Source organism: Lolium perenne, chromosome 2, assembly GCF_019359855.2.
Source record: "Lolium perenne isolate Kyuss_39 chromosome 2, Kyuss_2.0, whole genome shotgun sequence".
Classification (NCBI taxonomy): Eukaryota; Viridiplantae; Streptophyta; class Magnoliopsida; order Poales; family Poaceae; genus Lolium; species Lolium perenne.
This window is the reverse complement of record NC_067245.2, coordinates 192,525,410-192,597,498: the sequence shown is the minus strand read 5'-3', so window position 1 is coordinate 192,597,498 and position 72,089 is coordinate 192,525,410. Positions and strand designations below refer to the sequence as shown.

At 44.8% G+C, this 72,089-nt stretch overlaps 1 long non-coding RNA gene across 1 annotated transcript; it reads left to right on the top strand.

The window, feature by feature from the left end:
• The first annotated feature begins 26,151 nt into the window (after positions 1–26,151).
• LOC139835251 (uncharacterized) lies at positions 26,152–55,238 on the top strand. The gene is made up of 4 exons (XR_011751033.1): positions 26,152–26,648; positions 39,817–39,946; positions 54,689–54,806; positions 55,043–55,238. It is a non-coding gene; the product is annotated as an uncharacterized lncRNA (long non-coding RNA).
• Positions 55,239–72,089: the final 16,851 nt, after the last annotated feature.

Sequence of the window (72,089 nt, the reverse complement as noted above, 5' to 3'; positions counted from 1 at the left end):
CTCATAGTGTTCATCATATCAACCATATGATTCATGCTCTACCTTTCGGTATCACGTGTTCGAGACCATGTACGTACATGCTAGGCTCGTCAAGGCCACCTTAGTATCCGCATGTGCAAAACTGTCTTGCACCCGTTGTATGTACTTATCGAATCTATCACACCCGATCATCACGAGATGCTTCGAAACGATAAAACTTAATAACGGTGCTACTAAGGATGAACACTTTATTATCTTGAGATTTTAGTGAGGGATCATCTTATAATGCTACCGTCGCGATCTAAGCAAAATAAGATGCATAAAAAAGGATTAACATCACATGCAGTTCATATGTGATATGATATGGCCCTTTTGTTCTTGTGCCTTTGATCTTCATCTCCAAAGCACGGATATGATCTCCATCATCTTCGGGCATGATCTCCATCATCATCGGCGTAGCACCAAGGTCAATGGCACCGTCTTCATGTTTGTCCTCCATGTAGCAACTATTACAACTACTTTGAAATACTACTCAACATGAAATTTAAAGACAACCATAAGGCTCCTGCCGGTTGCCACAATACAATAATGATCATCTCATACATATTCATCATCATATCATGGCCATATCACATCACCAAACCCTGCAAAAACAAGTTAGACGTCTCTAATTTGGTTTGCATATTTTACGTGGTTTAGGGTTTTCGAGAGAGATCTAATCTACCTACGAACATGAACCACAACGTTGATACTAATGTTTTCAATAGAAGAGTAAATTGAATCTTTACTATAGTAGGAGAGACAGACACCCGCAAAGCCTCTTATGCAATACAAGTTGCATGTCGAACGAGGAACAAGTCTCATGAACGCGGTCATGTAAAGTTAGTCCGAGCCGCTTCATCCCACTATGCCATAAAGATGCAAAGTACTCAAACTAAAGATAACAAGAGCATCAACGCCCACAAACCATTGTGTTCTACTCGTGCAACCATCTATGCATAAACACGGCTCGATACCACTTTGTAGGATAACGTTGCATAGAAAACAAAAATTTTCCTACCGCGAACACGCAATCCAAGCCAAGATGCAATCTAGAAGACGGTAGCAACGAGGGGTATCGAGTCTCACCCTTGAAGAGATTCCAAAGCCTACAAGATGAGGCTCTTGTTGCTGCGGTAGACGATCACTTGCCGCTTGCAAAAGCGCGTAGAAGATCTTGATCACGATCGGTTCGGCGCCACGAACGGGCAGCACCTCCGTGCTCGGTCACACGTTCGGTTGTTGATGAAGACGACGTCCACCTCCCGTTCCAGCGGGCAGCGGAAGTAGTAGCTCCTCTTGAATCCGACAGCACGACGGCGTGGTGTCGGTGGCGGTGTAGAAGTCCGGCGGAGCTTCGCTAAGCAAACCGGACAATATGAAGTGGAGGAGCAAAGCTAGGGTTTGGGAGGGGTGGCCGGCCACTCAAGGGCGGCCAAGCTATGGTCTTGGGGTGGCCGGCCCCCTCCCTTGGCCCCTCATTATATAGGTGGATCCCAAGTGTTGGTGTCCAAGTCTTCGAATAAGACCCGAAACCAAAACCTTCCATAGGAGGGGGCAAACCTAGCCCAACTAGGACTCCCACCCAAAGGTGGGATTCCCACCTCCCATGTGGGGGGGTGGCCGGCCCCCTATGGTGGAGTCCACTTGGGACTCCACCCCCACTAGGGCTGGCCGGCCATGGAGGTGGAGTCCCTTGTGGACTCCACCTTCCTTGGTGGTTTCTTCCGGACTTTTCTAGAACCTTCTAGAACCTTCCATAGAACCTTCAGCGACATTTTATTTCACATAAAATGACATCCTATATATGAATCTTATTCTCCGGACCAATCATTAACTCCTCGTGTTGTCCTTGATCTCATCCGGGACTCCGAACAAATATTCGAACTTCATTCCATAATTCAAGAACTACCATTTCAACATCCAACTTTAAGTGTGTCACCCTACGGTTCGAGAACTATGCGGACATGGTTGAGTACTCACTCCGACCAATAACCAATAGCGGGATCTGGAGATCCATAATGGCTCCCACATATTCAACGATGACTTTAGTGATCGAATGAACCATACACATATATTACCAATTCCCTTTGTCTCGCGATATTTTACTTGTCCGAGGTTTGATCTTCGGTATCACTCTATACCTTGTTCAACCTCGTCTCCTGACAAGTACTCTTTACTCGTACCGTGGTATGTGGTCTCTTATGAACTCATTCATATGCTTGCAAGACATTAGACGACATTCCACCGAGAGGGCCCAGAGTATATCTATCCGTCATCGGGATGGACAAATCCCACTGTTGATCCATATGCCTCAACTCATACTTTCCGGATACTTAATCCCACCTTTATAGCCACCCATTTACGCAGTGGTGTTTGGTGTAATCAAAGTACCTTTCCGGTATAAGTGATTTACATGATCTCATGGTCATAAGGACTAGGTAACTATGTATCGAAAGCTTATAGCAAATAACTTAATGACGAGATCTTATGCTACGCTTAATTGGGTGTGTCCATTACATCATTCACACAATGACATAACCTTGTTATTAATAACATCCAATGTTCATGATTATGAAACTAATCATCCATTAATCAACAAGCTAGTTTAAGAGGCATACTAGGGACTTCTTGTTTGTCTACATATCACACATGTACTAATGTTTCAGTTAATACAATTCTAGCATGATATATAAACATTTATCATAAACATAAAGATATAAATAATAACCACTTTATTATTGCCTCTAGGGCATATCTCCTTCACCATTAATGTCCAGTAGCTTTATGCAATGTCCAGAAGTGTTAAGAATGATTGTGTCACCTCTGAACATGTTAATTTTTATTGTCGCTAACCCTCTAATGAGTTGTTCTAAGTTTGGTGTGGAGGAAGTTTTCAAGGATCAAGAGAGGAGTATGATGCAACATGATCAAGGAGAGTGAAAGCTCTAAGCTTGGGGATGCCCCGGTGGTTCACCCATGCATATTCTAAGAAGACTCGAGCGTCTAAGCTTGGGGATGCCCAAGGCATCCCCTTCTTCATCGACAACAATATCAGGTTCCTCCCCTGAAACTATATTTTTATTCCATCACATCTTATGTGCTTTGCTTGGAGCGTTGATGGCGTGTAACTCACACGTTCGTTGGGAACCCCAAGAGGAAGGTATGATGCGCACAGCAGCAAGTTTTCCCTCAGAAAGAAACCAAGGTTTATCGAACCAGGAGGAGCCAAGAAGCACGTTGAAGGTTGATGGCGGCGGGATGTAGTGCGGCGCAACACCAGAGATTCCGGCGCCAACGTGGAACCTGCACAACACAACCAAAGTACTTTGCCCCAACGAAACAGTGAGGTTGTCAATCTCACCGGCTTGCTGTAACAAAGGATTAACCATATTGTGTGGAAGATGATTGTTTGCAGAAAACAGTAGAACAGTATTGCAGTAGATTGTATTTCAGTATAGAGAATTGGACCGGGGTCCACAGTTCACTAGAGGTGTCTCTCCCATAAGATAAACATCATGTTGGGTGAACAAATTACAGTTGGGCAATTGACAAATAAAGAGGGCATGACCATGCACATACATATTATGATGAGTATAGTGAGATTTAATTGGGCATTACGACAAAGTACATAGACCGCTATCCAGCATGCATCTATGCCTAAATAGTTCACCTTCAGGTTATCATCCGAACCCCCTCCAGTATTAAGTTGCTAACAACAGACAATTGCATTAAGTATTGCGCGTAATGTAATCAGTGACTACATCCTTGAACATAGCACCAATGTTTTATCCCTAGTGGCAACAGCACATCCGTAACCTTAGTGGTTCTTGTCACTCCTCCAGATTCACGGAGACATGAACCCACTATCGAGCATAAATACTCTCTCTTGGAGTTACTAGCATCAACTTGGCCAGAGCATCTACTAATAACGGAGAGCATGCAAGATCATAAACAACACATAGACATAACTTTGATAATCAACATAACAAGTATTCTCTATTCATCGGATCCCAACAAACGCAACATATAGAATTACAGATAGATGATCTTGATCATGTTAGGCAGCTCACAAGATCCAACAATGAAGCACAATGGGGAGAAGACAACCATCTAGCTACTGCTATGGACCCATAGTCCAGGGGTAGACTACTCACACATCACTCCGGAGGCGACCATGGCGGCGTAGAGTCCTTCGGGAGATGATTCCCCTCTCCGGCAGGGTGCCGGAGGCAATCTCCTGAATCCCCCGAGATGGGATCGGCGGCGGCGGCGTCTCTGGAAGGTTTTCCGTATCGTGGCTCTCGGTACTGGGGGTTTCGCGACGGAGGCTTTAAGTAGGCGGAAGGGCAGGTCAGGGGGCCACACGAGGGCCCCACACAACAGGTCGGCGCGGCCAAGGGGCAGGCCGCGCCGCCCTAGGGTTTGGGCGCCTCGTGGCCCCACTTCGTCTCCTCTTCGGTCTTCTGGAAGCTTCGTGGCAAAATAGGACCCTGGGCGTTGATTTCGTCCAATTCCGAGAATATTTCGTTACTAGGATTTCTGAAACCAAAAGCAATGAAACGACAAGAATCGGCACTTCGGCATCTTGTTAATAGGTTAGTTCCAGAAAATGCACGAATATGACATAAAGTGTGCATAAAACATGTAGATAACATCAATAATGTGGCATGGAACATAAGAAATTATCGATACGTTGGAGACGTATCAACATCCCCAAGCTTAGTTCTGCTCGTCCCGAGCAGGTAAAACGATAACAAAGATAATTTCTGGAGTGACATGCCATCATAACCTTGATCATACTATTTGTAAAGCATATGTAGTGAATGCAGCGATCAAAACAATGTATATGACATGAGTAAACAAGTGAATCATAAAGCAAAGACTTTTCATGAATAGCACTTCAAGACAAACATCAATAAGTCTTGCATAAGAGTTAACTCATAAAGCAATAATTCATAGTAAAAGCATTGAAGCAACACAAAGGAAGATTAAGTTTCAGCGGTTGCTTTCAACTCATAACATGTATATCTCATGGATATTGTCAACATAGAGTAATATAATAAGTGCAATAAGCAAGTATGTAGGAATCAATGCACAGTTCACACAAGTGTTTGCTTCTTGAGGTGGAGAGAAATAGGTGAACTGACTCAACAATGAAATGGTCCTCCATAGAGGAAAAGCATCGATTGCTATATTTGTGCTAGAGCTTTTATTTTGAAAACATGAAACAATTTTGTCAACGGTAGTAATAAAGCATATGTATCATGTAAATTATATCTTACAAGTTGCAAGCCTCATGCATAGTATACTAATAGTGCCCGCACCTTGTCCTAATTAGCTTGGACTACCGGATCATCACAATGCACATGTTTTAACCAAGTGTCACAAAGGGGTACCTCTATGCCGCATGTACAAAGGTCTAAGGAGAAAGCTCGCATTGGATTTCTCGCTATTGATTATTCTCAACTTAGACATCCATACCGGGACAACATAGACAACAGATAATGGACTCCTCTTTTATGCATAAGCATGTAACAACAATTAATAATTTTCTCATATGAGATTGAGGATATTGTCCAAAACTGAAACTTCCACCATGGATCATGGCTTTAGTTAGCGGCCCAATGTTCTTCTCTAACAATATGCATGCTTAACCATAAGGTGGTAGATCGCTCTTACTTCAGACAAGACGAACATGCATAGCAACTCACATGAAATTCAACAAAGAGTAGTTGATGGCGTCCCCAGTGAAGATGGTTATCGCACAACAAGCAACTTAATAAGAGATAAAGTGCATAAGTACATATTCAATACCACAATAGTTTTTAAGCTATTTGTCCCATGAGCTATATATTGCAAAGGTGAATGATGGAATTTTAAAGGTAGCACTCAAGCAATTTACTTTGGAATGGCGGAAAATACCATGTAGTAGGTAGGTATGGTGGACACAAATGGCATAGTGGTTGGCTCAAGTATTTTGGATGCATGAGAGGTATTCCCTCTCGATACAAGGTTTAGGCTAGCAAGGCTTATTTGAAACAAACACAAGGATGAACCGGTGCAGCAAAACTCACATAAAAGACATATTTTAAACATTATAAGACTCTACACCGTCTTCCTTGTTGTTCAAACTCAATACTAGAAATTATCTAGACCTTAGAGAGACCAAATATGCAAACCAAATTTTAGCATGCTCTATGTATTTCTTCATTAATGGGTGCAAAGTATATGATGCAAGAGCTTAAACATGAGCACAACAATTGCCAAGTATCACATTACCCAAGACACTTATAGCAATTACTACATGTATCATTTTCCAATTCCAACCATATAACAATTTAACGAAGAAGAAACTTCGCCATGAATACTATGAGTAGAAACTAAGGACATACTTGTCCATATGCTACAGCGGAGCGTGTCTCTCTCCCACAAAGTGAATGCTAGGATCCATTTTATTCAAACAAAACAAAAACAAACCGACGCTCCAAGCAAAGCACATAAGATGTGATGGAATAAAAATATAGTTTTAGGGGAGGAACCTGATAATGTTGTCGATGAAGAAGGGGATGCCTTGGGCATCCCCAAGCTTAGACGCTTGAGTCTTCTTGATATATGCAGGGGTGAACCGCCGGGGCATCCCCAAGCTTAGAGCTTTCACTCTCCTTGATCATGTTGCATCATACTCCTCTCTTGATCCTTGAAAACTTCCTCCACACCAAACTTAGAACAACTCATTAGAGGGTTAGCGACAATAAAAATTAACATGTTCAGAGGTGACACAATCATTCTTAACACTTCTGGACATTGCATAAAGCTACTGGACATTAATGGATCAAAGAAATTCATCCAACATAGTAAAAGAGGCAATGCGAAATAAAAGGCTGAATCTGTCAAAACAGAACAGTTCGTATTGACGAATTTTATCGAGGCACCAGACTTGCTCAAATGAAAATGCTCAAATTGAATGAAAGTTGCGTACATATCTGAGGATCACTCACGTAAATTGGCATAATTTTCTGAGTTACCTACAGAGAAAACAGCCCAGATTCGTGACAGCAAAGAAATCTGTTTCTGCGCAGTAATCCAAATCTAGTATGAACTTTTCTATCAACGACTTTACTTGGCACAACAAAACACTAAACTAAGATAAGGAGAGGTTGCTACAGTAGTAAACAACTTCCAAGACACAAAATAAAAACAAAGTACTGTAGGTAAAAACCATGGGTTGTCTCCCATAAGCGCTTTTCTTTAACGCCTTTCAGCTATGCGCAGAAAGTGTGTATCAAGTATTATCAAGAGACGAAGTATCAACATCATAATTTGTTGTAATAATAGAATCATAAGGTAACTTCATTCTCTTCCTAGGGAAGTGTTCCATACCTTTCTTGAGAGGAAATTGATATTTTATATTACCTTCCTTCATATCAATGATAGCACCAACGGTTCGAAGAAAAGGTCTTCCCAATATAATGGGACAAGATGCATTGCATTCAATATCCAAGACAACAAAATCAACGGGGACAAGGTTATTGTTAACGGTAATGCAAACATTATCAACTTTCCCCAAAGGTTTCTTTGTAGAATGATCAGCAAGATTAACATCCAAATAACAATTTTTCAGCGGTGGCAAGTCAAGCATATTATAAATTTTCTTAGGCATAACAGAAATACTTGCACCAAGATCACATAAAGCATTACAATCAAAATCTTTAACCTTCATCTTAATGATGGGCTCCCAACCATCCTCTAGCTTTTTAGGAATGGAGGCTTCGCGCTCTAATTTCTCTTCTCTAGCTTTTATGAGAGCATTTGTAATATGTTGCGTGAAAGCCAAATTTATAGCACTAGCATTAGGACTTTTAGCAAGTTTTTGCAAGAACTTTATAACTTCAGAGATGTGGCAATCATCAAAATTCAAACCATTATAATCTAAAGCAATGGGATCATCATCCCCAATGTTGGAAAAAATTTCAGCAGCTTTATCACAGGCAGTTTCAGCAGTTTTAGTTTCAGCGGTTTCTCGCTTTGCATTAGAAGTGGAAACATTGCTAACACCAATTCTTTTATTATTAATAGTAGGAGGTGCAGCAACATGTGTAGCATTAGCATTACTAGTGGTGGTAATAGTCCAAACTTTAGCTACATTCTTCTCTTTAGCTAGTTTTTCATTTTCTTCTCTATCCCACCTAGCACGCAATTCAGCCATTAATCTTATATTCTCATTAATTCTAACTTGGATGGCATTTGCTGTAGTAGTAATTTTATTTTCAATATCCCTATTAGGCATAACTTTCGATTTCAAAAGATCTACATCAGCAGCAAGACTATCGACTTTAGAAGCAAGTATATCAATTTTCCCAAGCTTTTCTTCAACAGATTTGTTAAAAGCAGTTTGTGTACTAATAAATTCTTTAAGCATGGCTTCAAGTCCAGGGGGTGTGTTCCTATTATTATTGTAAGAATTCCCATAAGAATTAGCATAACCGTTACCATTATTATAAGGATATGGCCTATAGTTATTACTAGAATTGTTTCGATAAGCATTGTTGTTGAAATTATTATTTTTAATGAAATTCACATCAACATGTTCTTCTTGTGCAACCAATGAAGCTAATGGAACATTATTAGGATCAATATTAGTCCTATCATTCACAAGCATAGACATAATAGCATCAATCTTATCACTCAAGGAAGAGGTTTCTTCGACAGAATTTACCTTCTTACCTTGTGGAGCTCTTTCCGTGTGCCATTCAGAGTAGTTGATCATCATATTATCAAGAAGATTTGTTGCTTCACCAAGAGTGATGGACATAAAGGTACCTCCAGCAGCTGAATCCAATAAATTCCACGAAGAAAAATTCAGTCCTGCATAGAAGGTTTGGATGATCATCCAAGTAGTCAGTCCATGGGTTGGGCAATTTTTAACCAAAGATTTCATTCTTTCCCATGCTTGTGCAACATGCTCAGTATCTAATTGTTTAAAATTCATTATGCTACTCTCAAAGATATAATTTTAGCAGGGGGATAATATCTACCAATAAAAGCATCCTTGCATTTAGTCCATGAATCAATACTATTCTTAGGCAGAGATAGCAACCAATCTTTAGCTCTTCCTCTTAATGAGAAAGGGAACAATTTTAATTTTATAATGTCACCATCTACATCTTTATATTTTTGCATTTCACATAGTTCAACAAAATTATTAAGATGGGCAGCAGCATCATCAGAACTAACACCAGAAAATTGCTCTCGCATAACAAGATTCAGTAAAGCAGGTTTAATTTCAAAGAATTCTGCTGTAGTAGCAGGTGGAGCAATAGGTGTGCATAAGAAATCATTATTATTTGTGGTTGTGAAGTCACACAACTTAGTATTTTCAGGGGTAGCCATTTTAGCAACAGTAAATAAAGCAAACTAGATAAAGTAAATGCAAGTAACTAATTTTTTTTGTGTTTTTGATATAGCAAACAAGATAGCAAATAAAGTAAAACTAGCAACTAATTTTTTTGTATTTTGATTTAGTGCAGCAAACAAAGTAGTAAATAAAACTAAGCAAGACAAAAACAAAGTAAAGAGATTGGGATGTGGAGACTCCCCTTGCAGCGTGTCTTGATCTCCCCGGCAACGGCGCCAGAAAAAGAGCTTGATGGCGTGTAACTCACACGTTCGTTGGGAACCCCAAGAGGAAGGTATGATGCGCACAGCAGCAAGTTTTCCCTCAGAAAGAAACCAAGGTTTATCGAACCAGGAGGAGCCAAGAAGCACGTTGAAGGTTGATGGCGGCGGGATGTAGTGCGGCGCAACACCAGAGATTCCGGCGCCAACGTGGAACCTGCACAACACAACCAAAGTACTTTGCCCCAACGAAACAGTGAGGTTGTCAATCTCACCGGCTTGCTGTAACAAAGGATTAACCGTATTGTGTGGAAGATGATTGTTTGCAGAAAACAGTAGAACAGATTGCAAAGAGATTGTATTTCAAGATAGAGAATTGGACCGGGGTCCACAGTTCACTAGAGGTGTCTCTCCCATAAGATAAACATCATGTTGGGTGAACAAATTACAGTTGGGCAATTGACAAATAAAGAGGGCATGACCATGCACATACATATTATGATGAGTATAGTGAGATTTAATTGGGCATTACGACAAAGTACATAGACCGCTATCCAGCATGCATCTATGCCTAAATAGTCCACTTCAGGTTATCATCTGAACCCCCTCCAGTATTAAGTTGCTAACAACAGACAATTGCATTAAGTATTGCGCGTAATGTAATCAGTGACTACATCCTTGAACATAGCACCAATGTTTTATCCCTAGTGGCAACAGCACATCCGTAACCTTAGTGGTTCTTGTCACTCCTCCAGATTCACGGAGACATGAACCCACTATCGAGCATAAATACTCCCTCTTGGAGTTACTAGCATCAACTTGGCCAGAGCATCTACTAATAACGGAGAGCATGCAAGATCATAAACAACACATAGACATAACTTTGATAATCAACATAACAAGTATTCTCTATTCATCGGATCCCAACAAACGCAACATATAGAATTACAGATAGATGATCTTGATCATGTTAGGCAGCTCACAAGATCCAACAATGAAGCACAATGGGGAGAAGACAACCATCTAGCTACTGCTATGGACCCATAGTCCAGGGGTAGACTACTCACACATCACTCCGGAGGCGACCATGGCGGCGTAGAGTCCTCCGGGAGATGATTCCCCTCTCCGGCAGGGTGCCGGAGGCGATCTCCTGAATCCCCCGAGATGGGATCGGCGGCGGCGTCTCTGGAAGGTTTTCCGTATCGTGGCTCTCGGTACTGGGGGTTTCGCGACGGAGGCTTTAAGTAGGCGGAAGGGCAGGTCAGGGGGCCACACGAGGGCCCCACACCACAGGTCGGCGCGGCCAAGGGGCAGGCCGCGCCGCCCTAGGGTTTGGGCACCTCGTGGCCCCACTTCGTCTCCTCTTCGGTCTTCTGGAAGCTTCGTGGCAAAATAGGACACTGGGCGTTGATTTCGTCCAATTCCGAGAATATTTCGTTACTAGGATTTCTGAAACCAAAAACAGCAGAAAACAGCAACTGGCACTTCGGCATTTTGTTAATAGGTTAGTTCCATAAAATGCACGAATATGACATAAAGTGTGCATAAAACATGTAGATAACATCAATAATGTGGCATGGAACGTAAGAAATTATCGATACGTTGGAGACGTATCAAGCGTCGGTTTGTTTTTGTTTTTGTTTTGTTTGAATAAAATGAATCCTAGCATTCATTGTATGGGAGAGAGACACGCTCCGCTGTAGCATATGGACAAGTATGTCCTTAGGCTCTACTCATAGTATTCATGGCGAAGTTTCTTCTTCGTTAAATTGTTATATGGTTGGAATTGGAAAATGATACATGTAGTAATAGCTATAAATGTCTTGGGTAATGTGATACTTGGCAATTGTTGTGCTCATGTTTAAGCTCTTGCATCATATACTTTGCACCCATTAATGAAGAAATACATAGAGCATGCTAAAATTTGGTTTGCATATTTGGTTTCTCTAAGGTCTAGATAATTTCTAGTATTGAGTTTGAACAACAAGGAAGACGGTGTAGAGTCTCATAATGTTTACAATATGTCTTTTATGTGAGTTTTGCTGCACCGGTTCATCCTTGTGTTTGTTTCAAATAAGCCTTGCTAGCCTAAACCTTGTATCGAGAGGGAATACCTCTCATGCATCCAAAATACTTGAGCCAACCACTATGCCATTTGTGTCCACCATACCTACCTACTACATGGTATTTTCCGCCATTCCAAAGTAAATTGCTTGAGTGCTACCTTTAAAAATCCATCATTCACCTTTGCAATATATAGCTCATGGGACAAATAGCTTAAAAACTATTGTGGTATTGAATATGTACTTATGCACTTTATCTCTTATTAAGTTGCTTGTTGTGCGATAACCATGTTCACTGGGGACGCCATCAACTACTCTTTGTTGAATTTCATGTGAGTTGCTATGCATGTTCGTCTTGTCTGAAGTAAGAGAGATCTACCACCTTATGGTTAAGCATGCATATTGTTAGAGAAGAACATTGGGCCGCTAACTAAAGCCATGATCCATGGTGGAAGTTTCAGTTTTGGACAATATCCTCAATCTCATATGAGAAAATTATTAATTGTTGTTACATGCTTATGCATAAAAGAGGAGTCCATTATCTCGTTGTCTATGTTGTCCCGTATGGATGTCTAAGTTGAGAATAATCAATAGCAAGAAATCCAATGCGAGCTTTCTCCTTAGACCTTTGTACAAAGTGCATAGAGGTACCCCTTTGTGACACTTGGTTAAAACATGTGCATTGTGATGATCCGGTAGTCCAAGCTAATTAGGACAAGGTGCGGGCACTATTAGTATACTATGCATGAGGCTTGCAACTTGTAAGATATAATTTACATGATACATATGCTTTATTACTACCGTTGACAAAATTGTTTCATGTTTTCAAAATCAAAGCTCTAGCACAAATATAGCAATCGATGCTTTTCCTCTATGGAGGACCATTCTTTTACTTTCATTGTTGAGTCAGTTCACCTATTTCTCTCCACCTCAAGAAGCAAACACTTGTGTGAACTGTGCATTGATTCCTACATACTTGCATACTGCACTTATTATATTACTCTATGTTGACAATATCCATGAGATATACATGTTATAAGTTGAAAGCAACCGCTGAAACTTAATCTTCCTTTGTGTTGCTTCAATGCTTTTACTATGAATTATTGCTTTATGAGTTGACTCTTATGCAAGACTTATTGATGCTTGTCTTGAAGTACTATTCATGAAAAGTCTTTGCTATATGATTCACTTGTTTACTCATGTCATATACATTGTTTTGATCGCTGCATTCACTACATATGCTTTACAAATAGTATGATCAAGGTTATGATGGCATGTCACTCCAGAAATTATCTTTGTTATCGTTTTACCTGCTCGGGACGAGCAGAACTAAGCTTGGGGATGCTGATACGTCTCCAACGTATCGATAATTTCTTATGTTCCATGCCACATTATTGATGTTATCTACATGTTTTATGCACACTTTATGTCATATTCGTGCATTTTCTGGAACTAACCTATTAACAAGATGCCGAAGTGCCGTTCTGTTTTTCTGCTGTTTTTGGTTTCAGAAATCCTAGTAACGAAATATTCTCGGAATTGGACGAAATCAACGCCCAGGGTCCTATTTTGCCACGAAGCTTCCAGAAGACCGAAGAGGAGACGAAGTGGGGCCACGAGGCGGCCAAACCCTAGGGCGGCGCGGCCCCCCTTGGCCGCGCGGCCCTGTGGTGTGGGCCCCTCGTGCCGCCTCCTGACCTGCCCTTCCGCCTACTTAAAGCCTCCGTCGCGAAACCCCCAGTACCGAGAGCCACGATACGGAAAACCTTCCGTGAGACGCCGCCGCCGCCAATCCCATCTCGGGGATTCAGGAGATCGCCTCCGGCACCCTGCCGGAGAGGGGAATCATCTCCGGAGGACTCTACGCCGCCATGGTCGCCTCCGGAGTGATGTGTGAGTAGTCTACCCCTGGACTATGGGTCCATAGCAGTAGCTAGATGGTTGTCTTCTCCCCATTGTGCTTCATTGTCGGATCTTGTGAGCTGCCTAACATGATCAAGATCATCTATCTGTAATTCTATATGTTGCGTTTGTTGGGATCCGATGAATAGAGAATACTTGTTATGTTGATTATCAAAGTTATGTCTATGTGTTGTTTATGATCTTGCATGCTCTCCGTTATTAGTAGATGCTCTGGCCAAGTAGATGCTTGTAACTCCAAGAGGGAGTATTTATGCTCGATAGTGGGTTCATGTCTCCGTGAATCTGGGTAAGTGACAGAAATCTCTAAGATTATGGATGTGCTGTTGCCACTAGGGATAAAACATTGGTGCTATGTTCAAGGATGTAGTCACTGATTACATTACGCGCAATACTTAATGCAATTGTCTGTTGTTAGCAACTTAATACTGGAGGGGGTTCGGATGATAACCTGAAGGTGGACTTTTTAGGCATAGATGCATGCTGGATAGCGGTCTATGTACTTTGTCGTAATGCCCAATTAAATCTCACTATACTCATCATAATATGTATGTGCATGGTCATGCCCTCTTTATTTGTCAATTGCCCAACTGTAATTTGTTCACCCAACATGCTATTTATCTTATGGGAGAGACACCTCTAGTGAACTGTGGACCCCGGTCCAATTCTCTATACTGAAATACAATCTACTTAATCTTGTTTTACTGTTTTCTGCAAACAATCATCTTCCACACAATACGGTTAATCCTTTGTTACAGCAAGCCGGTGAGATTGACAACCTCACTGTTTCGTTGGGGCAAAGTACTTTGGTTGTGTTGTGCAGGTTCCACGTTGGCGCCGGAATCTCTGGTGTTGCGCCGCACTACATCCCGCCGCCATCAACCTTCAACGTGCTTCTTGACTCCTACTGGTTCGATTAAACCTTGGTTTCTTCGAGGAAACTTGCCGCTGTGCGCATCACACCTTCCTCTTGGGGTTCCCAACGGACGTGTCAACCACACGCATCAAGCAAATTTCTGGCGCCGTTGCCGGGGAACTGAAGAAAAGTTACACCACAGAGATCTCTAACTCCCATGCCAACTTTGCGCCAGCAAGCAGGGAGCAGCAGCGATGGCCGGCGCACGGAACCTGCTCGACGATTTGTCCACCGTGCAGGCCCCTCCGGTGTACACGCAGCCAATGCCGACCACCATGCCCTCTGCTTCGACCGAGCAGGCTCCCCAGCCGCCTGCCGTTGACACACATCAGGACAGCATTGCCTGTCCCGGCAGCATTAACATCGAGGAGGAGCCGTTGTTCGCTCAGGAGTTGACGCAAGCCGCAGCTGCACAAGCTCGAGCTCGCCGCGTAAGCAAACGAACCAGCAACTACACAGAGAAGGAGGACAAGGTGCTGGTCGAAGGATGGCTGATCATCGGGCAAGATGCATTGACGGGTGCTGAGCAGAAGGGGACCGCATTCTGGCGCCGGATCTATGAATACTTTCATGAGCATCGCAAATACGGACAGGATCCATTTGAGAGCGACCGCAGCGAAATATCGCTCCAAAAGAGGTGGGGAACAATTCAAATGGAATGCAACAAATTCCAGGCGGCGTATGATCATGCGAAGCGGCTCCCCGTTAGCGGCATGGGCATGAAGGACTTGGTATGATTCTTAACCTCAACTCGTTCATTCGGTGTTTGCACATATGTTTATCGTTCTTGTCTCGCTTTGCTCTAGGCGTGGCAAGCTTTGGATTGGTACAAATCGGTCAATGGAGAAAAGACCTTTGCCTTCCCTCATTGTTGGAAGATACTCCATGGCACCCTGATACGTCCAAAACGTATCTACTTTCCCGAACACTTTTGCTATTGTTTTGCCTCTAATTTGTGTATTTTGGATGCAACTAACACGGACTAACGCTGTTTTCAGCAGAACTGTTCTGGTGTCTCGTTTTTGTGCAGAAATCCAACTTTCGGGAAAATCCTCGGAATTTATGCAGAAGGCCCTATTTTCCCAGAATACTGACGGAGCCAGAAGGACAAGTAAGGTGGAGGCCCGAGGGCCCCACACCATAGGGCGGCGCGGCCCAGGGGGGGCCCGCGCGGCCATGTGGTGTGGCCCCCTCGGCCGGCCTCCGACGCCCTCCTTTGGACTATTTATCGGCCTCGACCTAAAAACGCACGGGGGAGAAGTCGAAGTCGCCAGAAACCCTCTAGAACGCCGCCACATCGCGAAACTCCGTCGCGGGAGCCAGAAGTCTCCGTTCTGGCACTCCGCCGGGACGGGGAATTGGAGGAGATCATCGCCGCCATCACCGCCAACGCCTCTACATCAACCAGCCATGTTTCCCCCATCCATGTGTGAGTAATTCCCCCGCTGTAGGCCGAAGGGGATGGTAGGGATTGGATGAGATTAGTCATGTAATAGCATAAGATTGTTAGGGCATAGTGCCTAGTGTCCGTAATTGGTACTTTGATGATATTGTTGCAACTTGTTATGCTTAATGCTTGTCACTAGGGCCCGAGTGCCATGATCTCAGATCTGAACATGTTATTGTTTCATCAAGATATTCATTGTTTATGGTCTTACCTATAAGTTGTATACACATGTCGCTGTCCGGAACCGATGGCCCCGAAGTGACAGAAATCGGGACAACCGGAGGGAATGGTAGCGATGTGAGGATCACATGTGTTCACGGAGTGTTAATGCTTTGCTCCGGTACTCTATTAAAAGGAGTACCTTAATATCCAGTAGTTTCCCTTGAGGCCCGGCTGCCACCGGCTGGTAGGACAAAAGATGTTGTGCAAGTTTCTCATTGCGAGCACGCACGACTATATATGGAACACATGCCTATTGATTGCTTTGTACTTGGACACCGTTTTATTATTATTTGCAAATGCCCTGCTATGATTGTTACATGAGTTTCTCTCATCCATGCAACGCCCGTCATCCGTCCCCGTGCCTACAGTATTTTAATCCTGCTATTTACTAAAATCACTACTGCTGTCTTTGTTACTCTGTCGTTATTTCACTATCACTATCGCTATAAAGCTGTTACTCGATAAACCCTTGCGAGCAAGTCTGTTTCCAGGTGCAGCTGAATTGACAACTCCGCTGTTAAGGCTTTCAAGTATTCTTTGTCTCCCCTTGTGTCGAATCAATAAATTGGGTTATACTACCCTCGAAGACTGTTGCGATCCCCTATACTTGTGGGTCATCAAGACTATTTTCTGGCGCCGTTGCCGGGGAGCATAGCTTTATTTGGAAGTTCACTTGGATTAATATTGTTCGCTGCAAATTCTCCATCATGGGTAAACCTCGCGATTCTAAGATCGCCATATTACCATCCACTACAAGAAAAGGTACAATTCTGAATACCTCCGCTACACTTGATTCACCATCTGTGATTGATAAACTTGTTTCACCGCCACATGCTTCACATGCGGGTACTTCTGCTGAATCTGAAAACTCTCATAATATTGATAATATTTCTGCTGTGCTTGATGATAGTGGTTCATTGGGATCCTTTCTAGATGCTACAATTGCTAGGTCTAGACAAATTGAAAATACTGAAACTCCTAATGCTACTACACCTGTTAATTCACCTGAACTTGATTATTTTAGTGATGATCCTGATGAAGATTATGTGGAGCTTAATGATGATTTTATTGAAAAATGCAATGCTACTACTGATGCAAGAAAAATTAAAAAGTTGCTTGCAGAACATGCTGTTAGATATAAACTGTCTCCTGATCCTAAGTTTGCCACATCTCCTATAAACATTAAGGATAAAGATTATGATTTTTCTCTTGATCTATCTCATATAGCTATTGTTGAGAAAACACCCTTTTGTGGTACTGAAAAAGAGAGTGCTGTTGAACACATGATTGAGTTATCTACTCTAAGTAGCTTGTTTTCTGATGATGTCAAGATGCGTACTTACTTTGTTGCTAAAATCTTTCCATTCTCATTAAAGGATGACGCTAAAACTTGGTATAATAGTTTGCCACCTAATTCTATTAAAAGTCCAAAAGAATTGCTTGATGTTTTCTTCCGTAAATACTTTCCTGCTAGTGCTCAACATATTGCTTTGCAGAGAATTTATAATTTTAACCAGGAAGATGGAGAGAAATTGCCTGAGGCTTGGGCTAGATTTTGCTCTCTTATTAGAGCTCGGCCTGACCATGATTTGGAAAAGCATGATTTACTTGATATATTTTATAGTGGACTAACCGTTGAGTCTAGGGCATACCTGGATAGTTGCGCTGGTTGTGTTTTCAGGAAAAGAACTCCAGACGACGCTGAAGAATTATCGGCTAAAATAGGCCGGAATCATGATGATTGGACTACGCCTGAACCAACTCCAACGCCAATATTAAAGAAGAGGGGTTTGATTAAATTAAATGATGAAGATATGAGGGAAGCCAAGAAGTCTCTCAAGGAGAAAGGTATTAAATCTGAAGATGTGAAGAATCTTCCTCCCATAGAAGATATATGTGAGATAATTCCCCCTTCATCCATGATTGAGGTAAACTCCCTTCAACGCTTTACTAGGGAAGATATTCCGTATTCGAAACCCCCTGCACAATGCTTAGATGAGTTTGATAATTATATTGTTAAGCAAGAAAATTTTAATATGAGAGTAGAGAATCATTTAATGGAAAATTCTCGAGCTATTAGTGAATTGCATGATATTGTAGAGAGAACCTCCAATGATGTTAAGATGCTTGTTAAACATTTTCATATGATTCAAACTCAAATTGATCAACTCACTAAAGTGCAAAATGACTTGTTGGGGAATAATTCTAAAGAGAAACATGCTTATGAAGTAACAACTAGAGGTGGTGTCTCTACCCAGGATCCTCTATATCCTGAAGGGCATCCCAAAAGAATTGAACAAGATTCTCAACGCATTGAACCTAGTGCTCCTTCTAAGAAGAAAAAGAAGAAGAAACATAAAAATGTTGTAGAATCCTCTGAACCTGCTAATGATCCTAATAGTATTTCTATTTCTGATGCTGAAACTGAAAGTGGTAATGAACATGATAAAGATAATGATAAGAATGATGCTTCTGATAAAGAAGATGTAGAAGAAGAACCTGAAAAGCATGCTAAAAATAAAAAGTACACTAAAGAAGATTTTATTGCTGAGAAACATGGTAATGAAAGAGAACCTTGGGTGCAAAAGCAAATGCCTTTTCCTGCTAAGAAACTAAAATCAAAGGAAGAAGAACACTATAATAAATTTTGTGATTGGATGAAACCTTTATTCTTGCAAATCCCTTTGGTGATGCTATTAAATTGCCTCCTTATTCAAAGTATATGAAAGATATTGTTACTAACAAAAGGAAAATCCCCAATGAGGAAATTTCCACTATGCTTGCTAATTACTCTTTCAATGGCAAAGTTCCAAAGAAGTTGGGCGACCCAGGTATACCTACTATTCCTTGTTCTATTAAGAATAATTATGTTAAAACTGCTCTATGTGACTTGGGAGCAGGTGTTAGTGTTATGCCTTTTTCTCTTTATAAGAGACTTTATTTAGATAAGTTGATACCTACTGATATATCTTTGCAAATGGCTGATAAATCTACTGCTATTCCTGTTGGTATATGTGTGGATGTTCCTGTTCAAGTTACTACTAACTGCTTGATATTAGCGATTTTGTTGTGTTGGAAATGCACGAAGATGATAATATGTCTATTATTCTTGGGAGACCTTTTCTTAACACCGCAGGGGCTGTTATTGATTGCAATAAAGGAAAGGTTACTTTCAATGTTGATGATAGGGAGCATACCGTTTATTTTCCCAAGAGGATTGAGAAAGCGTGTGGAGTTAATACTATTTCTAATGTGAGAACTATCAAAGTGGGAACTATTGATTGTCCTATATATGAGCCTAAAGAAGAATATCAAACTCTCGTGATTGGATCCATATCAATACAATTCAAGGTAACATGATTGATTTGAGGTTTATTTCTTCTTATGCTATGTAAAATTTATTTGGTGGCAAGACTTGATCAACCTTGTTAACGAATACTTTTTATATGCATAGAGGAGGTAAACAACATCTCTTTCTTCCTCCACTTGCTCTAGTTGCTGTAGCACTTTTAATTTGCAAAGTTCCTTAGTTAATTGGAGATTTCAAAATTTTCCTGGCCAGTAATAATAAACTAAATACCCAGAAATGTGCATTTTTCAAAGTTTTCAAAAATTCACAAAAATTATACCGTTGGTCCTATTTTTCGACGAGACACCTGGGAGCACCAGAGGATGACCTGTGGGGCACCCCAGGGTGCCACACCACAGGCCGGCGCGGCCAAGGAGGGGGGCGCGCCACCTTGTGGTGTGGGCCCCTCCTTGCCCCACTACTTCATCTCTTTCTCCCAGCATCTTCTCTCTCCCGAAAAAAACTCGCACCAGGTTCCTCTTGCTCGCGTATTTGCTCAAGAGCTCCAGATTTCTTGATCTCTTTGCTCAGCCCAGATTTCTGTCTAAAATTTGGCACATTTGCTCTTCGGTATGTGACTCCTCCGCCTATCCAAGTAGAATTTTGTTTGGTTGAGTATATCTTGAATATTTTGCTGCTGTAGGTAACATGTTTAGTGAGCTTGCATGCTTGTTCTAAGTTGTATAAACTAGTTTTGATGCATGATTAGTACTCTAGCAAGTTCCTATAGTAGTTCCCCTTGATTATATGTCACCAAATCAAATTTTATATTGTTTGTTGAAAATTTCAGAAAATGGAGTGGAGTAGATATCAACTTAACCAACAAGAATTGGAGGTCCAACAAGTTATAAGAGTGAATCGTGAAGAGGGAGTATACCCCTCTTACTACCCGTGCGCGGATTTCATGAGAAGCGCGGGAATATTGAAAGATGTTCGGAGTCTAATTTCTCGAGCAGGGCTGAGTGATTTTGTTGAAGGAGAGGCAAGACAATATGCAAAATTAACTATGTCTTTTGTGCAGGACTTTAAGTTCAATTGGTCGCGATCTAACCCCACGGTTCAGTATAAAATTTACAATAAAGCTGTCAACTTGCCATTCAGTGATTTTTGTGCAGCAATTAGAGTACCGCAATGGGGATCATGCGAGAAGATAAGGGGATCGCCGCAAGAACTCTTAAGCCTCTTCAAGATGATTTGCTATGGAAGGAGTTTCTCAGAGGATAGTGGTAAAATCACTAGCATTCAGCTCCCGGGTATCCGCTACTTTGCCTATTTCATTACTAAATGCGTTCTTGCTAGAAAGATCGGTGGTAAACTTTCTATCCCGGATTTAGCTTTTCTAGCTGCGGCACTTCAAGGTAGTAGGACTTATAATTTGGGGGCATTGATAGCTTATAGACTCGCTACTAACCGTGAGAAAGGTGGAATTTGTGGAGGGCTCATCGCCTCTCGTTTACTAGCTTTTCATAATGTAGAACCTCATCATCTTGATATTCCATTCTCCATAGAAAAACTTGACATAGCCTCTATGATTAAACATGAATTTGTTTCTGATTCCTCCAACTTGGGTAACCTGTTTTACAAGATGACATTTTATAAGAAAGTCTGGAGAATAACTAAGAAAATTGAGAAACTAGTAAAATTGCTCATACTGCTTTTGTCTAACCTTGATTCCAGGGGAGATTGGTCGGTCACAGAAGGTGCACTGGATGCACACATAGAGGGAGGAGGCCAACATGCAAGAGACGACACGGAGGTCGAGGAGCACCTCGACTCATCATCCGATGCAGCAAGTTCCTCGCATCAACATGTTGGACATGTGGAGCCTCCACGCTTTTCTTCTGCACAGGAACTTTACTATGACTACTCCATGAATTATCCACCGGCGAGAAACAGTGATCCTCGTTGGGGTTGAACTCCACTTAGGCCAAAAGCCTAAGCTTGGGGGGAGGTATACCGGCATCATTCATTCTTTGCATATTATGATTGCTGGATACTTGTACATATTTGTTTTGTTCGTTTGAGTGGTTTTCTAATGAGAGGAAGATGATATTTGGGGAAGTGCTGCCTGAAAACAGATTCTGGACTGTTACTAGAAAAATTCGTGCGCACAGCCAGAACGTTATTTTGAGCTGCCAATTTTTGTGCAGGTTCCCCAGGTTGTTATCTAACTTTCATTAGTTGAACACTTTTCGAGCTGAGCAACGTAAGATTTTTGTAAAAATCGATTTCTGTACTGCTGTCAGGTTTTGGCAGATTTCTGCCATCTCGCTTTTCTGTGTTTCTTTTAGTTTGCTATTTCTTGTTTTTACTTTGTTTCTTTCCCAAAACACAAAAAGACCAAAAATATTTCTGTTGTTTCTCTTCACCATTTGTTTGCTTTGGTTTCTTGCATTTGTTTCGCTTTATTTGCTATTGCTAGTTTGGTATAAGAAAACCCAAAAAGATTTTGCTTTGTTTGTTTGTTTCCTCTTGTTCTTGTTCTCAAATTTGAAAACACCAAAAATATTTGATGTTCTTCTTTGATTTTGTAAAGTTCTTTATGAGTTCAATGGTCTTCGGTGGCTGGAGCGTGGTTTTCATTTCATATTATCCAAGCTGCACAAGTGAAAAGGCAATAATGACGATCTACGACAATTGGATTGTGGTGAGAGGCTGGTATGAACTCTATTTGTTTTCATTTTTGTACGTATAATCATCCATGTGAGCATGCTTAGTTGGTTCATGTGAAGTATATGTTATTTTAGAAAGTCTAGTAGTTTATGATCTCTCATGTTAAGCTCCAATTTATTAATATGAGTAGCATGTCATGGATGTTTGTTGCATTGTTTTATTCATAAGTAAGTATGGCATTGTGGTATCCTCCTCTGAATAATTCATTTATATCGACTTGGCACATGCTCACGCATGCATATGACTGAACAAAAAGTCAATTAAGCCTCGATGATCTATATTGCTTCAGAGTTCTTGTATCATTTTTATGCCTCCGTTAATTTATTTTGCCGCAAGCATGATTATGACGATTCGCTCTCTTGATTTGTCGCTCCCTAGTCTATTGCTAGCCTTCACTTGTACTGAGCGGGAACGCTGCTCGTGCTTCCAAACACATGAAAACTAAGTTATTCCAGAGTGTCCACCATAAATACCTATGCATGGCATTTCAAACCATTCCAAGTAAATTCTCATGCGCTACCTTTAAAACCTTCAAAATGCTTCTCAATTTGTGTTTATGTTTCATAGCTCATGAGGAAGTATGTGGTGTTTAGCTTTCAACCTTGTCATTTACTTTTGACGGACTCTCATATGGACTAGTGGCACATCCGCTTATCCAATAATTTTGCAAAAAGAGCTGGCAATGGGATTCCCAGTCCCGAATTAATTAACTTAAATAGACACTCCTCCATGGTTTGTGATTGTTGGACGGCACCCGAAGGATTCGGTTAGCCATGGCTTGTGTAAGCAAAGGTTGGGGGAGTGTCATCATCATAATAAAACTAAAATAAAAAGGCACTCCTTCATGGTATGAGATTGTTGGTAGGCACCCGAGGATTCGGTTAGCCATGGTTTGTGTAAGAAAGGTTGGAAGGAGTGCCACATAAATATGCAAATAATTCATGGGAGCCGCTCTTGGGAGTCCGGTTGGCGAGGTGGTTGGTGTACCCATTACCATTTGTTGACAACAACAAACACCTCTCAAAATAATTTTACTCCTGATTTCAAAAATGAAAAGCTCTAGCGCATGTTAATCCCTGCTTCCCTCTGCGAAGGGTCAATCTTTTACTTTTATGTTGTGTCTCCATTATTTCTTTGAGCACTATCTTGAGAGCACAACTGTCATTCTTAGTATAATATGCTTGTCTCAAAATATGATTGATTGTGGTATAACTTTGATGCTTTTATCTTTGACAATCACTACTTCTAGTCTTTCTATGAACTCCAGAGGTGCCCGGGCATTTATGTTTTGCCAATCAAATACAGGCAAGCGAGATACCACTTTATCATACTCTCTTATGAACATTGCAATCCTGCTTATATACATGATTCATGATGCTTATTATTAATTGTTGGTACCTCTCCATGATTGACATAGCTGTTAGATGATCTTATTTGCATGTATCTCATTATGAACTGCTTAAGTATTAGCCATAGCATGAGAATATATACATCATATGAGCAAATGTGTTCGTGAAAGTTCTTTTATCGCTCAGTTGTTAACTGAATTGCTTGAGGACAAGCAATAAGCTAAGCTTGGGGGGAGTTGATACGTCCAAAACGTATCTACTTTCCCGAACACTTTTGCTATTGTTTTGCCTCTAATTTGTGTATTTTGGATGCAACTAACACGGACTAACGCTGTTTTCAGCAGAACTGTTCTGGTGTCTCGTTTTTGTGCAGAAATCCAACTTTCGGGAAAATCCTCGGAATTTATGCAGAAGGCCCTATTTTCCCAGAATACTGACGGAGCCAGAAGGACAAGTAAGGTGGAGGCCCGAGGGCCCCACACCATAGGGCGGCGCGGCCCAGGGGGGCCCGCGCAGCCATGTGGTGTGGCCCCCTTGGCCGGCCTCCGACGCCTTCCTTTGGACTATTTATCGGCCTCGACCTAAAAACGCACGGGGGAGAAGTCGAAGTCGCCAGAAACCCTCCAGAACGCCGCCACATCGCGAAACTCCGTCGCGGGAGCCAGAAGTCTCCGTTCTGGCACTCCGCCGGGACGGGGAATTGGAGGAGATCATCGCCGCCATCACCGCCAACGCCTCTACATCAACCAGCCATGTTTCCCCCATCCATGTGTGAGTAATTCCCCCGCTGTAGGCCGAAGGGGATGGTAGGGATTGGATGAGATTAGTCATGTAATAGCATAAGATTGTTAGGGCATAGTGCCTAGTGTCCGTAATTGGTACTTTGATGATATTGTTGCAACTTGTTATGCTTAATGCTTGTCACTAGGGCCCGAGTGCCATGATCTCAGATCTGAACATGTTATTGTTTCATCAAGATATTCATTGTTTATGGTCTTACCTATAAGTTGTATACACATGTCGCTGTCCGGAACCGATGGCCCCGAAGTGACAGAAATCGGGACAACCGGAGGGAATGGTAGCGAGGTGAGGATCACATGTGTTCACGGAGTGTTAATGCTTTGCTCCGGTACTCTATTAAAAGGAGTACCTTAATATCCAGTAGTTTCCCTTGAGGCCCGGCTGCCACCGGTTGGTAGGACAAAAGATGTTGTGCAAGTTTCTCATTGCGAGCACGCACGACTATATATGGAACACATGCCTATTGATTGCTTTGTACTTGGACACCATTTTATTATTATTTGCAAATGCCCTGCTATGATTGTTACATGAGTTTCTCTCATCCATGCAACGCCCGTCATCCGTCCCCGTGCCTACAGTATTTTAATCCTGCTGTTTACTAAAATCACTATTGCTGTCTTTGTTACTCTGCTGCTGTTATTTCACTATCGCATCGCTATAAAACTGTTACTACTGATAAACCCTTGCGAGCAAGTCTGTTTCTAGGTGCAGCTGAATTGACAACTCCGCTGTTAAGGCTTTCAAGTATTCTTTGTCTCCCCTTGTGTCGAATCAATAAATTGGGTTATACTACCCTCGAAGACTGTTGCGATCCCCTATACTTGTGGGTCATCACACCCCCAAGTTCCAGGAGGGGTACGAGGGGTACATGGCGACCTTGACTGGCAACAAGACCGCCAAAGATCCGACGGTCATTGACCTTGATGGTGGCCAGCCTTGCGGTAGCTCCGCTTCTCGTGCAAGTCGTCCTCGTGGCCACAAGGCAACCAAAGCCGACTTGAAGCGTGATGCCTCGTCCATGTTATTGTTTGGCACTTTGAAGGAGCTGCATGCCGATAGAGAGGTGTCCACGGACAAGAGGGATGAGAGAAGGCACCGGGAGAAAGAGGAGGACAGGAAGAACTACTTCGATGTCCAAAAGAAGAAGCTTGAGATAGAAGAGGTCAAGGCCAAGACCAAAGCTAGAGAAATTGAGCTCAAAGAGAGAGAAATTGAGCTCACAGCACTGGCAAGGGCCCAAGAGGTGGAGTTGAAGGCGAAGGAAGTTGAGCTCAAACGCCAAGCCGAGGACAACCTGATCATGAACGCCGACTTGACCAACATGAGCGAGGCAAAGAGAGCTTGGTTCGAGAAGAGGCAGAAGGAGATCCTAGAGCGTCCAAATTGAGTTGACAATCTCAATTTGTAATTTTTATATTTGTTCGAACTATGGCACATTTTATTTCTTCATCATGCAACATTTTATTTGATATTGTTTTATGCTATTTGATATTATTCTATAATTGTTAGATATTATTTCTATATTTGTTACATACTATTTATAACTATGTGTGGCCAGATGGCCTATTTCCAAAAGAAATAGGCGAAATGGCCAAATGGGTGGCCGCTGCGTTGGGCGCAGCGTGCGACCCAAACGGACACGCGGACGCGGGGCGCTGTCCGCGTGTCCGGCCGGCCACGCAAACGGTCCAAAACGGACGGCCCAGCGCGTCCGTTTGGGTCAGCCGGTTGGAGATGCCCTTATTCTGCCATCCACGATACGTTTCGTCGTCGTACCTTTGTCCATTCGTCGTCCCGCAAACCGTGCCTCCCGAAAAAAACGCTTCCTTCTTCAACCCACCCACGACCGCACTCGGTCGCCGTCCCTCTCCCTATCTCCCATCTGCACGCCGTCCCTCTCGCCGCCACGCCCGAGCCAACCGCCAAGTTTCCCACACCGCCGCTCGAACCCTAGGACGCCGCCACACCGTCTACCATGAATGGCTGGCTTGTTCCCGCCCGGCGACTTGCCTGAGGACCAGATCGATGGCTGGGGGCGCCAGATCGATGGGCGACGGGGCGTGATGAAGACAACACAAAAAGCACATTGGCGGTGGAGCTGAAGGACGGGTGGCTCCGCCACCAGTATATCAGGTCCAAAGATCAACACACATATCCTACGTGTCTAATCCTTGAAGAGGGAGGGCAACAACTAGATCGATCCGAGGTGAACGGCCGGTCGGCCGCATAGAACCTCCCACCTGCTGCCATGAGTCATGTTCGGAAGACCCAAGTTAGTTTGCATCTCTCCTCCTCCTCTTAATTAGATTGCAAGATTTATACAAGAACAGTCCTGTCAGAGGATTTCTGGCGAGATCTGTGTATATATGTTTGGAATTTCGGTCGATTTGGTCTGGAATTTTGAGGCACGCTACTCGAATTGAGGATTCCAGCTCTGTGATTCTAGCACTGTTGTGGGTATACTTCATGGGTGTACCATCGACAGTGCCTAGATCCGGCAAGCCCGGGTGGCCCACAGATGGTGATGAGGCATGTGGCCTATCGGGCGGCCCAGTTGCTGTTGATCATGAAGGAAGAAGTCCGGCCCAGGATCAGTAAGCCGGATCCGTACCGACATTAGGAGGAACCCGGATCCGCGGAGGCCCGTGAGGAACCCGGATCCAGTACGACGTATATGGAAGGCGGATCCGTGACGTGCACGACAAGATATTGTACCGTAGTTAGGCTATCTGTAATCCGGCTAGGACTCTCCATGTAAACCCTAGATCCGTGCGCCTTTATAAGCCGGATCCTGGGAGCCCTAGAGGCAGAACAACAACTCATTGTAACAATGCAAAAACGCTCAGATAATTCCAGACAAGCAGCAGTAGGCCCTGTCATCGTGCAGGTGTTCCGAAGCTGGGTAACTCGCGTACCACCGTCCCGTGTGCACTCCGCCCTATGGCCCCTACTTCTTCTCCCCCTCGTGAGGATCCCTCCTCCGAGGTACCGTCGATTAGGCAACGACAGTTGGCGCCCACCGTGGGGCCTGTGGCGTCTGGAGGCCGGAACCGGGAGGGTTCCGCCATGGGAAGCTACGACGACACCATCGCTGTGGGGCGCGTCCTCTACGCCGGAAATCTGCCGATCGTCCCTCCGGATGAGTGTTGGATTCCGGCTAGGACAAACCCCGTCAAGCTCTCCATCGTCCCAGTTGGCGGCATACACATCTTCATCGGGGAAACCGTCGATTCCGACGGAAACCCACTGGTAAGTAACGCAGACACGACCGCCGCAGAGCTGGACGCTGTCGCGAAGATCCGATCTGAGATGCAGGAGCTTCCCAAGGAAGATTCCGCCTCGGATCTGGAATTTTCAAAGCCCACCCAATCCGCCCCTGAGCAGGAAACAACGGTGGAAGACCAATGCAGATCCGCCTGGGTCTCCCAGGTGTTAGAAAAGCAGAGGTGCCACTTCGTACACTTCTTGGCCCATACCGCCGGAACCGCCCCTCAAGAAGACGGAGCTGGTCCTGAGCAGGTAGAGGCACCGGAAAACGGCGCAGATCCGGATCAGGCTGAGCCTGTCGGAGAAAGCGAAGCTCCGGTTGAAGAGTCGATTTTGGGAAATCTGAGCCCAATTTCCGGAGATACCCCCTCCATGGATACTGACGAGTTTAACCGCAAGCTAGGGGAGTACGGTTTCGGTGATCAGCCTGAAGTCGACTCCGCCCAGCCTAAGCAGGTTCTCGCAACGGTAGCAGCGCTGGGACAAACTGGATCTGAAGAGGCAACCGACCAATCCGACCCTCAGCCATCCCGCCAAGGATCTCCAATGTCACGGGAGCGACCCCGCAGGGATTCTTCCTCGGAGGAACTCCTGTCAGCTGAAGAGATGGTTGCACGAGCAGTTCTTAACAAACCTATAACCCCGGGCGACGCCGCAGATCTGGAGGCTCTAGAGGCCACTAGAAAGGAAATGCTGGCCACAGCCAAGAAGCTCGCCGATACCGAAGCCGCATTAAGGGAAGAAAGGGAACAAGCTGCAGGTTTGGCGGACCAATTCGACAGACAGGATCGCGAAATTACTGCCACACTCGAGCAGGTCAAGAGCATGGCGAAAGAGTGGGAAGTAAAGATGACTTATGCGCAGGCGGAGGCCGATCGAATTGTTAGAGAAGCAATTCTGGCTCGCAGAATCAACTTCGCCACGCCCGCAGAGCACCGGCCGCTGGAAACCCCAAAGGACAACATGCTAAAAGCTGCGGAGCTGTTGAAGAAGAAGGACGAAGAGGTTGATATCAACTACCTCCGCACACTTGTCGCTTCAGCAATGCAGCAACAAAGCAAGGCGGATACTTCGCGCAGGTTGGAATCCAATCCGGATAACTGTGTATCTACCGCGCAGAAGGACGCCTGCGCCGATCGGCATCCCGATGATGAATCACACACCGGATCCTCGGAGCGCAGAAGAAGAACCAGGGAACACCCAAATCCGATCCCCGTTCCGTCAAAGACGCCTTCGTCAGATCCAAGAAAGGGAAAGGATGCAATGTACCCTGGACGAGACAAATATCGCAACCCCTCTCCTCCGCCCAACGGTTACCCGCGACCCCCTCGCCGCCGTAGTCCAGCTGGAAACACCAGGCCCCCAGGGCATGGTGGGATTGTTATCCGCGACAACGTGCTGCCAAGAAACAGAAACAGGGAGCGCTCGCTGGAACCACGCCGGAACCAGAACAATGTTCGTGAGCCCGAGCCCAGGAGGAGTCGGAATGAGGAGCGCGGCCCAGAGCCTCGCCGGAGCCGCGACCCAGAGCCTCACCGGAGCCGCGACCCGGAGCCTCGCCGGAACGACCAGGGTAGCCAGCGCCATGGCGAAGGCAGCCACAGGAGCCGGAGCCAGCACCGGGAAGGCCGAGGAGAATCAGATGGCGGAAGCAAGAAATCGGACCGACCACCTCGCAGGTCTCCCTCACCACCACCTAGCGGTGGCGGCGGAGGTGGAGGCGGAGGCGACGGCCGGAGATCTCGCTCTCGCTCACAATCTCCTCGCCTCGGCCCACGCGATGCGTGGGATCGCCTTAACGAATACAGAACCGACTACATCGGTCCGAAGTGCTTTGGCAGGATGATTCGAGAGGAACCAAAGCCAAGGATGAACCTCAAGCTACCCGGAAATCTGAAGCATTATGATGGCACCGAAAGGCCGGATACCTGGATTGAGGATTACTATAATGCAGTAACCTTCGCCGGAGGAACCCCTAACATCGCCTGCCGCATGCTCCAGTTGTACCTTGTAGGTCCAGCCCGGATCTGGCTCAGTGACCTCGAGAAGAACTCCATCTTTTGCTGGTTCGACCTGAAGACCGCTTTCGAGAAACACTTCAGAGGCACCTACAAAAGACCTGCCACGGCAAGCGACCTGCAAGCCTGCATCCAGAAGAAGGGAGAAACCTCAAGAAACTACCTCACACGATGGTTGGCATGCAGGAACGAGTGCGAAAACGTCGACCACACCACCGCCATGTACGCTTTCATTGGTGGACTGCAGAGGGGAGGATTGCTGAGGCATACGCTCACTCGTTTGGCTAACTCAAGAAAAGCTGACTTTGGATGAAATAATCTCCATTGCCAGTGATCATACTGCCGCCGATGATGACGCAGGCGGTGATCTCGCAGCTACAGCAATCCCCCTGCATCAACAAAAGAAGAACCGTGATAACGGCAGCAGCAGCAGCCATAAGCGCAAGAACCCTGATGACCAGAAGAGTGGCGGATCCGAGATGGTCGCCATGGCGTTTCAACGCGGAGGTTCAGGAGGCGGAAGAGGACGCGGACGTGGAGGCGGAGCCGGCAGGGGTCAGCAGCATGCCACTGAGGTCACAGCTGGCGGATCTCGCGCCCCGCAAACCTACGAGGAGTACAGAGACATGCCCTGCCTGGCCCACCTGGATCCGGCTACAGGGAAGTCCACTCACACCAACCGCAACTGCAAGTGGGTCAATGATCTAAAGAACGACCCGGAGGCAGGATACAAGCGAGCCCGGAAGCACCGCCCACGCGGCAAGGGAGGCAAGGGCAAGAACAAAGACAAAGAGGAAGATAGTTCCGAGGCGATGGATGAGGATGATAACTCGCCGGATCCCAAGGCAGGATCCGCAGGTAAATCCAACCCATTCGATAAAAAGAGCGTGGGGGCTTACCACACTTTCCTCGGGACCCCAACAGTACGCGCCTCCAAGTCAGCTACCCGGATCCTGAACGCCATAGTTCCGGCTGTGCCGCAGTACGTCAGGTGGTCGGAAATCCCGTGCACATTTGATAGGAAGGATCACCCTGCAATTGTGCCAAAAGAATGCTACGCCTTGGTTGTAAGTCCTCGCATAGATGGGTATGACTTCTCCAAGTGCCTCATGGATGGCGGAGCCAGCCTGAACATCATGTACCTGGAGACTCTAGAGCGGATGAACCTCACCAAGGAACAGCTCAAACACAGCAACACTGAGTTTCATGGCGTGGTTCCGGGTAAGAAGGCGAATTCCCTCGGCAGCATCACACTTCCCGTGGCTTTTGGCGATGTTCATAATTTCCGCGAAGAGAAGATCACGTTTGAAGTTGTGCCCTTCAAGAGCTCCTACCACGTCATCTTCGGCAGGCCCACCTACCACAAGTTCCACGCAAGAGCGTGCTACATCTACAACAAGCTCAAGATTCCGGGTCCTAAGGGTATGATTACCGTATCCGGAGACTACAAAAAGGCTCATGAGTGCGAGTTAGGCGAAGCCGCCTTCGCAGAGTCTGTGATATCTGGAGAAGAGCTAAAAGGCTACAGAGCCGCGGTAGATCCGACTGAGATGCAGACCACCAAGAAGCAGATCTCCGAGCAAAAGACCTCCTTCAAGGCCGCGATAGAAACCAAGAAGCACGACCTCATCAAAGGCGACTCTTCCAAGCAGGTTTCAGTCGGAGCCAACATGGACCCCAAATAGGAAGACGCGCTCGTCGAGTTCCTCCGCGCTAACATGGATATCTTCGCATGGCAACCTTCTGACATGTCCGGAGTACCTAGGGAACTCGCCGAGCACTACCTCAACATAAATCCGGGGGCTAAACCGGTGAAGCAAGCTATGCGACGCTTTGGAGATAAGAAGCGCCGCGCCATAGGAATGGAACTAGCAAAGTTACTAGAAGCAGGTTTTGTAATAGAAGTTATCCACACCGATTGGGTCGCAAATCCCGTCCTTGTACCCAAAAAGAACACTGAAATACTAAGAATGTGCATCGATTACTCCGGCTTGAATAAGCATTGCCCGAAGGATCCGCTCCCCTTGCCGCGCATTGACCAAGTCATTGATTCGACGGCGGGGGCGGAACTTCTGTGTTTTCTTGATGCGTATTCCGGGTATCATAAGATCCGGATGAAGGAATCCGACCAAAAGGCGACTTCATTCATTACCCCGTTTGGTACTTACTGCTATGTTACTATGCCTTTTGGTTTAAAAAATGCAGGTGCCACCTACCAACGTACGATGCAGCAGTGCCTGAAGGACCAAATTGGCCGGAACGTGCACGCTTACGTCGACGACATCGTGGTCATGACCCGGAAAGGATCCAACCTGATCAGCGACCTCACAGAAACCTTCGACAACCTCCGCAGGTACAAGATGATGTTGAATCCGCTGAAGTGCGTCTTTGGCGTGCCAGCCGGAAAGCTCCTTGGCTTCATAGTCTCTCACAGAGGCATTGAGGTTAACCCGGAAAAAATCAAGGCAATCCTGTGTATCAAACGGCCAACTTGTCTCAAAGATGTGCAACGACTAACTGGTTGCGTCGCAGCAATCAGTAGGTTTGTTAGCCGTCTTGGCGAGAAGGCGCTACCTCTGTACAAGTTGCTAAAGAAAACAGACAAATTTGTCTGGGACGATGCAGCCGATGCAGCTCTTCGGGGGTTGAAGGAAATACTCACCTCCCCACCTATCTTGGCAGCTCCAGCAGAGTCGGAGCCAATGCTCCTTTATCTGGCAGCTACCAACAAAGTCATCAGCCTCGTCATCGTGGTGGAGCGAAAGGAAGAAGGTCATGAATATGACGTCCAAAGACCTGTCTACTACATTAGCGAGGTGCTGACGGAGTCAAAGCAAAGATACCCTCACTTTCAGAAGCTGGCCTATGGAGTGTTCCTAGGCAGCCGGAAGCTGAGACACTACTTCCAAGAGCACCCAGTAACAGTTGTGAGCAAGGCTCCGCTATCAACAATTCTCAACAACGCTGACGCAACAGGACGTACGGCTAAATGGGGCATCGAATTATCCGCCTTCGACATCGCTTACAAGCCTAGGACTGCGGTTAAATCCCAGGTCCTGGCAGATTTCGTCGCAGATTGGACAGAAGCTCCGGATGCAAGTCTGGAGCCGGAACCAGAAACATGGGTCATGCACTTCGATGGATCCAAGCAGCATCAAGGCTCAGGAGCTGGAGTCACCCTGAAGTCCCCTACCGGAGAAGAACTGCAGTACGTTCTGCAGATCCACTTCGAAGCTACAAACAACATGGCGGAATACGAGGCTCTACTACACGGTCTGCGCATCGCTAAGGAAATTGGGATCAAGCACATCATATGCTGTGGAGATTCCGACCTGGTGGCACAACAAGTAGCCGGAACCTGGAACGCCAGAAACTCCGTCATGGCGGCCTACAGAGACGAAGTTGATGAGATCGCTAAGTGCTTCCTCGGATACGAAGTCAAGTACGTCAGAAGAGACGATAACACAGCGGCAGACATGCTATCCAAGCTCGGATCCGGCAGGAAGCAAATTCCGCCTGGCATTTTCCTGGAGCATCTCCGGATACCCTCAGTTAAGGGCGCTAACCCGGAAAACCCAGAGGTGGCAGTATCTCCGGCTAGGGAAGTGATGGTTATCATTCCGGCTTGGACACAGCCTTTCCTGGACTACCTCATCGATCAGAAGCTGCCAGAGGACGAGGTCCTCGCGCGACAGATCATCAGACGAGCAAGATCCTACACAGTTGTTGATGGACAGCTCTACAAACGAAGTGCAGCAGGGGTATTTCTCAAATGCGTCTCCAATCAAGATGGCATTGAAATCCTCAGAGAGATCCATGCAGGGGACTGCGGGCATCACGCCGCCCCCAGGTCACTCGTTGCAAAAGATTTTCGGCTAGGTTTTTACTGGCTCACAGCTAAAGAAGATGCTGACAAAATAGTCAAGACCTGCCGAGGTTGTCAGTACTACGCTACTCAACCAAACGCTCCAGCCCAAGAGCTGAAGACCATACCTATCACCTGGCCATTTGCGGTCTGGGGGCTCGATATGGTTGGTAAGTTAAAAAGATCATCTCCTGGCGGTTTTGAATACCTCCTGGTCGCTGTTGACAAGTTCAGCAAATGGATCGAGGCTAAGCCAGTGAGAAAAGCCGATGGTGCTACGACACTAAAATTCGTCTGCAGCCTCGTGATGAGATTCGGCATCCCACACAGCATAATCACGGATAATGGCACAAACTTCGCTCAAGGAGAGTTGAGGGATTATTGTGAGACAGTAGGGATACGGCTGGACCTTGCATCTGTGGCTCACCCACAATCCAACGGTCAAGTCGAAAGGGCTAACGGCCTAATATTATCAGGAATTAAGCCGCGCCTTGAAGAACCGCTGCGACGAGCAGCTGGAGCTTGGGCTGACGAGTTGGAAGCTGTTTTGTGGAGTTTACGAACTACCCCTAACAGATCAACAGGGTTTACCCCATTTTTCCTGGTATACGGATCCGAAGCCGTGCTTCCCTCCGACATCATCCACGATTCACCGCGAGTTTCCGCCTACAATGAAGAAACAGCTGATGAGGCCAGACAGCTATCTGTGGACCTGATCGAGGAAGCTCGGAACCTAGCTGACCAGCGCTCCGCCATCTACCAGCAGAAGCTCCGAAATTATCATAGTCGTCGAGTTCGAAATCGCTCCTTCATGGCAGGAGACCTGGTCCTCCGCCTTCGGCAGGTGAAAGACCATAAGCTGCAATCTCCATGGGAAGGACCCTTCGTCGTTAGCAAAGTGCTTCATAACGGGTCATACTACCTTATTGATTTCCGTGAGCTGAAGGATAGACCTGCTAATTGGCATCGGAAACGCAAGCGTGAGGATCCGGATGACATCTACGACGAGACAGATCGCCCTTGGAACATCGCACAGCTACGTCCTTTCTACACTTAGCATATTTTTTCCGAGTTACAAACTCTGTAATATTTATACATGATCAATGAAATAAAGCTTATGGTTCACTCTTTGAGTCTTTTACCTCCTTTACTTGTTCATTTTAGATCGTGTATGTTTTTTCCGACTAAAACCGCAGAGCTGGATGTTTCCGCCTAGGCGTGTATGAAAGTTGTGATTTTCAAAATCGTCCTTTAGGACGTAAGCTTAAGTTTTCTGGTGGAAATTTTTTTTCGTTGCGAACTCGTGGATTCCTGGTAGCGATTTCCGGCACCTAGGCTGGGGGCTTTGTTTCCGCGGTTCTGGACGGACGCCATTGGGCTTCGTCGCCGCAGGCGAGCGTTTCCGGCCAAAGGTTTTCCGGTTCGTGGAAGGTCAAATGAGTAAGCCGGAAAATTAACAAACCAGCACTTGCTTTTAACAAACGAAACATGCAAATAATTCAAACGGATAGCAGGATAAGTTTTCCGTCCACGCATAATTGTTTCGTCCCTAGCTACTTAAGAATTTAAAGTCTTATTACAACCCCACTCTGGGGCCAAAATGATGCAACTTGTTTCATTATCTAAACAGGAACTCTACTCGGAGTCCTCTTCTTCAGATTCCTGGTAGGCGGAGCCGTCGTCGTCACTGTCACCGGATCCGGCTTCGGAGTCGTCACCAGAGCTTCCTCCGGAGTGCTCGGCGCTTGACCCGGAGCCTTCCCCATAATACTCCGGCTCACCTTCCTCCTCCTCCTCTGCATCGGAAAATCCCTTGGGCAGATCGTGTTTGTTATACCAGAACGAGTGATTCACTCGCCTGACAAACAACTGCTCATAGCCTTGGGTTTCCGCAAGGAGGGCACCCATGTCGGAACCCTTGGGGGCTCCGCGTGCAACATTCGCAAAGTTGAGCGAGGGGAAGTGAGCCTTGCAGGTGGCCAAGACTAGGGAGGCGACTCCGCGTGCTGAAGATTTTTGCCAGTCCTTGATGAAATCCGGCACTTGTTCCATAAGATTGGTCATCGTATCGATGACTGTGGTTTTGGCCTTCTTCAGAGACAGAGTCTTGGCGATTCCGCGACAGGCTTCAAATAACGCGTCAATAGAAATCCGCGCTTCATCGTATGCCTCCGTCCTCTTCAGGTTCGACTCTTTTGACCACTCGAAGCCAAGGCTCGCTGTGGAAGAAGGAGGTCCAGTTCCGTTAGAAAGAAAGCATATAAGGCAGTTGGAACAACGACACGGAAAAAAGCTTACGGAAGATAAGTTGGTCGATGGCCTCCGCCTCCGCTTCTAGAACTTTGTTCTTGGCTACCAAGGAGATCACACGACCCTGGCTCTTCTCTAGTTTTTCGTTCAGATCCGCCAGGACGCGGGTATGCTTCTCGGAGAGCTCCTTCCTCGCCTCAGTCTCCTTGTTGGAGGATTCTTGGATGAAGGTTTTGAGGGATTCGTTCTCCGCCTCAAGCACCTTGACCTTGGCGGATAGCTCGTCAAACTTGGAGTGCTTGGCAGTCTCTTCTGCAGGTAGAAAGTTGCACATATTATGCATCCTGAACAACTATGTCAGCACAAAAAGTAAAGACCCGGATCTCGTACCTTGAAGGCGGGTCTCAAGCAGCTGGATAGCTTTTTGGCTATTTTCCGCGTTCTGGCGCAGCCCCTCGATCTCCGTGATTTGCTCCAGCACGTGCACACGCAGATCTTCGTGCAATTTCCGCGTGGTCTGCGAAGCAGCAAGGAGTTAGTCGGATATTAAAATCTTGGGGGCTAGCGAAGAATTCAAAGTCTTGGTATAAAAATTTTAAATTTCCGCCTAAAAGTACATTTTGGGAAAGCATCGGCTAATACATGTTACACGGAAATATATCACCCAATGCTTGGGGGCTAGTATCACCTGCCGCACTTCCTTGTGCTTGGCGAAAAACTCCTTCAGGCCGTCCTCCAGGTCGGCGAGCTCTCGCATCTCCTCGTCCGGCTTTCCCCACACTTTGTTCAGCATGGTGGAAACTTCCGCGTGACGCTGTGCAAGGGTAAGCTTTTGAAGGGACGGAGTCGGTCGAGGGTCGACCCGAGTCGCGTTGGTGACTTGAAGGAGCTTTACCTTTTGCTCCTGTTCTTCTTCTGTGGGCTCCGCGAAAGCGGCGCTTGGTTGATCTTGCGGAGGAATAGATGAGGAGGTCCCCTTGGCGGAGTCGCCATGGTGAGCGGGATCTTCAGGAAGGTCATCAAGGTTGATGACATCTTTCGGATCCGGCTTGGAGGCGGATGAAGCCTTGGGCGGAACTTCAACCTCGGGAGTAATAGGAATAGGAGCCAGAGATGGCTTGGCTCTTTTCTTCGGGACCCTTGGGGCCTTGGGGGGCTGGCTTCCGGAGCTTCAGAAAGAACATAAAAGTATAAGTAAGAGTTTGAGCGTGAAACCAGAACTTGGATCTCGGAAGTAGGCGCTTACCCGGAAGGCTTGAAGAAATGCTGGATGGCAGGCTGCCCCTTGTTGCTGGTATTAATCAGTGAAAGGCGCTTCTTTTCCGCCTCCGCTTTCCGGGTAGCCGCAGTGCTAAGCACTTCGCGGGCGCGTTTTGCATAGGGGCTGGAAGGAGCTGGCTTCTTCCTCTTAGCAGGGCGTGGGGCCTCGGGAGCTTCCGCCTCCGATGCAGCTTCCGGATCCGTGTTGCCGGTGGAAGGAACCCGGAGGATAGTTCCGAGTTCGTTTTCTTCAAGCGCCTCGAGCTAATGCAAAGTTAAACACTTAGACAAAAAAGTTTGAATGCGAAGAGAAACAATAGACTAAAGTTAAGACGACGTACCGCGGTTCCGGAACCATTCGTGTGAATGTCTTTGTTGCACACGTGAACGTGAAGTTCACGTGGGATTTTGATGAGGACCCGGATCCTCTTGTCGATGGCGTCGGCGGAAAGATTGTCTTTTGAGGCGCGCATTGGGTCGTCGCGCCCTGTGTATTGGAACATCAGGCGGTCCCTGTGTTGGAGCGGCTGGATCCGCTTGGTGAACCAGGAAAGGGTTAAGTCCTTCCCCGTCAGCCCCTCCTCCGTCAGCTTACAGATCCGCCTGACGGCGCGTGTGAGTTGGACCGATTCGGAAAGGTGGGGGCAGTGCGACCATGCCGGAAGCTCGGTGGCGGGGCAGTTCTTGAATAGCGGCAGCTTTCTTTCGCTCGCGGGGTCGGAGACATCCTTCAAGTAGAAGAAACCCCCAGACCAGTACCTCGCGGATTCGTGGCGGTCGGTGTGGGGGTAGACGCGGCCCGGGCGGATCATGAAGGTGATGGTTCCGCATGTAGCTAGTTCGGTGGATTGCCGGATCCTCTCCTTCTTGACAGTAAAATAATACTGGAACAGAGAGAGCTCGGGGGTTACCCGGAGATGGCCTTCGCAGAGGGTGACGTGGTTGCAGATTGCAAGCACGCTGTTCGGAGAAATGTTATGGGGTTGGAGCCCATAGGTCTTTAGAATCTCTAGGAAGAAGTCTGAAGGCGGAAATGAAAAACCGCGCTCCACCAGTGCTTTCGTCAGCACCATCTCGTCGTCCTTAGGAGCTGGAGCTAGTTCATTCGGAATTGACCTCCAGCTTCCGTGTTGCAGGAAGCCCTCCGTCTCGAGGTTCCTCAGCTCCATGTCGGTGGTGGTGCAGGGCCACCATTTTCCCTTGGCTTCGGAGTCTCGTTGGCGAGCTTTCGACTTTTTGACGACCTCCTCAGCCTGGTGCTCCGTTTGATCCGCCCCGGAGGTTTTCTCCGGGTGAGCAGAGGTCCCTTCAGCCTCCTTGCCGGAATCCTTTGAAGGATCCAGCCTGACTGGAACGAAGGGTGGAGGGGCGGAGGAGATTGGGGTCGCCATGATAGGTTCTGAGGTCGGAGGCGGAGTCGTTGAAGACATCTGAAGAAACGGTTTTGGTGGAAACATTTTTTAGTCGGATCCGGCATCGTCAACCTAGCGATCATCCCTACCAACTACGGTAGAGGGTCGAAGCTCGGAGAACTTACCGTAATGGACTTCGCGGTGGTCGGAGTCGCCGGCGACGAGGTTTTCGTACGGTGGCTCGCCGGAGTTAAGAACACGATGAACACCACGGTGGTGAAATCGCTCCGGTGATGCTCCGGCGAATTTTCCGGCGGGTTCCGGCGCGGCGGAGGAGGAGCTCGCGAGCGGCGCTGCGTGGAGAGGTGAGAAAGGGGGGTGAATGAGGAGTTAGGGTTGACGGTGGATATTTATAGGCCGGAGGGACGAGATTCGTGCTCCGCATCCTGTGGTCGGAACGCAAGCGTCGCACCGTTGGATGTGTGACACGTGTCCAAAACCCTAAACGGTAAAAATGGCTAGAGATAAGTTACCGCACAAATCGCGCGAAAATGGCGCCGGAATTGGCGGAACCGTTTGAGTCTTTTAAAGATTCCGGGTAATTGCGCGAGGGTAAGTTGGATCTCATTTGACGCAGGGGCAACCCGGAAACGTGTTCAAAACGTCGATGGATGAAGTCCCGCGAAATGGGAGCATTTTTTCCGACTAAAAGTTGGGAAAAGAAGAAAATGTGAAGTTGGAGTTCTTCAAGTTTCTCCGCGTTACTGACATTGTCGGATACCATGATGGACTAGCAAAGGCGGAAATAGCAGGCGAAACTCGGAGAACTCTGGGGGCTACTGTTGTGGGTATACTTCAGGCGGGTACCATCGACAGTGCCTAGAGCCGGCAAGCCCTGGTCGCCCACACAGATGGTGATGAGGCATGTGGCCCATCGGGCGGCCCAGTTGCTGTTGATCATGAAGGAAGAAGTCCAGCCCAGGATCAGTAAGCCGGATCCGTACCGACATTAGGAGGAACCCGGATCCGCGGAGGCCCGTGAGGAACCCGGATCCAGTACGACGTATATGGAAGGCGGATCCGTGACGTGCACGGCAAGATATTGTACCGTAGTTAGGCTATCTGTAATCCGGCTAGGACTCTCCATGTAAACCCTAGATCCGTGCGCCTTTATAAGCCGGATCCTGGGAGCCCTAGAGGCAGAACAACAACTCATTGTAACAACGCGAAAATGCTCAGATAATTCCAGACAAGCAGCAGTAGGCCCTGTCATCGTGCAGGTGTTCCGAAGCTGGGTAACTCGCGTACCACCATCCCGTGTGCACTCCGCCCTATGGCCCCTACTTCTTCTCCCCCTCGTGAGGATCCCTCCTCCGAGGTACCATCGATTAGGCAACGACAAGCACGGTTTTGTTTGTTTGTGTTCAGGTGAGGCTGAAACAAAGATTGCCGTAGCAGATGGCGAGGACCCAGGAAGGAAGGAAACCATGTTGTTGTTCCCGCATGGCGCCGGTAATTTGGGTGGCGTGCAGGATGCAGCTTCCCCTGATGCTACCAGGTATTGTTGGAACAAGCTAGCTTTCCTAGGCAAACATCGATGGTCCAATTACAATTTATGTCAATCAGTGGTTCATTTGACATTAGTTAAACTCTGTTTTGATGTTACTTTTGGTACCACTCCGATTGCTGATGTTGTCAAGGCTATTTAGTATTTAATGTTCTGAATTTGTCTCTTCTCTCATTTGTCTTTACACCTACATAATTCAGTTTTCTTGTTCAGTGTTTGCCTCATTTGAAAACGTATGTTTCTCTACTTCTACACTACTTAAAAAGGAGGAAGGTGTTCCCTATTCTGCCAACCTCCCGCTATGACCAAATTTTGGTTATACCATCATCCAACCTTTAGTCGTCCACTTCTCCCGAACGCGCCGACAACTGGACCAGTCCCCACAATTCCTCCCTGATGTCTACGCCCCCTCCTTTTCCTGTAGACAGTGTTGGGCCTCCAAGAGCAGAGGTTTGTAGAACAGCAGCAAGTTTTCCCTTAAGTGGATCACCCAAGGTTTATCGAACTCAGGGAGGAAGAGGTCAAAGATATCCCTCTCATGCAACACTGCAACCACAAAGCAAGAAGTCTCTTGTGTCCCCAACACACCTAATAGGTGCACTAGTCCGGCGAAGAGATAGTGAAATACAGGTGGTATAAATAAGTAGTAGCAACGGCACCAGAAAAGTGCTTTGCCCAAGCAGTAGTAACGCAGCAGTAGTAACGCAGTAAAATAGTAAACAAGCAGCGATAGCAGTATTTAGGAACAAGGCCTAGGGATTAGACTTTCACTAGTGGACACTCTCAACTTTGATCACATAACAGAATAGATAAATGCATACTCTACACTCTTTTGTTGGATGATGAACACCATTGCGTAGGATTACACGAACCCTCAATGCCGGAGTTAACAAGCTCCACAATTCAATGTTCATATTTAAATAACCTTAGAGTGCATGAAAGATCAACACGACTAAACCAAGTACTAACATAGCATGCACACTGTCACCTTCACACTATGTAGGAGGAATAGATCACATCAATACCATCATAGCAATAGTTAACTTCATAATCTACAAGAGATCATAATCATAGCCTATGCCAAGTACTAACACGGATGCACACACTGTCACCATTACACCGTGCAGGAGGAATAAAACTACTTTAATAACATCACTAGAGTAGCATGTAGATATATTGTGATACAAAACACATTGCAATCATAAAGAGATATAAATAAGCACTTCACTATGCCATTCATAACAGTGAATAAGTATTCTGTGAAATATAGCCTAAGAGACCCACACGGTGCACACACTGTCACCTTTACACACGTGGTACAAGGAGTCTCCGGAGATCACATAAGTAAAATTCACTTGACTAGCATAACGACATCTAGATTACAAGCATCATCATATGAATCTCAATCATGTAAGGCAGCTCATGAGATTATTGTATTGAAGTACATAGGAGAGAGATGAACCACATAGCTACCGGTACAGCCCCGAGCCTCGATGGAGAACTACTCCCTCCTCATGGGAGACAGCAGCGGTGATGAAGATGGCGGTGGTGTCGATGGAGGAGCCTTCCGGGGGCACTTCCCCGTCCCGGCGGCGTGCCGGAATAGAGACTCCTGTCCCCCAGATCTTGGCTTCGCGATGGCGGCGGCTCTGGAAGGTTTCTCGTACCGTGGCTTTTCCGTCTCGAGGTTTTAGGTCGAGGGCCCTTAAATAGGCGAAGAGGCGGCGTCAGGAGGTTGAAGGGGCGCCGACACTATAGGGGGGCGCGGGCCCCCCCTTGGCCGCGCCGGCCTAGGGTTTGGTGGGCCTGTGCCCCCTCTCTGGCGGTTCTCGTGTGTTCTGGATGCTTCCGGGAAAAATAGGAACCTGGGCGTTGATTTCGTCCGATTCCGAGAATATTTCTTTACTAGGATTTCTGAAACCAAAAACAGCAGAAAACAGCAACTGGCCCTTCGGCATCTCGTCAATAGGTTAGTTCCAGAAAACGCATAAATATGACATAAAATGTGCATATAACATGTAGATATCATCAATAATGTGGCATGGAACATAAGAAATTATCGATACGTCGGAGATGTATCAGCATCCCCAAGCTTAGTTCCTGCTCGTCCCGAGCAGGTAAACGATAACAAAGATAATTTCTGGAGTGACATGCCATCATAACCTTGATCATACTATTTGTAAGCATATGTAGTGAATGCAGCGATCAAAACAATGTATATGACATGAGTAAACAAATGAATCATAAAGCAAAGACTTTTCATGAATAGTACTTAAAGACAAGCATCAATAAGTCTTGCATAAGAGTTAACTCATAAAGCAATAATTCAAAGTAAAGGTATTGAAGCAACACAAAGGAAGATTAAGTTTCAGCGGTTGCTTTTCAACTTGTAACATGTATATCTCATGGATAGTTATCAATGCAAAGCAATATAACAAGTGCAATATGAAAGTATGTAAGAATCAATGCACAGTTCACACAAGTGTTTGCTTCTTGAGATGGAGAGAAATAGGTGAACTGACTCAACATAAAAGTAAAAGAAAGGTCCTTCAAAGAGGAAAGCATCGATTGCTATATTTGTGCTAGAGCTTTGATTTTAAAAACAAGAAACAATTTTGTCAACGGTAGTAATAAAGCATATGTATCATGTAAATTATATCTTACAAGTTGCAAGCCTCATGCATAGTATACTAATAGTGCCCGCACCTTGTCCTAATTAGCTTGGACTACCTGGATCGTCGCAATGCACATGTTTTAACCAAGTGTCACAAAGGGGTACCTCTATGCCGCCTGTACAAAGGTCTAAGGAGAAAGCTCGCATCGGATTTCTCGCTATTGATTATTCTCAACTTAGACATCCATACCGGGACAACATAGACAACAGATAATGGACTCCTCTTTTATGCATAAGCATGTAACAACAATTAATTTTTCTCATACGAGATTGAGGATATATGTCCAAAACTGAAACTTCCACCATGGATCATGGCTTTAGTTAGCGGCCCAATGATATTCTCTAACAATATGCACGCTCTAACCATAAGGTGGTAGATCGCCCTTACTTCAGACAAGACGAACATGCATAGCAACTCACATGATATTCAACAAAGAGTAGTTGATGGCTGATGGCGTGTAACTCACACGTTCGTTGGGAACCCCAAGAGGAAGGTATGATGCGCACAGCAGCAAGTTTTCCCTCAGAAAGAAACCAAGGTTTATCAAACCAGGAGGAGCCAAGAAGCACGTTGAAGGTTGATGGCTGCGGGATGTAGTGCGGCGCAACACCAGGGATTCCGGCGCCAACGTGGAACCTGCACAACACAACCAAAGTACTTTGCCCCAACGAAACAGTGAGGTTGTCAATCTCACCGGCTTGCTGTAACAAAGGATTAACCGTATTGTGTGGAAGATGATTGTTTGCAGAAAACAGTAGAACAGTATTGCAGCAGATTGTATTTCAGTAAAGAGAATTGGACCGGGGTCCACAGTTCACTAGAGGTGTCTCTCCCATAAGACAAACAGCATGTTGGGTGAACAAATTACAGTTGGGCAATTGACAAATAAAGAGAGCATGACCATGCACATACATATCATGATGAGTATAGTAAGATTTAATTGGGCATTACGACAAAGTACATAGACCGCCATCCAACTGCATCTATGCCTAAAAAGTCCACCTTCAGGTTATCATCCGAACCCCTTCCAGTATTAAGTTGCAAAGCAACAGACAATTGCATTAAGTATGGTGCGTAATGTAATCAACAACTACATCCTTAGACATAGCATCAATGTTTTATCCCTAGTGGCAACAGCACAACACAACCTTAGAACTTTCTGTCATCGTCCCGGTGTCAATGCAGGCATGAACCCACTATCGAGCATAAGTACTCCCTCTTGGAGTTACAAGCATCTACTTGGCCAGAGCATCTACTAGTAACGGAGAGCATGCAAGATCATAAACAACACGTAGATATAACTTTGATAATCAACATAACAAGTATTCTCTATTCATCGGATCCCAACAAACGCAACATATAGAATTACAGATAGATGATCTTGATCATGTTAGGCAGCTCACAAGATCCGACAATGATAGCACAATGGGGAGAAGACAACCATCTAGCTACTGCTATGGACCCATAGTCCAGGGGTAAACTACTCACACATCACACCGGAGGCGACCATGGCGGCGTAGAGTCCTCCGGGAGATGATTCCCCTCTCCGGCAGGGTGCCGGAGGCGATCTCCTGGATCCCCCGAGATGGGATCGGCGTTGGTGGCGTCTCTGGAAGGTTTTCCGTATCGTGGCTCTCGCATCGGGGGTTTCGTCACGGAGGCTTTAAGTAGGCGGAAGGGCAAGTCAGGAGGGGGCACAGGGGCCCCACACCATAGGCCGGCGCGGCCAAGGGGGGGCCGCACCGCCCTAGGGTTTGGGCACCCTGTGGCCCCACTTCGTTTTGTCTTCGGACTTCTAGAAGCTTCGTGGAAAAATAGGCCCCTGGGCTTTGATTTCGTCCAATTCCGAGAATATTTCCTTACTAGGATTTCTGAAACCAAAAACAGCAGAAAACGACAGAATCGGCACTTCGGCATCTTGTTAATAGGTTAGTTCCAGAAAATGCACGAATATGACATAAAGTGTGCATAAAACATGTAGATAACATCAATAATGTGGCATGGAACATAAGAAATTATCGATACGTCGGAGACGTATCAGCATCCCCAAGCTTAGTTCTGCTCGTCCCGAGCAGGTAAAACGATAACACAGATAATTTCTGAAGTGACATGCCATCATAATCTTGATCATACTATTTGTAAAGCATATGTAGTGAATGCAGCGATCAAAACAATGTATATGACATGAGTAAACAAGTGAATCATAAAGCAAAGACTTTTCATGAATAGCACTTCAAGACAAGCATCAATAAGTCTTGCATAAGAGTTAACTCATAAAGCAATAATTCAAAGTAAAGGCATTGAAGCAACACAAAAGAAGATTAAGTTTCAGCGGTTGCTTTCAACTTGTAACATGTATATCTCATGGATATTGTCAACATAGAGTAATATAATAAGTGCAATAAGCAAGTATGTAGGAATCAATGCACAGTTCACACAAGTGTTTGCTTCTTGAGGTGGAGAGAAATAGGTGAACTGACTCAACATTGAAAGTAAAAGAATGGTCCTCCATAGAGGAAAAGCATCGATTGCTATATTTGTGCTAGAGCTTTGATTTTGAAAACATGAAACAATTTTGTCAACGGTAGTAATAAAGCATATGCATCATGTAAATTATATCTTATAAGTTGCAAGCCTCATGCATAGTGTACTAATAGTGCCCGCACCTTGTCCTAATTAGCTTGGACTACCTGGATTATCACCGCAATACATATGCTTTAACCAAGTATCACAAAGGGGTACCTCTATGCCGCTGTACAAAGGTCTAAGGAGAAAGCTCGCATTTGGATTTCTCGCTTTTGATTATTCTCAACTTAGACATCCATACCGGGACAACATAGACAACAGATAATGGACTCCTCTTTTAATGCTTTAAGCATTCAACAACAATTAATTCTTTTCTCATTAGAGATTTGAGGATGTTTGTCCAAAACTGAAACTTCCACCATGGATCATGGCTTTAGTTAGCGGCCCAATGTTCTTCTCTAACAATATGCATGCTCAAACCATTCAACTCAGTGTAGATCGCCCTTACTTCAGACAAGACGAACATGCATAGCAACTCACATGAAATTCAACAATGAAAAGTTGATGGCGTCCCCAGTAAACATGGTTATCGCACAACAAGCAACTTAATAAGAGATAAAGTGCATAATTACATATTCAATACCACAATAGTTTTTAAGCTATTTGTCCCATGAGCTATATATTGCAAAGGTGAATGATGGAATTTTAAAGGTAGCACTCAAGCAATTTACTTTGGAATGGCGGAAAATACCATGTAGTAGGTAGGTATGGTGGACACAAATGGCATAGTGGTTGGCTCAAGTATTTTGGATGTATGAGAAGTATTCCCTCTCGATACAAGGTTTAGGCTAGCAAGGCTTATTTGAAACAAACACAAGGATGAACCGGTGCAGCAAAACTCACATAAAAGACATATTGAAAACATTATAAGACTCTACACCGTCTTCCTTGTTGTTCAAACTCAATACTAGAAATTATCTAGACCTTAGAGAAACCAAATATGCAAACCAAATTTTAGCATGCTCTATGTATTTCTTCATTAATGGGTGCAAAGCATATGATGCAAGAGCTTAATCATGAGCACAACAATTGCCAAGTATCACATTACCCAAGACATTAATAGCAATTACTACATGTATCATTTTCCAATTCCAACCATATAACAATTTAACGAAGGAGAAACTTCGCCATGAATACTATGAGTAGAAACCAAGGACATACTTGTCCATATGCTACAGCGGAGCGTGTCTCTCTCCCATAAAGTGAATGCTAGGATCCATTTTATTCAAACAAAACAAAAAACAAAAACAAACCGACGCTCCAAGAAAAAGCACATAAGATGTGATGGAATAAAAATATAGTTTCAGGGGAGGAACCTGATAATGTTGTCGATGAAGAAGGGGATGCCTTGGGCATCCCCAAGCTTAGACGCTTGAGTCTTCTTAATATATGCAGGGGTGAACCACCGGGGCATCCCCAAGCTTAGAGCTTTCACTCTCCTTGATCATGTTGCATCATACTCCTCTCTTGATCCTTGAAAACTTCCTCCACACCAAACTCGAAACAACTCATTAGAGGGTTAGTGCACAATATAGATTGACATATTCAGAGGTGACACAATCATTCTTAACACTTCTGGACATTGCATAATGCTACTGGACATTAGTGGATCAAAGAAATTCATCCAACATAGCAAAAGAGGCAATGCGAAATAAAAGGCAGAATCTGTCAAAACAGAACAGTTCGTATTGACGAATTTTAAAATGGCACCATACTTGCTCAGATGAAAATGATCAAATTGAATGAAAGTTGCATACATATCTGAGGATCATGCACGTAAATTGGCTTAATTTTCTGAGCTACCTACAGGGAGGTGGACCCAGATTCGTGACAGCAAAGAAATCTGGAACTGTGCAGTAATCCAAATCTAGTACTTACTTTTCTATCAACGGCTTAACTTGGCACAACAAAACACAAAACTAAGATAAGGAGAGGTTGCTACAGTAGTAAACAACTTCCAAGACACAAAATAAAAACAAAGTACTGTAGGTAAAACATGGGTTGTCTCCCATAAGCGCTTTTCTTTAACGCCTTTCAGCTAGGCGCAGAAAGTGTGTATCAAGTATTATCAAAGGGTGGTACATCCTCAGCGGGGTGCGGAGTTTTCTCAACTATGCATATTATCTTTTCTATGTGAGTTTCAGAGGCTCCCTTTTCATTAGTCTTGGGCTTGCTACTCTCATCAAACAAATCTTCAGGAACAATCCAATCAAAATTCTTTTCTAGTGCCTCACACATTCCCAAGAGCTTGCAAGGTATTGATGTTTTAATATCCCCCTCATAATTAACTTTATTAGTGTACTTTTGTCTATCCTTTTCCATCTTCTCAAGGGTACTGGCAAAGTTGGTATAAGAACCTAGCATATTATATTTAGTGAAAACTTTTCTAGCTTCTCTCGCTATTCCCCCAAATTCCTTAAGAAGGGTTTCTAATACAAAATCTTTCTTTTCTCCTTCTTCCATATCACTAAGTGTAAGAAACATATGTTGAATCACAGGATTAAGATTAACAAATCTAGCTTCTAATGCGTGTACTAAAGAAGCAACAGCAATTTCATAAGTGGGGGCAAGTTCTGCCAAGTGTCTATCTTCAAAATCTTCGACCGTACTAATATGAGTGAAAAAATCTTCTATATTGTCTTTCCCAAGGATAGACCCTCGACCTACCGGTACATCTTTAAGAACAAACTTAGGAGGAAACATTATGAAATAAGTAAAGTAAATGCAAGTAAACTAATTTTTTTGTGTTTTTGATATAGCAAACAAGATAGCAAGTAAAGTAAAACTAGCAACTAATTTTTTTGTATTTTGATTTAGTGCAGCAAACAAAGTAGTAAATAAAACTAAGCAAGACAAAAACAAAGTAAAGAGATTGAGAAGTGGAGACTCCCCTTGCAGCGTGTCTTGATCTCCCCGGCAACGGCACCAGAAAAAGAGCTTGATGGCGTGTAACTCACACGTTCGTTGGGAACCCCAAGAGGAAGGTATGATGCGCACAGCAGCAAGTTTTCCCTCAGAAAGAAACCAAGGTTTATCAAACCAGGAGGAGCCAAGAAGCACGTTGAAGGTTGATGGCTGCGGGATGTAGTGCGGCGCAACACCAGGGATTCCGGCGCCAACGTGGAACCTGCACAACACAACCAAAGTACTTTGCCCCAACGAAACAGTGAGGTTGTCAATCTCACCGGCTTGCTGTAACAAAGGATTAACCGTATTGTGTGGAAGATGATTGTTTGCAGAAAACAGTAGAACAGTATTGCAGTAGATTGTATTTCAGTAAAGAGAATTGGACCGGGGTCCACAGTTCACTAGAGGTGTCTCTCCCATAAGACAAACAGCATGTTGGGTGAACAAATTACAGTTGGGCAATTGACAAATAAAGAGAGCATGACCATGCACATACATATCATGATGAGTATAGTGAGATTTAATTGGGCATTACGACAAAGTACATAGACCGCCATCCAACTGCATCTATGCCTAAAAAGTCCACCTTCAGGTTATCATCCGAACCCCTTCCAGTATTAAGTTGCAAAGCAACAGACAATTGCATTAAGTATGGTGCGTAATGTAATCAACAACTACATCCTTAGACATAGCATCAATGTTTTATCCCTAGTGGCAACAGCACAACACAACCTTAGAACTTTCTCACATCGTCCTGTGTGTCAATGCGAGGCATGAACCCACTATCGAGCATAAGTACTCCCTCTTGGAGTTACAAGCATCTACTTGGCCAGAGCATCTACTAGTAACGGAGAGCATGCAAGATCATAAACAACACGTAGATATAACTTTGATAATCAACATAACAAGTATTCTCTATTCATCAGATCCCAACAAACGCAACATATAGAATTACAGATAGATGATCTTGATCATGTTAGGCAGCTCACAAGATCCGACAATGATAGCACAATGGGGAGAAGACAACCATCTAGCTACTGCTATGGACCCATAGTCCAGGGGTAAACTACTCACACATCACACCGGAGGCGACCATGGCGGCGTAGAGTCCTCCGGGAGATGATTCCCCTCTCCGGCAGGGTGCCGGAGGCGATCTCCTGGATCCCCCGAGATGGGATCGGCGTTGGCGGCGTCTCTGGAAGGTTTTCCGTATCGTGGCTCTCGGTACTGGGGGTTTCGTCACGGAGGCTTTAAGTAGGCGGAAGGGCAAGTCAGGAGGGGGCACAGGGGCCCCACACCATAGGCCAGCGCGGCCAAGGGGGGGGCCGCGCCGCCCTAGGGTTTGGGCACCCTGTGGCCCCACTTCGTTTCGTCTTCGGACTTCTGGAAGCTTCGTGGAAAAATAGGCCCCTGGGCTTTGATTTCGTCCAATTCCGAGAATATTTCCTTACTAGGATTTCTGAAACCAAAAACAGCAGAAAACAGCAACTGGCACTTCGGCATCTTGTTAATAGGTTAGTTCCAGAAAATGCACGAATATGACATAAAGTGTGCATAAAACATGTAGATAACATCAATAATGTGGCATGGAACATAAGAAATTATCGATACGTCGGAGACGTATCAATGGCGTCCCCAGGAACATGGTTATCGCACAACGAGCAACTTAATAAGAGATAAAGTGCATAAGTACATATTGAATACCACAATAGTTTTTAAGCTATTTGTCCCATGAGCTATATATTGTAAAGGTGAAGAATGGAAATTTAAAGGTAGCACTCAAGCAATTTACTTTGGAATGGCGGAGAAATACCATGTAGTAGGTAGGTATGGTGGACACAAATGGCATAGTGGTTGGCTCAAGTATTTGGATGCATGAGAAGTATTCCCTCTCGATACAAGGTTTAGGCTAGCAAGGCTTATTTGAAACAAACACAAGGATGAACCGGTGCAGCAAAACTCACATAAAAGACACATTGTAAACATTATAAGACTCTACACCGTCTTCCTTGTTGTTCAAACTCGATACTAGAAATTATCTAGACTTTAGAGAGACCAAATATGCAAACCAAATTTTAGCATGCTCTATGTATTTCTTCATTAATAGGTGCAAAGTATATGATGCAAGAGCTTAAACATGAGCACAACAATTGCCAAGTATCACATTATCCAAGACATTTTAGAATTACTACATGTATCATTTTCCAATTCCAACCATATAACAATTTAACGAAGCAGTTTCAACCTTCGCCATGAACATTAAAAGCTAAGAACACATGTGTTCATATGAACCAGCGGAGCGTATCTCTCTCCCACACAAGCATGCATTTATTCAAACAAAAAAAATAGAAACAAACAGACGCTCCAAGTAAAGTACATAAGATGTGACCGAATAAAAATATAGTTTCAAGAGAAGGAACCTGATAATTTGTCGATGAAGAAGGGGATGCCTTGGGCATCCCCAAGCTTAGATGCTTGAGTATTATTGAAATATGCAGGGATGAACCACCGGGGCATCCCCTCACTTAGAGCTTTCACTCTTCTTGATCATAGTATATCATCCTCCTCTCTTGACCCTTGAAAACTTCCTCCACACCAAACTCGAAACAAACTCATTAGAGGGTTAGTGCATAATCAAAAACTCACATGTTCAGAGGTGACACAATCATTCTTAACACTTCTGGACATTGCTCAAAGCTACTGGAAGTCAATGGAACAAAGAAATCCATCCCACATAGCAAAAGAAGCAATGCGAAATAAAAGGCAGAATCTGTCAAAACAGAACAGTCCGTAAAGACGAATTTTATTGAGGCACCAGACTTGATCAAATGAAAATGTTCAAATTGAATGAAAGTTGCGTACATATCTGAGGATCACTCACGTAAATTGGCATAATTTTCTGAGTTACCTACAGAGAATTTTGCCCAGATTCGTGACAGCAAAGAAATCTGTTTCTGCGCAGTAATCCAAATCTAGTATGAACCTTACTATCAACGACTTTACTTGGCACAACAAAACACAAAACTAAGATAAGGAGAGGTTGGTACAGTAGTAAACAACTTCCAAGACACAAATATAAAACAAAGTACTGTAGTAAAATAACACATGGGTTATCTCCCAAGAAGTTCTTTCTTTATAGCCATTAAGATGGGCTCAGCAGTTTTAATGATGCACTCGCAAGAAATAGTATTTGAAGCAAAAGAGAGCATCAAGAGGCAAGTATGAAACAAATTTAAGCCTAGCATGCTTCCTATGCATAGGAATCTTGTAAATAAATAAATTCATGAAGAACAAAGTGACAAGCATAGGAAGATAAAACAAGTGTAGCTTCAAAAATTTTAGCACATAGAGAGGCATTTTAGTAACATGAAAATTTCTACAACCATATTTTCCTCTCTCATAATAACTTTCAGTAGCATCACGAGCAAACTCAACAATATAACTATCACATAAAGCATTCTTATCATGAGTCTCATGCATAAAATTATTACTCTCCACATAAGCATAATCAATTTTATTAGTAATAGTGGGAGCAAATTCAACAAAGTAGCTATTATTATTATTCTCATCATCAAATATAGGAGGCATATTGTAATCATAATCAAATTTATCCTCAATAACAGGTGGCAACAAAAGACTACTATCATTATAATCATCATAAATAGGAGGCAAAGTATCATCAAAGTAAATTTTCTCCTCCATGCCCGGGGGACTAAAAATATCAAGCTCATCAAAACCAGCTTCCCCAAGCTTAGAACTTTCCATAGCATTAGCAACAATAGTGTTCAAAGCATTCATATTAATAACATTCCCATTAGCATGCATATAAAGTTCCATGGGTTTTTTAATTTTCTCTTCAAACACATCATGTCCTAATTCAAGATAAAGTTCATAAAGATCTCTCATATTTTTGTTGTTTTCCATTATGCCTAACTAGTGTAAACAAGAAATAAAAAGATGCAATTGCAGGATCTAAAGGAAATAGCTTCGAGTACTTACAACGGCGGAAAATAGCTTAGTAGCCGAGATCCGGAGTGTGAGTACCTTTTACCTTTCCTCCCCGGCAACGGCGCCAGAAAATAGCTTGATGTCTACGCCCCCTCCTTTTCCTGTAGACAGTGTTGGGCCTCCAAGAGCAGAGGTTTGTAGAACAGCAGCAAGTTTTCCCTTAAGTGGATCACCCAAGGTTTATCGAACTCAGGGAGGAAGAGGTCAAAGATATCCCTCTCATGCAACCCTGCAACCACAAAGCAAGAAGTCTCTTGTGTCCCCAACACACCTAATAGGTGCACTAGTTCGGCGAAGAGATAGTGAAATACAGGTGGTATAAATAAGTAGTAGCAACGGCACCAGAAAAGTGCTTTGCCCAAGCAGTAGTAACGCAGCAGTAGTAACGCAGTAAAACAGTAAACAAGCAGCGATAGCAGTATTTAGGAACAAGGCCTAGGGATTAGACTTTCACTAGTGGACACTCTCAACTTTGATCACATAACAGAATAGATAAATGCATACTCTACACTCTTTTGTTGGATGATGAACACCATTGCGTAGGATTACACGAACCCTCAATGCCGGAGTTAACAAGCTCCACAATTCAATGTTCATATTTAAATAACCTTAGAGTGCATGAAAGATCAACACGACTAAACCAAGTACTAACATAGCATGCACACTGTCACCTTCACACTATGTAGGAGGAATAGATCACATCAATACCATCATAGCAATAGTTAACTTCATAATCTACAAGAGATCATAATCATAGCCTATGCCAAGTACTAACACGGATGCACACACTGTCACCATTACACCGTGCAGGAGGAATAAAACTACTTTAATAACATCACTAGAGTAGCATGTAGATATATTGTGATACAAAACACATTGCAATCATAAAGAGATATAAATAAGCACTTCACTATGCCATTCATAACAGTGAATAAGTATTCTGTGAAATATAGCCTAAGAGACCCACACGGTGCACACACTGTCACCTTTACACACGTGGTACAAGGAGTCTCCGGAGATCACATAAGTAAAATTCACTTGACTAGCATAACAACATCTAGATTACAAGCATCATCATATGAATCTCAATCATGTAAGGCAGCTCATGAGATTATTGTATTGAAGTACATAGGAGAGAGATGAACCACATAGCTACCGGTACAGCCCCGAGCCTCGATGGAGAACTACTCCCTCCTCATGGGAGACAGCAGCGGTGATGAAGATGGCGGTGGTGTCGATGGAGGAGCCTTCCGGGGGCACTTCCCCGTCCCGGCGGCGTGCCGGAACAGAGACTCATGTCCCCCAGATCTTGGCTTCGCGATGGCGGCGGCTCTGGAAGGTTTCTCGTACCGTGGCTTTTCCGTCTCGAGGTTTTAGGTCGAGGGCCCTTAAATAGGCGAAGAGGCGGCGTCAAGAGGTCGAAGGGGCGCCGACACTATAGGGGGCGCGGGCCCCCCCTTGGCCGCGCCGGCCTAGGGTTTGGTGGGCCTGTGCCCCCTCTCTGGCGGTTCTCGTGTGTTCTGGATGCTTCCGGGCAAAATAGGAACATGGGCGTTGATTTCGTCCGATTCCGAGAATATTTCTTTACTAGGATTTCTGAAACCAAAAACAGCAGAAAACAGCAACTGGCCCTTCGGCATCTCGTCAATAGGTTAGTTCCAGAAAACGCATAAATATGACATAAAATGTGCATATAACATGTAGATATCATCAATAATGTGGCATGGAACATAAGAAATTATCGATACGTCGGAGACGTATCACTCCCCCAGCGAGATTTCCTCCATCTCCCGTGAGTCGCTCCCCCACCCTCTCCCTCTCTCATCCGCAAGCGTCGGCTAGGGTTCCACCGCGGCCCACCGTCCCCGATGCCGCCCACCAACCCCATCTCGATCGTCGCTGGTGCCCCTCACCTCGAGCGCGGACACTGGCCGTCACAGCGCAGGCCGACACCAGCTACTCGAGCTTCGCCGTCACCGGAGCCCCTCACGTCTAGCGCGGACGCCGACCATATAAGCACAGGACGACGCGACCCACAGTGCGTAGCTCGGCCTCCTCCGCCCCTCACAAGCGCGGCCACCCTCCAAGTTGCCGACCTCCATGATGCTGTGTTCCACAACGCCCTTTTCCTGGAAGATGCTATGCTCCCGAAGGTCGCCGCTACCCTACCCCTCACGAGGACGAGGACGCTGTCGCCCCTCATCCAGTTCGACGTTGTTTTCCAGGAAGCCTCCGTGTTCCAGGAGGCCTTCGCCGGCCTGCCAGTCACGAGGACGCCACCGCCCCTCACCCAGCTCGACGGCGCATTGCTACTACAACGCGGCGGGATAACATCACTACACATGGAAGGTACCTGAAATTGATTGCAATTGTGCACATTTTTTAACGGTTCTGCACACGGAAGATATAGATTTGGTGAGAATTGGAAACTGAAACATCTAAAATGTTAACAGTCCGATATTTGCAGTTTGTCAGTGAGTTTGATGCATATTTGTTGGCTTTTATTCTTTTCTGGGCAGCGCTTGATGATCTAACTTTCTATATATTATGTTTTCAGGTATCCAACTGACCAACTCATCTCAAATACTATGAAAAAATAAGTTTACAAGATCTAATATACTGTTGGAGAAATTACATGAATAATTCAATGTGAAACATCACAGCTTGCTCTGCAGGTTAGTAACTTAGAGACAGATCGAGAGGGTGTTTACCTATACATATAATTTATCCACGATCTGGTGAGATATATACTTAAGTTTCACAAATGTAATCAGCATCGGGATAGTAAATTGTGGTTTTCTAAAAATCATGTCCTACTGTATTTAAGCAGAAACCTGGGGTTAACTCCTTGCCTACAGAAGGAATTATGTTCGTAATCATCCCCTACTCACTTTTTTGTTTTTCTTTGCAGGATTATGTTCGTAATCAGGGATATATGTCTATGCTCTCTTAGGAATGGATTTCTTTGCTTTCATGAACGGGTCAGATACATGGAGAGCTCCAGAATTAGCTTCTTCTATAGCAATGTCAATTTGTCTTGGGTAAATGAGAGCCAATGGGTTTCTGTAACACCAATTTTGGTAAGCCTACATAATGGTTAGAATTAGTTATGCATAAATCAAAATTCGCAAGCACTCCTATATTTTCATGTAGAACAAGATTTTTGTATATAAATATATAGGTACAAAAAGGAAGATCTATGGTTTCACCTGACAGAATATTAGTTTCATGTTGATCAGAGTTGTAGAGAAATAAGATACAGTCCGTTTAATCCTTTTGTACCATGAATTGATATGGATATTGTGATTTATAATTTTATGGCCTTTTTTCTGCTATAATATTTGTTACTACATTTTGACCCGTACAGCTATTTATTTATCCGCATATCATAATTGCAACTTTTAAATTGGCTTAGCTACTTCCTCCAATGTTGCAGCTTCTACTCTTCCAAGTAGAAACAATGACAGAAACAGTGGAATTAATTTAAATCTAGAGATGACGGAAATATATATTCCTCATCTCGCCAACCCCTGAAAATGTCAGGCCTCAACTTTAGATAATGATTCTGAGTAGATTGGATGCAAGGCTATACTTCTAGATTTTTATGTGGACCATGATTGTATTTAGAGTTTGAGGCACTAATTTAGATGTTTACACCATCATATTTGATGGAGAATAAAAAAATTCGAAGTGGTGATAAATAAACAGAGCCATTTGGTTTTACTTGCAACTGTCGGTTCATCTGCACTCCGCAAAGCATGAGAAGGTGGTGAGTGTTTTAGTTGTTCAGCCAAGAGGAGTTTGGTGGGTTAATCATCTCACCCCAAGAGCATTAACATTTTTCACTATCACCTGGAATGTTAAGCATGAACATTTTCTCACTTTGTTATATCAATCAGTACTTTTGTTGTGGTCGTTCTTGGGAGCATGCATGTGCATTTTACAGTATTCATTTATAAAGGATGCATATGTGTGTGCTTTTGATCTCCGAAAATATCTCCCAGTTCTTGTAGTGCTTTGACATGAGAACAAGTGCAGAGTTCAGAGAGACCAGACCCCCTCTCAATCATGCATGCAATAAATTGCTATTATTTATTAAATGATGGATTTCTGCTCCTAATAAACTGAAATTGTGCTACTCCTGGTACAATCATTTACTGATAATCGTGTTTGCGAAATGAGTACAGTTTGGCCATGTACTTATCTAAGCCCATGGAGTTGCCAGCTTTCATTTTGTTTTGCAAGTTCCTTCCCCTACGATGTGGTTGTTTGAGACAGGGTTCGAGATTTATGTTTTGCAAGCTAATTTATAGGATCTGGGCATTGTTGTAACTATTTTTTTCAATCAAATCATAACTTATCCAACAATCATTGCGGAGTGTGGCGGTTGTATGCTGAACCATGCATGTTCTGAAATTATCCTTCCACATTATTATTAGCCATGTCTTTTTTTTTGGATGTTTCGTATTTTAGTGTGTCATTGTCTTGATTTTAACAAAGACGCCTATTTACCGGCTGAGGCAAGAAGCGTGAATGCCTACCGTCAGGTTTTAGTGATGGTAATGAAAAAAAAGAATGTTTCCAGGTGCATGTTTGATAGAATTTCCTTCGATGTTATGTTCAGAATCTTATATCTATTTGCATGTCATGTATTTAGAATAGCATGTCATGTTATATTTTCACGTAATACTTTACTGCATATATGTTTTTGATAGATCATTGTTGATGTAGGACAATGGGAGCAATCTCTACAGATCTTTGTTGATATTTCAGAATGGTGTTTCCCTGAAAGAACATTTTGGAACATGCAACTTTAATTATGATGATGCTGACACTTGATTAGTAGACGGGGTGAAAGGTGCTCTAGCAAGATCATGACATAAGGACAGGGATGACATATCATGATGGGGAAGATGGCATTTATTATTACTGTAGAGAAGTAGAAGGTCCAGGTAGGCGATCCGTGACCCAAATGACAAAAATATATTATTTTCAGTGTGTCATTTTAGACCCGCATCTCCATTTGTTAGCATCTTGGTTCTACAGCTCAATTTTCTCATGTGCATGATACTAAACTTCGTATTAATATTTGTTAAAGTTGTATATGATGTCTGTATAAGCTGAGTTTTGCGCGTATAATGCCTTGATCTAATTCATTAATCACACAGGTAATCCGTGAGGGGTACCAGATAAACAACCTCCTGTGAAGGTACTCAAATGATATGAACTGAAGCTCTGTATTTTGATTGGTTGTCCAGTCTGCGTTGAATATTAAATTTCTGCACTTCTTCTGTCATACTCAGGCTTTTGCAGAGATATTGTCCGACTAAGTTATCGTGGACTAGATAAAATTTTAAATCCTTGGGCAATTATAAAAGTGTGACAATTAATATTGACAAACTAAGGGCTGGTTTACAAAGGTTTGTACCAAATTATATGAAACAAAATTTTGTGGAGCCGGCATGCTCATACATCATGGTGACATATAGCCTTGACATTCTACATTTTTCTTAATCTGTATTTGCATACTTGCCATGTTTCCACTATTATCGGTACCTTTCACCATGATTAGCATGAACCTCATAAAACATGGCTAGACAAATTACTCCAGCATGAATGACCATTGTGTTAGGCTTACGTGTACTTAATGTAACTCAAATTGAGGCGGATATGTAGTTATTTCACAGCCACCATCATCTTAGCCAGTGTTTCTATCAGTGCCAGCAACTCTAGCCACCCCCAGGCCAGCCAATCAAGATCTCCTAGAACCTTTTATATTGTAAATTGCAGAACATAAACTTCTCTGAATATTAACATGCATGTGCCTTTGACAAGGAAGACTAATTGAGTTGTGACAGTATCTATAAAATTTGTGCAAATGTTATTGAGCTTTGAGATGTGAAGTTGAGCTTCAAGCTGAGATTGCACGGCATGAAGTTTTTAGTCCTAAACATAATATTCAGGTAAGTCTTGCTGAACAATAACCGCTTGCTGAATGATAACCAAAGAGATTTTCCAAGTAAGTACATTCTTATGTCTATCCAAAATTACTAAATATATTAGTATTCTGTAGTCAATATTTTCTGAAATGCATTTGTTTCTTTTCCCCAGGTTCTTTATGTAATCAAGCGAAGAGGAAAGGGAGAATGCCGAGAAGCTAATGGAGTACCAGATATCATTGAATTCCTTGGCCCTTTAGTTGATGTAGCATTGTGCCGCGAGTGCTAGCTAGAAACTGACTAAATAATACGGAGTAATGTCATCTTCTTGTCTCATAAACTTTATTGAGGTTGAGGTATATGAGTTTTATGTGTGGATCACACTAATGCTTCAATGATACTTCCCGTTACTCAAATTCATAGAGGTGAGGAGCCATTTTATTTCCAATGGAATTATCAATACTACTGCTTTTCATTACCATATAAATAAACTTATTTGCTGGATAGTCCAAGTTGTAACTAATTCAGCCTCCTCTAGCCTTAGTATATGTATGAAAACCCAAAGCAACTCTCTATATATATTGATAGTTTTGAAAGAAGAAAATATATAATAAGTGTCAACACCCGGATTTTTAAGTCCGAATGCCTATTATGTCATACATCGCAATCCCAGGAATATTGTTGTTGCGAGGCATAATAGTCAAGTATCACAGTCATCATTCATTAGAAACCATAAGTCTTACAAATTGGAATCACATGATCCATATTACACGAATAGTTGATCTATTGATCAACGAACAAACACAAGTTCATAGTTCAACATAGCGGAAGCGTAAGATACAAGGACTCTCTAGTCCACAGGCCAACGCTTGACGTCGGAAGGCGCTTAGTTGTCGTAGGCGTCCTTCTGGTCATCTCCTTGGTCATCTTCATACTCTGGCCATTTGAATAGCCAGGGACAAAGCCGTGAGTACGTTGAGTACTCGCAAACTAATACTAATGTAAGTGCTAGACATTCTAGTATGGTTTGCTAAGCTCTAGTTTATTTGCATAAAGCTAGTTTTAGTTCACAAAGTTTGAGAAAAGCTTATTCAAGTGCTAACTAACTCAAGTGGGAACATTAGTGTCATTCCCACCATTCAAGTGGTGATTTCAATTCAATTCACCACAAGTCATTTCACCATCATCCTTTTCAACATCATTTTCAAAGATATGACGTCGGAAACTGTATGGCCTTTCCAACCGTCCGTAACCGTGGACGCGGCTATTCGAATAGGTTTACACTCTGCAGAGGTTGCACACTTGTGCCACAACATTTGATTTCATCCGTCGGGATTACCCCGAATCATCGTAACACAGTACGCGGATCATCAACCATAACCTTTCACTTACAAATCCTAGTATGAGCACCTCTCCCCATGAGCTTGGCCTCCCAGTGAAGACCAACTGTCAACCTGGGAACTGCACAAGGCTTGGGCCGGACATTCACCTCATTTCGCATCATATCATATCATTTCTTTTGTGGTAGAGGCAGCTTTCGGCATAACCCCGATGACGCTTGTTTAGAGGGAACCCATACTAAGACGCATAAACTTCCAGTTAAGCCCTACCCATAATCAGGTATTGTGGGGGTACTTAATAATTGGAAAGGTATCGCATTCAAACCAACATCATAGTTTTATCAAAAATCACCATCTTCTCTTGTTCACATTCACCTTCAAAAATCATTCAATGGAATGCATCTTCATTCCCAGGTTTCAAAATCACTTCAAATTCACATTATTCCCATCTAGAGTAGTCAAGTTTTAATTCATTAGCACTAGCTCTAATTCATGAGGGGTGCTAACTTGCTTTGCTTGGAGAAGACTAACTCACTACTCTAGTAATCAACTTGTACTTTGACCAAAGTTAACTATAAAAGTAACTCATTTAGAAAACAAGTAAAAACTTGTAAAGTAAAAACTTGGGATGGGTTCATATAAGAAAAGATAAGGAACATGGTGCCTTGCCCCAAGGGGCTTTGCACTTTGCAAGAATATTAGCTTGCCTTGGTAGTTCTCAAACTGTTCCTCCTCCTCCTCTTGGTAGTAACCTTCTTCTTCGGCGTACTCTCCGGTGCTACCGTCTAAATTTGAATACGAGTATAATTACTCACTATTTCAATGGCTATTCCATACATCACATATAACACCCAAACTAGTCTATGCACACAAAATAAATTAACTAGGGTGCATGGGTTGTGGGATTTAAATAGAATTCACTTCTTTGTATTTCATATGTAAATGATAGTTTCCATAGGGTTCTTGAGAAATAATTTCCTCTCATTGAAATCTTCTTAAGATTTAATTTCTCAAACAATCATGTATGAACTCATGTTGACCTAAGTCAAATGTTCATCATCATCATTTGTGAAAATGATTTAAATGAGGTAGATCACCTCATACCATTTAAATAACACTACATTTGATTTAAATCTCAAGTAATTCATATAAGAGAGTTTGGGATCAGGGGTCCAAACATCCCATGAATTCATGTGAGACAAGTTTAAATGAAGTATAAGACTTCACAAAATTTACTTTAATAGTTTTGGACAATATCAACTAGTTAAACTAGTCAAATGATCCATTAATTAAACTAGGGCATGATCATGCAAAGTGACCACACCATTTTACTGCATAAACAATTAGTGTAAGTCAAATGTGAGCTATTAGAGTTGGAATTAACTTAATATCTATTTTGGTTGATTTTTAAGAATTATTTGAATAGGGAAAAGTCCCTGTCTTGTTATTTTTATCACATTTATTCTACAAAGAATCTGACCATGGGGCCAGTGGCATGTTGTAGAGAATTTCAGTAGCTTTCCAACAACATAAAATTCACTAAATTTGGTTTAGCCAATTTGAAATTATTGAATTTCAAATTGGAGGCAGTATTCAAAACTATTTGAATTAATTAAATCTAGTTTGAATTAAAAGGCCGGCGGGAAAAGCTAGTTGGGCTCAAAGGGTTAAAAACGGCCCAAGGCCAGCCCAGCCACGGTCCAGTGCCGCGCGGGCTGCCTGACAGAGGGTCCCGCCTGTCAGTGGCTCTTCAACGCCGAAGCGGTAAGTTTCAACGTGGGACGTAGGATTAGATTAGGATCTAACGGTTCCAGTTCATCATCCCGCCGGCGAGAGGGGAGTTCACCGGCGGCTCAGGTAGGGGGTCGGAGAGCTTACGGCGGCTCCAGCTAGGGTTGGCAGTGTGCTTGATGAAGTTGTGGACGACGGCGGTTCTCCTGGTACAGGTGGCGTCGCCTGAGGTGGTCGGGATCGCCGGCGATTGCTGCAGGGCTTCCGCGGCGGTGAGCTTCCGATTGGCCCTTCTCCGGCGTGAATCAGACGAACGGTGGGGTAGTTGAGTGGCAGTGAGAGGTGGGGAGTCTGGTGGTGTGCTTGGATCAGCAAGGGGAGGTCTCCTTTTATAGCAGCGCATGGGTGCTGCGGGGCAGGGTGGTGGTCGACCATGGCGCGGCTTCTCCGGCGAGCGGTTGAGCTAGGCGAGGTGGTGGCAGTGTTCTACGGTTCCTGGCGATGCTATTGGCGGCGACAGCTTGGTCGGGGAGGGCCTGGTTGGGTCGCATTGCTTCCGGGCATGTCGCGGCAGTGGCGGGATCTTCTTCCCCGTCTACGGCGGCGGCGGTCCAGGGTCTGATCGAGGGCGTGTCCAACGGTGTTGCGGTGTCACGGCGAGGCTCAAGGTGTTGCGTGCGGGGCCAGGGCGTGAGCGAGGTGGCTGCGCGGCGCGTGGCCAGTGCGCGTCCATGGCGCGCATGGTCGCGACGCGAGCGGCATGCTGGCGATTTTGGGCGCGCGTCGTCCGGGCGTTGTCGAGCTCCTCCTCGACCAGGGCGGTGCTAGGCGGCGCTAGGGTGGCACGGTGGCGAGCAATGGCAGTGTGGCCAGGTTGGGGAAGGAAGGGAGAGAGGTGGAGGTGGTCGGGCTCGGGGACATGGCCGGCATGGCCATGCCCTAGCTTGCTCTCTCCTCTCCTCAGCCTCACTATGCATCAATTAGGGTTTAAGGGGACCAGGGGACACAATGTGATAGATTAGGGTAGTTTAGGTGAGGTAGATTCACTATTTGCAATAGTTGCAAATAGTGCCCGAATTTGCAAATTCCAAAAATATCCAAATTTGAAAAAATTCAAATGGTGAATGTTTTTGAAATGTGAGTGTTGATATAAGTTGTATTTGACCAGAGATGAGTAGAGGTGGTGGTGGAATTTTAGAATTCAAGAATTTGGCCAAAATTGGCTAAGTGAAGAATGTTGCATATGTTAAAAAGTTAAGACTTTGGATGAGCATTGCTCATGATCAAAGATGAATTTGGCATGGTGATCTTCATCAAAGTTGTTCACCTTGATGTTGACTTTGAAATGGTGCAAAGAGTTAGCAAGAATTGGTTTGGGAAAAATGAATGGCAAGGGCTCAAAGTAGTGATCAGGCTATAAATTTCAGTTTTGACCATTATCATATGTGAGTGAGATTTGTGTTTGAATTTCATTTGAATTGTGAAAATTTGATTCCAAAAGTTGTAATAAGTGTTTAATAACATTATTCAACTAATGGTGAAGACCAAATAGGTCTAGGGTCAAAATTTATAAACATGCCATAGGGCATATGTGGGGGTTTTTAGGGTTTTGCATTTTATGGATTTTCTTCCTTTTTGATTTATTTGGTTGGTGATCTTCATATGATCACATTAGGGTTTTAGAGCATATCAAATACAAGTAAAAGAAATCATCATGGCATATCACTCAAATGCACAAGTCCTATGCATGGTACTATATGCAAATAGAAAAGTTTTTGTTGGTTTGAAATTTTGCTTTCTGGAATTCTCTAACTTTCTTTTTATTGAAAATTGGGGTGTTACAAACCCTTCCCCCTTACAAAAGATCTCGTCCCGAGATCGAAAAGAAAGTTAGGTACTAAAGAGATCTGGGTACTCCTTCTTCATGAAGTCTTCGCGTTCCCATGTGGCTTCGTCCTCGGTATGATTGCTCCACTGGATCTTCAGAAACTTGATGCTTCGGGTGCGGGTGGTTCGGTAGGCTTCTTCCAAGATGCGAATCGGCACTTCGCAGTAAGTCAGATCCTTGTTGATATCCACCGATCTGTGATCGATGTTCTTGAACACTTCGGTCTTCTCCGGGACTTCAAGGCACTTCCGGAGAAGTGAGATGTGAAACACGTCGTGCACCGCCGACATTTCTTCAGGCAACTCCAGTTGATAAGATACTTCACCTCGGCGGCTGAGGACTTTGAAAGGTCCGACATAGCGGGGTGCAAGCTTTCCTTTCAGTTGGAACCTTTGCATTCCTTTCAAGGGGGATACTTTGAGATAGACGAAGTCTCCGATCTCAAAGGTCATCTCCCGACGTCTCTTGTCGGCGTAGCTCTTTTGTCTGGATTGCGCAGTCTTGAGATACTCTCGGATCTTGTGGACTTTCTCTTCGGCTTCATGAAGAACATCTGGGCCGAAAACTTGGCTCTCTCCAACTTCCGACCAGTTCAGGGGGGTACGGCACTTCCTTCCGTACAAGGCTTCAAAGGGGGCCATCTGTAGGCTGGCTTGGTAACTATTGTTGTAAGAAAATTCTGCGTAAGGTAGGCAGTCTTCCCATTTGGATCCGTATTCCAGTACGCATGCTCTAAGCATGTCTTCCAGTATCTGGTTTACTCTCTCAGTCTGTCCGTCGGTCTGAGGGTGATAGGCGGTGCTGAAATTTAGGCGGGTGCCTAGTCCTTCATGCACTTTCTGCCAGAACCTTGAGGTGAACTGCGATCCTCTATCTGACACTATCGATTTGGGGGTTCCGTGCAGAGCGACTATTCTGGAGATGTAAAGTTCAGCTAACTTTGGGCCTTGATAGGTAGTTTTGACGGCGATGAAATGGGCGACTTTGGTCAATCTATCGACCACTACCCATATTGAATCATTGCCTTTGCTGGATTTGGGCAGTCCGGTGATAAAGTCCATTCCTACGGAGTCCCATTTCCATTTCGGAATCTGGAGGGGTTGTAACAGTCCGGCGGGTCGTTGATGTTCTGCCTTGACTCTCTGACAGATGTCACACTTGGCGATATAGCTACCGATCTCTCTCTTCATTCCGTGCCACCAAAATTGTTCTTTCAGGTCTTGGTACATCTTGGTACCTCCGGGGTGGATTGAATAAAGGGTGTCATGGGCTTCTTGCAGAATGACTTGTTTCAAGTTAGAGTCCGATGGTACGCAGAGACGTTCTTTGTACCAAAGCACTCCGGCTTCGTCTACGGTGAATCCGGGGGCTTTTCCTGCGGCTATCTGTTTCTTGATTCCGTCAATGCTAGCGTTGTCTTTCTGGGCTTCCTTGATCTGACCAACCAAGGTGGGTTGCAGTTCTATGCTGGCTAGGAATCCTTCACTAACAAGTTCAAGTCTGAACTGTTCAAACTCTTGGTGCAAGCTGGGCTGTTCGGTTGCGAGCATGGAGTTCAACCTGCACGGCGATCGACTCAAAGCATCCGCTACCACATTGGCCTTGCCGGGGTGGTAGTGAATCTCCATGTCGTAATCCTTGATCAATTCGATCCATCGGCGTTGTCTCATGTTCAACTCTTTCTGGGTGAATATGTATTTGAGGCTTTTGTGGTCGGAGTAGATCTCGCATCGATTACCCATGAGGTAATGACGCCAAACTTTCAAGGCTAAGACCACGGCTGCAAGCTCGAGGTCATGGGTTGGGTAGTTCTGTTCATGTTGCTTGAGCTGTCTTGAAAGGTAGGACAACCTTGCCTTCTTGCATAAGCACGCATCCAAGTCCAGTCTTGGAGGCGTCGCAATATACATCAAAGGGCTTTGCGATATCTGGCATGATCAGGATTGGGGCTGTTGTCAGTCTACTCTTGAGCTGTTGAAAGCTCTCTTCGCATTTGTCGGTCCACTCAAACTTTCTGTCCTTTTTCAGCAGTTGGGTCATTGGTCGAGCGATGCTCGAAAAACCTTCTACAAATCTGCGGTAATATCCGGCTAATCCAAGAAAAGCGCGGACCTCGGTTTGTGTGGTTGGGGCTTTCCATTCCATAACAGTTTTGATTTTGGCGGGATCTACGGCAATTCCTCCTGCAGACAAGATGTGTCCCAGGAATCCAACTTCTTCTAGCCAAAACTCACATTTGCTAAACTTGGCATACAACTTGTGCTGTCTAAGGGTTTCTAGGACAATCTCCAAATGCTGTTCATGTTCCTCTTCGGACTTGGAGTAGACGAGAATGTCGTCAATGAACACAACGACAAACTTGTCCAAAAAGTTCATGAAGATCTTATTCATGAGATTCATGAAATAAGCGGGGGCATTGGTCAGTCCAAACGACATGACGTTGTACTCATACAACCCATATCTGGTGGTAAAGGCAGTTTTTGGAATGTCGGTGGCTCGGATCTTCAGTTGATGGTATCCAGTTCTAAGATCAATCTTGGAGAAAACTCGGGATCCGGTGAGTTGGTCAAACAAGTCTTCGATCTTGGGTAGGGGGTATTTGTTTTTGATGGTGACATCGTTAAGCTTACGATAGTCCGTGCATAAACGATTTGCACCATCTTTCTTGTCGACAAACAAGACGGGGGATCTCCAGGGGGATGCACTTGGTCTAATCAAACCTTTGGCGAGCATGTCATCTATTTGCTTCTTCAGCTCCACAAGCTCGGTTGCATTCATGCTGTAGGCTCTCTGGGCTATGGGTCCAGTTCCGGGGATTAACTCGATGATAAACTCGATATCCCGATCCGGGGGCAGACCGGGTAGATCATCCGGAAACACATCAGGGTAACGACAAACGACCCTGATTTGATCCAGAGTTGGCTTGGATACACTTTGGTTGCATGTAAATTTTCTGGGTAGTTTTTCAGAGACGTGCTCAACTACGATATCGGTGCTGCTAGTCATGGTTATGGCTTTCTTGGCACAGTCTATCAATCCATTGTGCTTGGACATCCAGTCCATTCCTAGGACAACTTCCAAACCTTTGGTTCCAAGTATGATTAGATTTGCAAAGAAATCTACATCATGGATTTTGATTGGCACATTTTTACAAAATTTTCTGGCTTTGGTGGTTGATCCGGGGATTTGAACTATCATAACATGCTTCAAACTGAGGGGTTGAATTTTACTTGTTGATGCAAAGTCTTCGGTGACAAAGGAATGAGATGCTCCGGAATCAAACAACACTCTAGCAGGGATGTGATTGACAGAAAACATACCCAGTACAACATCTGGTGCTTCCTGGGCTTCTTTGGCGTTCATGTGGTAGAGGCGGCCGTTGCGGTTGTTGGGGTTGTTGGGGGCGAAATTTTTGCCGGTGGAGACACGGCGTTGCTGCTGAGCAGGTGCAGCGGTGTTGCCGGCGAGCTTGGCAAGACGCTTGGGACACTCGTTGGAGTAGTGCCCCACTACACCACACTCATAACAAGTGATAGTGGTCTTGTCCTGCTTGTTCGCAACGGGGACGGCATTGCTTCCGGTTCTGGGGGCGGTGTTGGTGTTGGTGTTGTTGTTGTTAGGGGCTCGGGGTGGAGCGCGGTTGTAGTTGTTGTTGTTGTAGTTGTTGTTGTAGCCTCCTGGCTTGGAGTTTCCTCCACTCCGGTTCTGATAACCGGGGCGAGAGTTCTGCATCTGGGGTTTGTTGTTTCTCGGAGTGAAACCTCCGCTTGAGCTAGGGTGAAACTTCTGGGGGTGGCTTGATCCACTCTGATTTGCCATGCGGCGCTTGCGGTTTTCATTGGCTTGGTTTAGCTTGCCCTCCATCTGGATGGCAGAGTCAACAAGGGCTTCGAGGTCGGCGAAGGGAATGTTGACGAGGACAGTCTGCATCTCATCATGCAGTCCGTTCAGGAATCTCTCCTTCCTCTTCTCAACGGTGTCGGTCTCATCAGGGGCATACCTCGACAGTGTGAGAAACTTGTCGCGGTATTCGACCACCGTCATGCGACCTTGTTTCAGCTCACGGAATTCATCCCTCATCTTCTTGATAAGACCCGGGGGTACATGGTACTTGCTGAACTTGAGTTTGAAATCCTCCCAAGTCATGAATTGACCTCCGTTCATGGCACGGGTGCTTGTCAACCAAGCGCGGGCTGGTCCAGCGAGATAGTGAGTGGCGAACAAGACTTTCTCGTTGGCTTCCACTCCGGCTACCTCCAGATTGTTCTCCATAGTCTGGAGCCAATCGTCGGTGTCGAGGGGCTCCTCGGTCTTGCTAAACACCGGAGGGTTGGTGTTTTGGAAGTTCTTGAGCTTGGATCCGGGGTGGTCATGATTTCCATGGCCTTGGTTGGCGATGTTCTGCAAGGCGATGAGGTTGGCTTGGCGTTCGGCTCTTTCGGTTTCCCGGTCTGCAAGCATGGTTTGCAGAAGTTGCAGCATCGTGTCGTTGGTACGATTCGGAGGGGCCATCTGAAGATGTAGAAGATTATGAGATAAGAGGGAACATTCTATGGTTCATTTTGGTTAAGTTTGAAAAACATTTGAAAACTTGTAATCTTTTCATGGCACACATAACATTCATTCATTCATGCAACACATAGTACAAACTACACACATACTCCAATGGTTTTAAGAACCATTCTCATGCTACGATACAAGGGACGGGATACAACTCACACCTACTATAAGTGAACTAGTGCAACTACTCCTCATCATCGACATCGATCGGGACGTAGTCGTCGGGTCCTGCCTCCAGGAACTCGTAGTCCTCCTCCTCGGTGTTCTCGTCCTCCTCAAAGTCGTTGTCGTCGCTCAGGAAGGCGTCTCCTCCCTGAATGTCGATGCCTCCATCGTCATCCTCTAGCTGACGAATCTGATCCTCCTGGGCCTTGACAGTGGCCTCAAGTGACGCGATCCGGGCGCGAAGGCGACGAATCGTAGCGTCCTTCTTGGCACGCTGCTGGCGAAGGCTCCTGCGGTCGTTGTTGAGTAGCTTGATCGCCTCACCCTGCTCGGTGATGTGAGCATGGGTCTGGTTGGCGTAAGCGCGAGTGGCGTCGAGGTCCCTCTGAGTCTGGTAGAGCATGAAGTCCAGGTGCTCAGCATGGTGCCTCAACTCCGGGTGCGGCTGCAGCTCCATGGGCACTCCCGCGGCATCACGCCTCACAAGGTGGGCGTAGCGAGAGGCGAGGATGCTCACCACGTTCTGTCCACAGAGGCGCGCAAGTGCCTCCTGTAGGCCACGGGCGAGTCCGTCGAGCCAGTTGCTCTCGCGGAAGGAGAAGAGGATCCTCTCAGAAGTGGGAGGCTCCATCTTGCCCCTCAAGTCGGCAGTGATCACCCACTGCAACTCTCCTCCGGGCGTGTCGTCCAGCTGAACCCCGTGAAACTCGGGGTGTGGGCGCCCAAGGAAGTCAGAGAGGGCGTTGAGGTCGTGCTCGAAGATCAAGCTTCCTCCGTTCCCAAGCTGGTAAAACTTGGTGTTGATGGGTTCATTCAGCGCCATCTGAAAGAGAATTGGATGAGTAAGTTAGAGAGTGCAAAGTGTGGCAAAGTTTTAAGTTGATTCAAATAAGATAGAACATGATTCATCAAATTTTGGCAAAGTCTCAAAGACAAGAGTGTAGTAAATTTTCACAAATAGTTTCTTGCATTTGATTTCAAAGTTAAGTTTTTCAGAACGCCCATTCTAACTAAGGTCTTCTAAGGTCAAACAATGGCTCTGATACCAACTTGTCAACACCCGGATTTTTAAGTCCGAATGCCTATTATGTCATACATCGCAATCCCAGGAATATTGTTGTTGCGAGGCATAATAGTCAAGTATCACAGTCATCATTCATTAGAAACCATAAGTCTTACAAATTGGAATCACATGATCCATATTACACGAATAGTTGATCTATTGATCAACGAACAAACACAAGTTCATAGTTCAACATAGCGGAAGCGGAAGATACAAGGACTCTCTAGTCCACAGGCCAACGCTTGACGTCGGAAGGCGCTTAGTTGTCGTAGGCGTCCTGCTGGTCATCTCCTTGGTCATCTTCATACTCTGGCCATTTGAATAGCCAGGGACAAAGCCGTGAGTACGTTGAGTACTCGCAAACTAATACTAATGTAAGTGCTAGACATTCTAGTATGGTTTGCTAAGCTCTAGTTTATTTGCATAAAGCTAGTTTTAGTTCACAAAGTTTGAGAAAAGCTTATTCAAGTGCTAACTAACTCAAGTGGGAACATTAGTGTCATTCCCACCATTCAAGTGGTGATTTCTATTCAATTCACCACAAGTCATTTCACCATCATCCTTTTCAACATCATTTTCAAAGATATGACGTTGGAAACTGTATGGCCTTTCCAACCGTCCGTAACCTTGGACGCGGCTATTCGAATAGGTTTACACTCTGCAGAGGTTGCACACTTGTGCCACAACATTTGATTTCATCCGTCGGGATTACCCCGAATCATCGTAACACAGTAAGCGGATCATCAACCATAACCTTTCACTTACAAATCCTAGTATGAGCACCTCTCCCCATGAGCTTGGCCTCCCAGTGAAGACCAACTGTCAACCTGGGAACTGCACAGGGCTTGGGCCGGACATTCACCTCATTTCGCATCATATCATATCATTTCTTTTGTGGTAGAGGCAGCTTTCGGCATAACCCCGATGACGCTTGTTTAGAGGGAACCCATACTAAGACGCATAAACTTCCAGTTAAGCCCTACCCATAATCAGGTATTGTGGGGGTACTTAATAATTGGAAAGGTATCGCATTCAAACCAACATCATTGTTTTATCAAAAATCACCATCTTCTCTTGTTCACATTCACCTTCAAAAATCATTCAATGGAATGCATCTTCATTCCCAGGTTTCAAAATCACTTCAAATTCACATTCTTCCCATCTAGAGTAGTCAAGTTTTAATTCATTAGCACTAGCTCTAATTCATGAGGGGTGCTAACTTGCTTTGCTTGGAGAAGACTAACTCACTACTCTAGTAATCAACTTGTACTTTGACCAAAGTTAACTATAAAAGTAACTCATTTAGAAAACAAGTAAAAACTTGTAAAGTAAAAACTTGGGATGGGTTCATATAAGAAAAGATAAGGAACATGGTGCCTTGCCCCAAGGGGCTTTGCACTTTGCAAGAATATTAGCTTGCCTTGGTAGTTCTCAAACTATTCCTCCTCCTCCTCTTGGTAGCAACCTTCTTCTTCGGCGTACTCTCCGGTGCTACCGTCTAAATTTGAATACGAGTATAATTACTCACTATTTCAATGGCTATTCCATACATCACATATAACACCCAAACTAGTCTATGCACACAAAATAAATTAACTAGGGTGCATGGGTTGTGGGATTTAAATAGAATTCACTTCTTTGTATTTCATATGTAAATGATAGTTTCCATAGGGTTCTTGAGAAATAATTTCCTCTCATTGAAATCTTCTTAAGATTTAATTTCTCAAACAATCATGTATGAACTCATGTTGACCTAAGTCAAATGTGCATCATCATCATTTGTGAAAATGATTTAAATGAGGTAGATCACCTCATACCATTTAAATAACACTACATTTGATTTAAATCTCAAGTAATTCATATAAGAGAGTTTGGGACCAGGGGTCCAAACATCCCATGAATTCATGTGAGACAAGTTTAAATGAAGTATAAGACTTCACAAAATTTACTTTAATAGTTTTGGACAATATCAACTAGTTAAACTAGTCAAATGATCCATTAATTAAACTAGGGCATGATCATGCAAAGTGACCACACCATTTTATTGCATAAACAATTAGTGTAAGTCAAATGTGAGCTATTAGAGTTGGAATTAACTTAATATCTATTTTGGTTGATTTTTAAGAATTATTTGAATAGGGAAAAGTCCCTGTCTTGTTATTTTTATCACATTTATTCTACAAAGAATCTAACCATGGGGCCAGTGGCATGTTGTAGAGAATTTCAGTAGCTTTCCAACAACATAAAATTCACTAAATTTGGTTTAGCCAATTTGAAATTATTGAATTTCAAAGTGGAGGCAGTATTCAAAACTATTTGAATTAATTAAATCTAGTTTGAATTAAAAGGCCGGCGGGAAAAGCTAGTTGGGCTCAAAGGGTTAAAAACGGCCCAAGGCCAGCCCAGCCACGGTCCAGTGCCGCGCGGGCTGCCTGACAGAGGGTCCCGCCTGTCAGTGGCTCTTCAACGCCGAAGCGGTAAGTTTCAACGTGGGACGTAGGATTAGATTAGGATCTAACGGTTCCAGTTCATCGTCCCGCCGGCGAGAGGGGAGTTCACCGGCGGCTCAGGTAGGGGGTCGGAGAGCTTACGGCGGCTCCAGCTAGGGTTGGCAGTGTGCTTGACGAAGTTGTGGACGACGGCGGTTCTCCTGGTACAGGTGGCGTCGCCTGAGGTGGTCGGGATCGCCGGCGATTGCTGCAGGGCTTCCGCGGCGGTGAGCTTCCGATTGGCCCTTCTCCGGCGTGAATCAGACGAACGGTGGGGTGGTTGAGTGGCAGTGAGACGTGGGGAGTCTGGTGGTGTGCTTGGATCAGCAAGGGGAGGTCTCCTTTTATAGCAGCGCATGGGTGCTGCGGGGCAGGGTGGTGGTCGACCATGGCGCGGCTTCTCCGGCGAGCGGTCGAGCTAGGCGAGGTGGTGGCAGTGTTCTACGGTTCCTGGCGATGCTATTGGCGGCGACAGCTTGATCGGGGAGGGCCTGGTTGGGTCGCATTGCTTCCGGGCATGTCGCGGCAGTGGCGGGATCTTCTTCCCCGTCTACGGCGGCGGCGGTCCAGGGTCTGATCGAGGGCGTGTCCAACGGTGTTGCGGTGTCACGGCGAGGCTCAAGGTGTTATGAGCGGGGCCAGGGCGTGAGCGAGGTGGCTGCGCGGCGCGTGGCTAGTGCGCGTCCATGGCGCGCATGGTCGCGACGCGAGCGGCATGCTGGCGATTTTGGGCGCGCGTCGTCCGGGCGTTGTCGAGCTCCTCCTCGACCAGGGCGGTGCTAG